Genomic DNA, 69214 nt, shown 5'->3' on the forward strand with positions numbered 1-69214 from the left:
AAATCCAGATGGGGGAGTGAAAAGGGCGTGCCGGGCCAGGCCTGGCTGTTGGATGGCTGGGAAAGTGACTGGAAGGCTGGGTTTGGGTTTGGGCCCCACCCCATCTGCCTGCCCTCCCTTGCTGCAGCTGGTCCTGCAGCCACGTTTACACTTGGCTCTGAAGTTGGTGCTGAGCAGTCCCTCCTACTGTGGCTGCCTCCTCTGGGAAGGTTCAGAGCCCTTCTGCAGCCTCAGCACTTTTCTTACCATCCCAGAGAAGCCAGGCCTGCATGGAACCTCTAACCAGATACTGCTTACCTCTGGAGTCTACAAAGAAAGGCTTTCCTGCCTCTGTTGAGATTTATCGGATCTGCTAAAGGAGAAGGGCCCACAAAGCTGGGTTCAATCCCAGCCCTACCAACAACATGTTATTAACTCAAACAAGTGACCTCCCTCTCAGTTTCTTTTTCTTTCTTTCTTTTTTTTAATTTTTATTTTGTAGTTTTAGATGGACAGCATGCCTTTATTTTATTTTTTTAAATTTTCTTTTTTAGTTGTAGAGGGACACAATACCTTTATTTATTTTTTTATTGTGGTGCTGAGGATTGAATCCAGTGCCCCACACGTGCAAGACGCATGCTCCAAAACTGAGTCACCACCCCAGCCCCGATTTGCTTATTTTTATGTGGTGCTAAGGATCGAACCCAGTACCTCACACGTGCTAGGCAAGCGCGCTTCCACTGAACTACAGCCCCGGCCCTGAATCTCAGTTTCTTTAACTGTAAAATTGACATAATTTTAACATTTACTCGGGCTGTGGTGATGTTTAAATGAGTGTATGGCACATAGTTGCTGCTCAATATATGCCAGTTACTATTGCTATTTTACATTTGGGTGTTCCAGGCCCTGAGAAAGAAATAAGGGATTTGGAAAGCTGGGGATTTGAAGTGCAGAGTGGCTCTACCCTTAACTTGCTCTGTGACCTAAAGTTTGTCCCTTGCCCTCTCTGAGACACAGGGTACCTGTCTAGATGGTTCATGAAGTTAACATTCAGGACTGTGTGATGCTAACACTCAGCTGCTGTATTCACAAGTAATGAAAAGTGTCCGTTTAAAAATCTGATGCCACTTGTAGTAGTAGCAGCACATGACTGTACTCCCAGAGACATGGGAGGCTGAAACAGAGGATTGCAAGTTCGAGGCTAGCCTCAGCAATTTAGCAAGATTCTATCCCCAAATAAAAAAGAATAGAAAGGGGGCTGGGGCTGTGGTGCAGTGGCAAAGCACTTGCCTAGCATATGTGAAGCACTGGGTTCGATTCTCAGGACCACATATAAATAAATGAATAAAATAAAGGTCCATCAACATCTAAAAAAAATAATTTAAAAAAAAAAAAAAGAATAGAAAGGACTGGAAATGTAGCTCAGTGGTAGAGTGCCCCTTAGTTCAATCCCCAGTACTCAACACACACACACACACACACACACACACACACACACACACCTGACAAGACCTCAAATGGGCAAACTTCTGAATGTCAGATGGTGTATTAAGAACAAGAGTGTGGGTTAGAATTGTGTGTGAGGTGCTGGTATGGCTGAGCTTCACTGAACCTTTTATAATTATAAGAACTCACAGGATTCAAGCTATGAGGGTCATAGTGATAAAAATGCTACACACGTGATTAGAAACCAGGGTTGAACCCACTTGAGATGATTACACAGTGCCCCCACCTTGAACCTAAACTCCCTCTCCAGGCGCCAAGGACAAAAGGTCCAGGCTGGCCCATCCAGAATTCTCCTGTTCGTCTATGAGGCTGTTCTCCTAGAGTTCATTGCTGCCTAGTGGGCATTTCAAGGGGCCTCCTTCTCCTCCTCCAAGGCCGGAAGTTTGTCTGGCACTATTGCTCAGAGAACACAGCAGTTGGATGACATCATAGAGATGATGGCCTTGCCGAACTGGTTTGAGAAACAGGTCCTCATTTGTACCCCTAGGGCTGTTGGCGTGACCTTGGGAGCCTCCGTTCCACGAGGAGGAGGATCACAGTCCTTGGATCAAACCAACCCCAGCAAGAAGCAGTTCTCTAGGGACCTCATGTTCCAGCTTCACTTGCCTGACTGTTCCTTTACACAGTTCTCATGGTCCTACTTCCCTTCCTTTGCTTATGTTGTTCTCCTCTCCAGGCTGCTTTTCTTCTGTCCTTTCCACATACCAAAGCAAGTAAGGGCTTTGTTCTCCATAACTTCTAGAAACCAGATACCATCTCTCTCTCTTGAAGTCTCCAGCTGCAGGCCCAACTCCAACCCTTCTCACACTCCTCCAACCCTTCTATTGCCTAGTAGCTTCCTGGTCTTATGTGGCTTTTATCCACTTTAGCCAAGATGGTGTTCTCTCTGAAAGCCTTGGAATCTTATGTTGTCCAGGCTAGGTATAGGGAGCTTAGGGAGCTCAGAGCACAACTACATTGAATAGATGAGAAAATTGAAACTGAGAGGACCAAGGCCTTCCATGGGGTAGAACCAGGACTAAGACCCATAACCATTTTTGCCTTTTTTTTTTTTTTTTTTTTTTCTGGTACTGGGGTTTGAACCAGGGCCCTGAACATGGTAGGCCAGTGCTCTACCACTGAGCGACATCCCCAGCCTCTGTTTTTTGCCTCTTAACCCCAGGGCTGGATTTTCTCTGCAGGACCCTGACTAGGGGAAGGGGAAGCCAGGGTGACTCAGGGATTCAACACCACCAGTTTGGTAAAGTATTCATTCTCAGACTTGGGCACTGGAGCAAAATATTACCCTTGGCTCCACAGCTGCTTTTGCCACTCCCCACTCTGCCAGTCCAGGGTTGGACCTGGAAGAATCTGGATCTTTCCTGTTATAGCCCTTTGCTCTAGGAGAGCTTAGAGCAGACTGGTCCAACCCCTTCTTTTTAAAGATGGGCAGATAGAGGGCCACTTCTATCTCCTGTTTCGCTCAGAGGAGAATGATCCTCCTTTTCCTATTTGCAAGCCTCTTGACCTCTACTTGCATTGCCAAAAATGCTCTTCCGTGCCTATTACCTTTTCTCTGTGAAGTGAATTTCTTTCCTCTTACATTCAAGGGTCAGTTCACAAACCACCTTCTTTCAGAAGCCTTCCAGGATTTTCCCCATCCTCAAGGCTGCAAGGTGGAGGGAAGGGGCTTCAGAATTGGGCAGAATTTCACTGTTCACATATCATGCCAGCCCAAGGTGCCTTCACCTCCATGAGCTTTAATTTCTTCCTCTGTAGAATCCAGCTACATCTATCTTGCATAGTGGTTAACTTGCAATAGTTGTCTGACATGCAACAGGTGCTCAGCAAATATCAGGGCCCTCCTCATGTGATGTTTACTCTTTCCTGGTCTGTGGCTATAAACTTCCCCCATACTAGTGCTGAGCTACCTTTTGATCTCTAGATTACCCCCACCACCAGTTGCCCTCTGCACCAGCACCACTTTCTGCAAGTAGGAAGAAAAAGAGGCAGACAGGTAGGTATGCTCTGAGAGTTTGACAGCAGAGACTGATTGGGACCCTCACATCCTTACTGTACCACAGGGGTAAATGATTGTGAGTGCAAGACTTAAGTCAATGTATATGGGCCTCATCTGTATAATTCCTCCCAGCCTGTGGAGGAACATAGCTAGCACCAAGCACGCAGTTCACTGGAGCCAAAAGCCACACCTCAAGCAAGCCCTAAGAATCCAGGGGGCCTAGGTGTGCTCTGCAAGAAGGAGTGGTCCAAAGGGGTGCATGAGGTACAACAGAGTTGGCTTTGGAGGGCATTCACACTCCTTCAGGAAATAACATGGGTCCTAGGCCAAGTAGAGACATCTGAGGACCTCAAACTTTATCTGCCAAATTGTTCTCTATTTACCCCTGCTCCACGGTGATTGGAAGATGGCTTTCTTCTCTGTGCCTTGATTTTCCAATGTATAAAACTATTTCACAGGGTTTTGGGGATGAAATGAAAAAACATGGAAAAGAAAGTGTATACTAGATCTCTCCTTAAATATGTGTGTGTGTGTGTGTGGGGGGTTGCTGTAGCATAGCATCTGAATCCAGGTTCTTCTGGGGCAACTGGAACCAACTTCCAACTTCCCACAATCCTACATTCTACTGCTTAGAAGCACTAGACTCAGAAGGTGTTAGACTCAGAAGGTATTAAGTATGAATCACAGCTCCACTACCTATGGGTTGTCTTCATCTGTATAATGGGACAATAATTCTGGTATCATTTGGTTGTTGCAGGGATTATGTGCATGACAAGTACAAAACAAATGAGTTATATTTTTATACTTTTTATTTAATGGCTAGTAATTCAGACTCTATGTTCCCAGTCTCCACCCTCTTTGGTCCCCAAGGAGAATAGTTGGGGTAGCAGGTTCCAGGGACACCAGCATGTGGAATAGAGTGAGTCTGGCTGACATTTTGTTTGCTCTTGGAAATGTTGGCTCTCACTGAACCTTAATTTCCTCCATTTGTTGAACGAGAGTGTAGAGTCCATATTCCCTGTTTAGGACTCTGGCGCTCCAAGAGGCAGATCCTATAAGGGTTTGGGAGAAGCACGCTAGTTGAGGGTATCTGTGCAAAGGTATGTGCGCGGAGGAAGACATGCTGTGTGATTGATCCTGCTCTATCTGAGATGGTCCCAGTCCAACACGGGGTCAAGGTGCTGCTGGTCACTCAATCCCTGCTCTGAGGTGGCTCAGACCAGGTGTCCCAAAAGCGGCCTGGAGGCGGCGGCAGAGCTTGAGCATCGACGCGAGGAGTAGGTGGAGTCGAGGGAGGGGACGTCATCTCACGAACAAAGAGAAGGGCGGAGAAGAACTGCACTGATGGCTCTGAGATTTGTATGATTCCAGGCCACTTACCCCGGCTTGGGGCACCCTTCTCGACTTTGGCATGAGTTTTACACCTAACTTAGAGACGCCCACCCGACCGGCCACTAGCTCCAAGACTGCAGTACTCAACACCACTGGCCCGCGATGGGCGGGACTTTAGGGCGTGGCTGTCAAATTGAATTTCCCCAATGGGGCACAAGGGTGGGCGGGACCCGACAGAGAATTGGCTGCTGCGTCAGGGTAGGGAGGAGCCAGCGAGGCTGCTGGCGCGGCTGGACGGACCACTCCAGCAGAGTCCAGAGGACGGTTGCCGGGCGAGTCTGGCATCCCGGGTTGCGGCGCCTCCCGCAGGACGGTCTATAATCCATCTGTTGAGTCTGGAGCGAGCTAACCCGAGGCCGCCCCACACAGAGTGTCTGGACTGAAAGGTAGGTGGGCGGGCCTCGGGGCGGCTCCAGGACCCCCGACGAGTCTAGAGGGTAGAACCCGGATATCTGGACAGAGGCTCTGGAACTCCATATGTGGGAACCCACCCAATCACGGGAGATCCAAGTAAAGGAGAAGGTTCTGAGCCGTGGAGGAAGACGCCCTCATACCTCCAAGAGGTCTTCGACCCCCAGGAACTATAGTCTATGGGGGATGAGGAGATACCTTGAGGAAGCGCCTACAAACTTGAGGCCCCTCAGTCTCCAGGGTCCCCAGACTGTGTGATAAGAATCCATGGGACTAATGAGGGGCAGTAACAGGAATTTCTAAGAAGGAAAAGACTTCTCACAGACACTTGGGTGTAAGACAGTAGGGACCCCTGCTCCAGAAAAGAAAAAACATGAGGAAACTGAATGTTCATGGAACCTAAGGCTGGTGACCACTGTGTGATCCTCTTGGGGTGGGAGGGTATCTCAGACAAAGTAGGTAGAGAAGAGGCAAGGACCCTCACAGGCAAGGGTTGCAAAGTTGACACCTGTCTGAACCTACAAGGATGGGAAAAGCCAGCAGTGACCTGAGCAAGCAGGTGTGACACAAACCCCACTTAGGACTTCCTGAGACACATTCACCAGATGGGGTGACTAGCTAAGTGACTGTTCTGGAGAGGGGAAGGGGATGGCTGAGGGATGAATCAACAAGTGGAGGAGGGGGTGGAAATCATGGGACTCTTTCAGTCACCATATATTAACTAAGCACCCAGGTGTGCTAGGCCATGGGCTCCTGATTTCCAGAAAGACAGACATTAGGGCTACAAGATGAAGGAGAATTGGGCTAGGACCCTGGATCATGATTTAAGGGTCCATTTTGATGGGTAGTGGTGGGGCAAGAGGGAGTGCCTTGGGCTCCTAGGGGCACTTTGGAAGGGTGCTTCAGAAGCTGTAAGTGTCGAAGATTTTTATTGTATCCTTTCCTGTCCTTTGAATCTTTGGGTTCTTCCTTTTCCCTGGAACAAATCCCTGGCCCTCTCTGATCCTCTCAGTTTGCCTGAAGTCCAGAGTTTGGGTGAATCAGCTTCTGAAGGCACTCTCAGCTGGAAAATGAATTGTTTAAGTGTGTGACTGCCAGAAGGAGCTGGGTGCCTGGATCCTTGGCTTCAGAAGGTCAGGACAGTTGGCATCAGGGGGATGAGAGGAGTGGAGAATTGTGTGCCCTAAAGGCTGACTCTCAAGAGTTGGAAGACACCGTTTCACAGCTCCTGTACTTGGGGGAATGAGAATGATGGTGGCATCAAGACCCAACCCACAGCCAGAAGCTGAGTTTGTGCAGTGGGTGGAGGTTGGGCAGGCTGTGGGGATGGGAGGGTGGGGCAGGAAACTGTGGAGACTGGTGTGCACCCCCTGGTGGTGCATCCAGTTTGGGTGGGCCTTGCTGGACTCAGGCTTCTCAATCCAAGTCCCTGCCCTCCCTGTTTGAGACTTAAATGGGATGAGGACCCAGCCTGTGCCACTGGCAGACGAGCTGGCAGGGCTGGGACAGGGATGCCTATTCTTGGTTTGGTGGATTTTCCAGAAAACCACACTAGGGTAGAGGGCAACTCCCAGCCAGAAAGCACAACACAGGATGGGATAGCAAGAATAGGACAGCAATGGATGGTCACAGGAGGGAAACCGAGGCACAGGGCCTAAGTGCCTATGGTTTTCTAGCAGCCCCAAGAGGCCTAACTCATGTCTGTCCTCTGCAGAATTCTCTGAGCGGGTGTCAAGTGCCATAGGCACTGGGGAGCTCACCAGGAGGTGACAGACAGAACCAAGAGCCAGTGAGATGGCAGACGAGGCCTTAGCTGGGCTGGATGAAGGAGCCCTCCGAAAACTGGTAAGTGGCCCCATGACCCCCACTGTGGGGTAGGCACACTAGGCTAGAGAAGCAGGATCAGTCAAAGCTACCTTTCAACTAACAAGAAGAGATGGAGGAGGGGTCAAGGGAACAAGGCCAAGCTGGTTCCATGTGGCTGATGCAAAGGCCCCTGTGGCATGTGCCTGTCTGTGCCAGGTGTTAAAGCCTGGTCCCTCCCAGCACCCACCTCCCCCCTTGCCACCACTTGTTTAAACAGTAACTACTGAGGACTTGCCCATGTGCAGTCACAGGTGTGGGCAGGCTGGATCTGCCTCTGCTAAGCAACAGCCTGGACAGTGCCTACCCCTGAAAGCTGTATAATAAAAGTAGCAGCAATGATTAATAATGTCAAGGCACAGTGTGGGGCAGGCTAGGTGCTCAATATATCATCTCACAGAATAGTCACAGTAATTCCAAGAGCCAGCACACCCAGAGAGGTGAAGTCACCTGCCCAAAAGCATGCAGTTAGAAGCCCTACCGAGATCCAAATCCCAAAGAGGTTTATGGGGGACAAAGAATCCTGGGAGAGTCAAGGCTGGAAGAATAAATGAGACAGAAACAAGCTTTGTGGACCCCTATGAGTTCTGTCTGACTTCTGGTCCGTCATTTTTCAGTGTCTCAATTTCTTTACCTGTATAATGGGGGGGGGGGGGGAGCGGAGGAAGTGTTTATGACCACAAAATCTAGGTCCTTGGATTGGCATAGGGGTGGAATGAGGTGTGGGCCCAGATCTTGGGATGGAGGCAGAATGGGTCCCCACCATCCCCTTTCCCAGTTTCTTCCTACCTCTATGTACAGAAAGGCTGTGGGGGGACATAGCAAGGAAGTGATATGACCACCAGAGAGCCAGGCAGGAGTACACCTTGGGGAAGAGCTGGAGTCCCACCCCCTAGTCCCTGACCCTTGTCCAGAGGAGAAAATTAAAGATTTACTTTTCCTAGGAGAAGACAAATGACCCACTTCACCCCCGTACTTCAGGGAGTACCCTGAAGGCAGAAGATGGAAGGACCCAGCTAGGCCAGCTACCCAGCACGCAGTCCAACTGCTGCGACCTCCCCAAGGCACTATGCCTGTGAGTCCTCAGACCAGTGCCTTAGACTCTCTGGGCGTCTGCTGCCACCAGTCGCCACTTCTATGAGCAGCCTGGAAGGGCAGGGATTTGGTTTTTAAAGGTGGCTACTGGTCAGCTCTCCTCTCCTCAGGAAGTCAGAGTCTTAATGGGAGTAGCGGAGTCAGAGCGCTGCAAACAGAGGAAAGCCAGGCCTGGTTCCCGCGAATCCCCGTCTCTAGGGGTCCGCATTGAGGCTCAGCGTTTTCAAGCCGCCAGCTCCCACTTTCATGTGAGGTTTGGGCACTGGAAGCAGTGATGGAAGTCACTCTGTACCCTCCCTGGGAGAGGACAAACGAAACCCCGCCCCTTGTCTCAGAACCGTGTTGCTGTCAAAGGTCTTTCCCACCCTGAGACCAGTTCCTCCACCGCCCGGGCGCCCGCCATTTCTGCAACCGGCTGCTGGAGAGTCCCGCCCCGTGTTCTGGCAGGGCCCGGCCCTCGCCGGCCTCGTGGCAGGAACCGGGGCGTCCCGAGCCGGGCTCCTCCCCGCGGGGCCGGGCCTTATAAGGGAAAGTCGGGCTAGCTCCGTCCGCCCTGAACCCCAACCAACTCGGGGACCGGGCAGCTGCTTCCGGCCTCGCTCTCGCACATTCCTGAGGACCTGGCGGTGGGCTGCACGGAATGGGGGCGTCTGAGGACATGTATCCTGCGTGCCCCTCGGCCACATGCCGGACGCCCTCCGCCTCGGTCCTGGGTTCGCATTCTTAATACCCTTGCTGGGTGACCTGAGGAAGCAGCTTAGTTTCTGTGAACCTCTGTTTCCTCTCTGTAGAAGGGGTCATTAAAGCCGGCGGTGGCGAGAGGCTTCCTGTCTGGTTCCCCCCTAGGCGCCTAGCGCGACGCTGTTGGGAAAGGCGGGGGCGGGCCCTACGCGCAAAGGCGCTTCTGGAGCTTCTGGACATACAGCGCCCCCTGGCGAGGCGTCACTCCACTGCTAGCGGGTCCTGCTGTGCGCTGGGTGGGCAACTGGGGCCTTGGGATTAAGCAAATGCCTGGATAATCTCCTGGGTTTTGCAGGTGGGGAGAATGAGGCACAGACAGACGCTGGGCCTGTCAGACGACCCCAGCAAGGAAAACAGAAAGTACCGGGAGCACCCCCGCCCCAGCCCTCCTTGCAGAGGAGGAAGCACCCTCTTTCCTCCCGGGAGAATTTCACTGGGCAGTTTCGGAAACCCGCCCCATCTCCTTCCCCTTCCCCCTGGTGGACAATGGCTCTTTGTACTTCCTTCCCTCAGCCCTCTCCACACACAGCGGTTGTGCCTGAGAGGGTGGGGAACCCAAGCCATACAACAGGGACACTGTGGACACTGGACCAACCTTTGCCCACAGGCCCAAAGGGAAGGGTCATGCCAGGGAGTGACCAGTGGAATGAGTTCCATCCCTCAGCCCTACCCCACCCACTTGGGGGAATTAGAGGGAAGTTTCCAGTTTCTGGATGGGGACACTGAGGCACCCAGGGCTTGCAGAAGTGTCCAAGTTACCACATCAGTCTTTTGGGGGACAAACACCCCATCTCTAGAGCCCAGCTCATTGGAAATGGAGAGCCAGAAGACAAAAGGCTAGTCACTCTGGACTGTTTATCTTCTGCGTAGCAGGAGCTGAACCTACTAACCACGAGGGTCCCCCATCTTTAGGTGTTTTAGCCTCATTCTCCCTCCCTTTGCTGTAATAGGCCCCTTAGGCTTACGAATCTCTAAAGGGGTCTCCAAGCTAAAGGGATCCCCAAAATACAGTTCCAGGGCCCTGTAGATTCCCCACCATGACACACAGACCCTAGCATCACAGTTGTCACAGTCTGGGGCAGGCCCTGGAATCAGAGAGACCTGGGTTCAAATTCTGACTCAGGTAAGCAAATCACTTCTCTCTCAACCTGTTTCCTCTTTTGTCAGATGGCAATGACAATGTATCTAGGATATTTGTGAGGAGAGTGAGGGCTTATTACCATGTCTGACACACAGATTCTCAATACACATGTCCTGACTCTCACATTTACCCTTTCTTCTCTCTCCTAATTGGCTAGAACAAAGGGGGGGGGGTGATAATTACTGCATCTGCATATTGCATTTGCAGGGGAGAACTGAATCACTGCTCCATCCCTATCCTCTGCCCTGAGGTGAGGGCCATTGTTCTATCCAGCAAATAAGGAAACAAAAATACAGAGAGGTTAAGGGGTGTGCCCCTCACCACCCCTCCAAAACTAGACTGAGGCTTAGACCCTCCCATACCTCCTCCTGAATGTGGAACCTGGAGGGCTCTATCCCCCAAGGCTCTCCCCATTATTTAGTCTAGGATGAATTGGCTCATGCCCGAGTTGGGCCAGCCCACACTCCCTGCTGAAACCTATCTATCTCCAGCCCAACCACACCCCAGCCACCCTGCTCCCCCACTGAGCAGAAAGAAATGATAAAGGGGGAGGCTAAAAAGGAGAAGGAAAGAGGGTTCCTTGGCTCTATCACCTAATTGGTTTGGGGGATAGGGATAAAAGAATCACCTGCGCGCTGGGGATGTGGCTCAAGCCGTAGCACTGCTTGCCTGGCATGTGTGCGGCCCAGGTTCAATCCTCAGCACCACATACAAACAAAGATGTTGTGTTTGCCGAAAACTAAAAAAAATAAATATTAAAAATTCTCTCTCTCTTTAAAAAAAAAAAAATCACCTGCCTTTGCTTGCTCCTATCTGGCTATCAGACTCCACACTGAAGGCTTTTGCCTTCTTTTTGCCACTTTCCTACTGGGTGCTATGGGCCATCCTCCTCCCTTGAACTACACATGATCCCTGGGATGGGGCCTCAATCAGGCGGTGCAGGGGAACCACAAGAATTAGCTAGCTCAGTCCAGAGAAGATGTCCTTTTGTGGACCTGGTCAAGAGCTATAGGGCTGAAAAGCTGGTGGGATCACCTATCTTCCATAGACGCCCTCTCTAGGATTCTGGGTAACCCCTAGAGCCAGTTGCCTTATCTCTCTGTGGAGCTTGCCTTCCCTCTCTGGGTTCTGGCTCCTTCAATGGTATCTAGGACTAGGACAATGAGGGGGAAAAATAGCCCCCAGACAGGTAGCTAGGATTCCTGAGCACTTCCCCTGTTTGTCCATCTGTCAATCAGCAAGGCTGTGTTGCTCTGGGACTGAACTATAGGAGTCTCCCTTGCTCACAGGGGTACTCCAGCTACCCAAATCACCCTTCCTTCTAGGGACTGTGTTAATGACTCACAGGAATGACTGCTCTTCTGCAGCGGCTCCCTAGTCTTGGGGTTTTGATGAAAGGCTCTCAGAAGTCAAATAACAGGGAGGGGTGCTTTTGCTGCTTGGCACCTAACACAGGTGGGCAGCTCATTTACAGTGGGTGCTCTGTGAACCACAATGCACAGCAGGTTGCCCAGGATCCTTGGTGCTGTGAGCTGGGGCTCCCCCTGAGACCTCTGCCCTGGGTGGGTGGTCAGGCACGTGAAAGGCTTGGAACAGATAGAGTAGAGACAGGCCATTCATTGTGCCATAGGCAGAGCCGTGGGCAGTTGGTACCAGCCTTCCATCCCTGATTGCCAAAATGACCCTCACCCACACCTACCCTTGCAGCTAGAGGTCACAGCAGATCTGGCAGAGAGGCGAAGGATCCGCTCAGCCATCCGGGAGCTGCAGCGGCAGGAGCTGGAACGCGAAGAGGAGGCTCTGGCATCTAAACGCTTCCGTGCAGAGCGGCAGGACAACAAGGAGAACTGGCTGCAGTGAGTGGCAAGGTTCAGGGTGGGGGTTACATTGGAAATGCATGTGGGAAGGGAAGAATGCACCAGGGCTCAACTTGTGTATAGGAAGGTGTGAATACAGGTATGTCTATCATCATGGACATATTTATGGTGATGTCCTAGCCTCACTGGTGTGGACAGCCTGTCTAAGCGTGTGGTATTAGTTCCCATATCCAGGGGCATTTGTGTATCACTGTATAGCCAGAGAGTCTGCATAGGCAGCTACATATCCTACTGTCAAGGTTCTGGGTACCCTGTCCTGACCCTCCCTTTAACCCACATCCTCCATGACCTGGCCTTGGCAATGATAGCTACAGTCATAATATCTTTGCAGCTCTCAGCAGCGGGAAGCTGAACAGCAGGCTGCCCTCACACGACTGGCAGGGAGGCTGGAGTCTATGAATGATGTGGAAGAGTTGACCACACTGGTATGGCCCAGGGCAGGGGATGGGGACAGGACTGGGACAGGGCAGGTGAAGCACCTTGACTCCCCAGCCTAAAACCCATGACCTGCCTCTCATTCTCAGCTGCGAGGTGCTGGTGAGTACGAGGAACGCAAACTGATCCGAGCTGCCATCCGCCGTGTACGGGCTCAGGAGATTGAGGGTATGTGCCCTTTCCTGGCTCCACCACTGCCCTGCTGTGTGCTGCCTACAGCACCTCCCAGCCACTCGCCTGACACTTGCCTCTGCCCTTCCAGCCGCCACTGTGGCTGGGAGGTTGTACAACAGGCATTCCAACAGTGGCTCTGGAGAAGACAGCAAGGGGCGGGCAGCATACAGGCTGGAACAGCATAAGGTAAGGCGCACGGCCATAGTAGAAGGGGGGGCTCAGTATCTTGTGCCCACAGATGCCAACATTACAGAGCTCCTGTTTGTCTCCTACACTGGTATTTGACTGTTAAGGGAGGACCCCAGGCTGTGTTTGCAGACACTGGAGCTCTCAGACCTCTGCCCATTCTCTCAGGCAAATTCCAGCCACGTGTCCTCTACACCAGACTTAGTTTCTATCCAGGCCTTCCTCTCAAAGCCAACCTATCTACACTGATCCCAAGTTTCTTCCCCTTCCCCATTACCACTTTTATTGATACATAGGTACCTCTCCTATCTTCATTCCTACTTTCTAACCCCATTCCTGCCATCCAGCCTGCACCTAGCAGCCAGAGGGATCTCACAGAAATGCAAACCTGACCCTGATGATGTTACCTCCCCTCCTTAAACCCATTCCAGGCTGCCCCTTACCCTCCAGACAGCCTGCATCCTTACCTTGATTCACCCAGGCCTGCGTGTCAGATCCTAGCAAACTGTTGGAATACTGTTCAGTCAGAGCTATCTGTTCTCCAGGAGTGCTGGTAAAGTCAGGCCATGTAGATTCCCTAAATGACCAGCAGAGGCCGCTGGGTCACCGGTCCGGGCAGGTTTCTCTACCTACTCAATGATTAAATAGGCTGAGTGAGGGTCAAGGGCCTTTGCTCCAGGGATCTATTAGGGCCAGGAATCCCCAACAGGTCTTCTGCCATTCCCAACCACTGACATTAGGATCTGGTCCTCTCTGAACCACCTTTGGCTAGGCAATGCCGAGAGGCTGGAAAGTAAGGATCAGAGATAGCCCCATTCTTGTGCAGGTGTCCACAGGAAGCTGTGTTCAGCTCCTCTACTTTGCATGCCCTTGCCTTGGGCACCTGCCAGCCTTTCCCTCCATGGGTGGGGATAGCACTCAAAGTAGGAAAGTCTTGGTTGAATCCTATGGGTCCCCCACAGGTATCAGAAGTCAAGGAACAGGATCAGCAGGCAGAGGTCCCAGAGCCAACCCCAACTCCCGAGGGGACCAGCCAGGATATAACCACAGTGACACTCCTGCTGAGAGCCCCACCTGGGGGCACGCCTAGCTCATCAGCCTCATCCAACAGTTCACCTACCACTGCTTCTCCTGAGCCTCCACTGGAGCCTGCTGGAACCCAATGCCCTGCTGCCGAGGCTCCAGGCAGCCCTGAGGCACCTTCTAGCTCTTCGGGAACCCCTAGACCTGATTCCCCCGAGTCGCCAGCCACCCTCAGCACTGAGGGGCAGGTGGTCACCAAGGTGAGTCTGGAACAGGAATGGGATGCCAAGCAAATGAGATCCATCTGGAATCAGCCCTGCTTATATCGTGTCTCCTTGCAGCTCCTGCCTGGGCCCACAAAGCCTCCTGCCACCCAGAGCCCCACCAGAAGTCCTTCCAATACAAAAAGAACAGGTGAGGGTTCCATCAGGGATAGCTACAGGCATCTGCCTTTCCCTGCCCCAGACTCCCTTTCCCTGACTGTAGAATGCACTGATGACTGGATAGCTGCAGCCTCCTCAGGTTTAGGCAATCCCTGACTGCCCCTGAGGTGTCCCCGCCCCTGGCCAGGCCCACCCCTGCCACCCATGGCCAGAGACCTCCCTGCAGCCTTGAAAGGCAACGGGCCTCAGGCACATTCTTTTTCCCAATAAGGGAGTGCGCCCATCTCCCAGCCAGAGCCATGGGCAGTGCTGGCCAGGGGGGCTGTCCCCTATCCCCATCAGCAGGGAGGATCTAGACACCATTCCTCCAGCCCAGGTTTAGCCCTGGCCTCCAGAAGTGTCCTAAGTCACCCTGGGGTCAGGGTAGGAGGCAAGGGAAGTGACTGCCTATGGGAGAGATGTGGCTGAGTAGGAAGGCCTTAGCACTGGATGATACAGGAGGGGGTGGGGAAGTTTGAGGTACACAAAGGGGTTGAGAGGCTAGGGAGATGTAGAGGAGGGGAATATAAGAAATGGATCCCCTCCATTCACTTTTCTTTCTCTTCCCGGGCATGGCTGCTACCTACTCTTGAACCTGCCAGATCTGGCTAGCCCCCGACCCTGCCAACGCTCCGTATCTGTGCTGAGCCCCCACCAGCCAGCCCAGAACCAAGGTACTACCTATTCTCAGCACCCCAGGATCTGGGAAGTCCCTGTCCCATTTAGCCACTAACTGCCCTCCTGTCCCTTCTAGAGTCCACTCCCCTTGCCAGCGGACCTTCTCCATTCCAGCGGGCTGGCTCTGTGAGGGACCGCGTTCGCAAGCTCACATCCAATTCTCCTACAGCTGCCAGGCTCCAGGATGGCCCAACCCGGGCAGCTTTAGGTTCCCAGACTCCCACAAAGCTCCTGGGCTCCTCCTTCATCAGCACCACCCCTGCTGCCTCCTCTAACAGCTCCTCCTCTCAGGGCCCCAGTGACACCTCCTCCCAGTTCAAGCAAAGAGGAACAGCCCAGCCCCTGGCCCAGCTTCGGAGCTGCCCCCAAGAGGAGGGCCCCAAGGGGCGGAGCTTGGCTGCCAGGTCCCTTGAAAACAGAGCAAGGGGGCCTGTGGCCTGTTCAGAGGAACCCAGTACCCAGCTGCCTGTGGCCATCGGTATTGCTGAGCCAGGGAGCAGTATGAAGACTACATTCACCATCGAGATCAAGGATGGCCGTGGCCAGGCCTCCACAGGCCGGGTGCTGCTGCCCACAGGCAACCAGAGGGCAGGTAGGCCTCCCCACCATCTCCCCACTGCTGGGGGTGAGTGCCTGAAGTTACCCAGCTCTGCACAGAGGACAGGTGCTGTGTCCAAGGCTCAGGGTATCTCCAAAGGGTGCGCTGGGAACAAGAGCGCCACCAACCTTGGTTGGCACAACCATCATCCCACCAGTTCCTGACAGCAGCCCTTCTCCCTACCCAGAACTGACACTGGGGCTGCGGGCGCCCTCCACACTCCTCAGCACCAGCAGTGGGGCTAAGAGCACCATCACCCATGTCAGCAGCCCTGGGACCCTGTCGCGCTTGGGCAGTGTTACTCATGTCACCACCTTCAGCCACGCTTCCCCTGGTAGCCGAGGAGGCTGCAGCATTAAGGTGAGCTCTTCTTCATCCCACCAGCTCACCATCCATCATGTCAAACTGCTTAAGGTCATAGGGATTGCAGGTTTTCTCTCCTTCCCCTCTGTATATACCTAGAAACTGAGGCTCAGAGAAGGAAAGTTGTTACAGTTGTTACAGCAGATCCCTTAGCCAGTTGGTGACCAAGCTAAGACCAAATTCTAGTGTATCAGCCACCGGGCATACCAAAAGCTCATTTAATACTGATCTTAAGCTTCCTACTTGCTGATCTCTGATCTTTAGTCCAGAATTTGTTGATTTCATTCCTAATGAACAGATAGGAAAACTGAGGCTCAGAGAGGATGTTAGGTCTTTGCCCCCCTTTCTGTGGCAGCCCAGTGACCCTGTTCCCATCCAACACTAGACATCAGTCCTGAGGTGTAGAGCTGTTCATGAGCTGATCCAAGATCAGCCTGACCCATTAGAAGATTAGAGATTAGTGATTAGCATCTGCGTCAACCTTCCTGTGGGGGATGGGCAGAAGCATTGATGGGGGACAGACAGGAGGGGGAGTGGGCACCAGTCGGCGAGGCAGCAGCCTAGCAGGTGCCACGGGAACTGAATACACTGCATCCTTCCATTATTCATTCCTAAGCCTGAGATCAACTGGCTAGGAGCTCATTTGGGGAAGGGATCCTCAGCAGGCCACCCAGCTGCCCAGGTAATACCCTGTATGCCTAACCAGAAACTGGATGGGGCTTTGGTTGAGATGAGATGGCTATAGCCAGCTCTGTGTCTTCTCAGAAATGACAGGGAAAGAGTCAAGACAATAATTCATCTTTGTCCAACATCAAGACCAGTGCTATCTGCTAAGAAATTGGGGTGGGATGTCAGGAGGGAGTGGTTGTAGCTGAGACCCTTGAGTGGATAGAAGATGCTACAGTGAAAGTTGGATCTTGCACTGCCAACTCACCTCAGTGTCCCCATATAGGGGAATCAGATAGCATATCTGTAATGAACTTGCTTAAAATTTGTGATTGGACCTGAGCACCATGGGCAGGCTAGGGTCCATTTATCTCAGGGCTATAACACTTATTACAGTTGTTAAAGCAGGTTGCTCAAAGTCCAGTCTTCTTGTGCCTCCATTTTCCCCATCTGTCCAAGGATTTCTAAAATGAAATCGCATGAGGGCAAAGGCATATTGGCTCTAGAGTCTAGCAAATAGATCCTTACAGTTAATGTATATGGTGGTTCGAATAGCCCTATTCCCTGCTCCCTGCCTCAGTTTCCTCATGTGTGAGGCATGGGATCCTGGTCTCATTCAGAACACATGCAGCCTTGCTGTGCTTGTAGTCTGTGATCTGTGCGGGGCCAGGGCCAGGCCTGGCGGTCAGCCTACTTGGACAGGCCACCCCTCCCCCATTGTCCCCACTACAGAGGAGCCCAGAATAGGTTTCTATTTGGGCTGCAGCTCCAGCTGGCTGGTGGTGAGCTGGGAGGCCGGCAGGGGCGGGGCAGGCCTGCTGCCCTTGCCTTCGCCCTCCGATCAGCAGCAAAGACTCTGATTCTGCCAGCCATAGGCAGCAGTCCCTGCTACTGTCCCCTATTACACCCCTTAGAGTTTTATCCCGCACTATGCCGGGGGTACCAGGGCCTGGGCCTGAGATGGCTGCAGCCCTCGAGGAACGGTTGGGCAAGGCTTTGGAGGAGCTGCAGGCGGTGGCTGAGGCAGGCCGGGCGGCAGTGACCCAGGCAGCTGAGGCAGCTGTAGCCGCCATGGAGCCGGTGGCCCAGACAGCTGAAGAGTTGCGGGCTGAGACAGCGGCACTGAGCCGGCGGTTGGATGCCTTGAGCAGGCAGGTGGAAGTGTTGAGCCTTCGGCTGGGGGTCCCTCTTGTTCCGGATCTTGAGCCTGAGCTGGAGCCCAGTGAGCTGCTCCTGGCTGCTGCGGACCCCGAGGCCCTCTTCCAGGCAGCTGAGGATGCCGGGACCCCAGTGGCCCACCCGCCTGCCTTCAGCACCCGCCGCTGCTCCTCTGCCGGTCCCACCCACAGCAGCAGTCTTGTAAGTCCCTCTCAGCTGGTGGGAGTGGGTGGTTTTGAGGTAGGTCCTGCCTCTGCTAAGTGACCTTAGGTGTGCTATCACCTCCTCTGAGCCTCAGTTTACCTATCTATATAGGAGACTAGGGTAATAGTGCTCCAAGATCAGGACAAGAGGGCGCCAGATTCACCCTGAGGCATATGCTCTCCGCAGCTGCCCTGGCATCCCCTGGCATGGCCATGGCCGAGCCCCACCCCCACCCCCACACTCCAGCCAGGCTGAGCCTCCCTGAAACAGCTGCCACCTCAGCTCTCCTTACCATTATGGCAGATAGAGAGGCTCTGCCAGATAGGGAGAAACTGTATTAGTTGGGCTGGGGCCTTGACTTCAATAATAAGGAGATGTCTTGGGAAGAGTGGGAGTTAGGTCAGGACTGGAGGCCCTTAAAGGATGGTTTCTAGCAAGGGTGGGAGAGTGGGAGGAGGGATTTAGAAGAGAACTTCAGTGAGGTCTTGGCTTAGAGCAGCCCCAGTCAGATACCTTGTTAGGAGCCTGCAGGCCCTGATCCAACCCGCTTGGCAAAGGAAGATGGGATATGTGCCGCTTGGGTACTGACCCAGTGTCCCAGGTCTCAGGAGCTGCAGGATGCAAAAGAACTGTCCTGGGAAAGCGCTGGAAATAAAACAGCAAAAGGAACTCAAGTTCAGAAGTTATACTATCTTTATCTCAGATCCCAGGTTGCATCACATTTATAGAAGGACTATAAATCATTCAGCTGCCCTGAACCTCAGCTTTCCCTTCTGTTGAATAGGGACAATAAAATCCCTAGTGTTTATACAAATGCTTGTTATTGAATAGAAATCATTATTATGCCACTACCACTTGGGTTTAATATGATTATGGATACGTGGGAAAGCATACACCAAAACTATTAGTTTCTCTTCAGTGACTCTGACATCACCATGGCCATCCTGGAGCAGGCAGACTACTGGTTATTTCCAAGGCTGTGCCAGCAACCCCAGAATATGGCCCTCTGATCACTGTGGACATTGTGAGTTTCATCCTTACTTAAAGGCCATGCTTTCCCCCACCCCAAAGATGGAGCCAGAACCAGCGGAGCCCCCTTCTGCCGCAGTGAAAACAGCCAATGGTGCTGAGCAGACTCGGGTAGACAAAGTACCAGAAGGGCGGAGTCCTCTGAGTGCCGAGGATCTGATGGCCATTGAGGATGAAGGAGTCCTTGACAAGATGGTATAATGGATCTGGTGGGTTAGGGGTTGGTAGTAGGTGGGAACGTGCCAGTAGACAATGACACCTTTATTTGCAGCTGGATCAGGCCACAGATTTTGAGGAACGGAAGCTCATCAGGGCTGCACTCCGGGAGCTCCGACAAAGAAAGAGAGGTAGAGAGTCAGGTTTCCTACCCTAGATCCAGCCACTCCATTCCCCAGCTGCTTCCCTCACTCTGGGGTCCATTTATGGATGCTCAAGCTTATATAACTACCCTACCCAGCTTCGCCTTTTCTAGACCCAGCTGTTCCCTTGCTTTCTTCCCCTGGATTTGACTGCTCCCTTCCCTAGCTGCTTTTTTCCCCTGGCCATTCCAATCAGCATCCCTTCTCCTTCCTAGACCCAGTAACTCCCTCCCTCAGCCATACTTTCCTTGGATCCAGTTGCTTCTCTAAGTATAGTCAACTATTTCCCTGAGGGGCTGGGAATATAGCTCAGTTGGTAGAGTGCTTGCCTTGCATGTGCAAGGCCCTGGGTTCAATCCCCAGCGCTGCCAAAAAAATAAAAAAACTATTTCCCTGAATCCAGATACTCTTTCCCTGAGCTGTTTCTCTCTCCTAGAGGTCCAGTGACAGCCACCTTAGTCTCTGCCTCCATCCAGCTTCCCCTTTCCTGAACAAATCTACTTTCTTTCCCTGTTACTCCTCACTGAACACAGCTATTCTTTGCCTCAGATTCTAGATTCCTTACTTCTCCAGATAGTTTCAATTACTCCTTTTCTGAATCTGGCTGCTTCCTCCAGGGCCTACTGATGGCCACCCAGTCTCTATCCCCACTTACCTAGTTCTTCTTTAGGCCCAGTTAACCTCCTTCAATAGCTCCTTCCCAGTTACTTTTTCCCTGGATCATATTGCTTCTCAAATGCCTCCAATCACTTTCTCCCTGGACCTAGATAATCCTTCCTTCAGCTGCTCTTTTCCCCACCTACAACAAATTCATGGCCCAGTCAGACTATTTAGTCAGCTACTCCCTCTCTAATCTAGATGCTCCCTTCTGACTCAGCTGTGCATTCCTATAGAAACTTCTTTCTTGGATCCAAAATATGCTTTTGAGATCAGTTATTCTGTATTCCCTAGTTTCTGCCTGAGTCCACTCCCCCCAATTCATACCCCACTCCCTGCCAAGTCACAGCTGTCCTCCCACCCCGGCTACTCCTAGAAAGGCCCCTGTAGACTTAGACTGTGTCATTATTATTTCTAACAAGCTGCCCTCCACTCCATTTTGTGTGCCCCGTGTGCCTGTGCATATGTGCCATGTGGGCACTGGGTGGCCCTTCTGGGTATGCATGGGGCATCCCCAACCCAGACCAGAGGGAAAAGGAGCGGGAACGGCGGCTGCAGGAGGCACGGGCCCGACCAGGGGAGGCCCGAAGCAACACAGCCACAGAGACCACCACAAGGCATAGCCAACGTGCAGCCGATGGTTCAACTGTCAGCACTGTTACCAAGACTGAGCGGCTAGTCCACTCCAGTAAGGGACCGAGTGGGACTTGGGGCTCAGGGTGGGAATAAATCCTCCCATTGAACTCCTGTGCCTCTAATACCCTTCCTCTCATCTACCTCTCCAGATGATGGCACACGGACAGCCCGCACCACCACAGTGGAGTCAAGCTTTGTGAGGCGCTCGGAGAGTAAGGCTGCCTAACATGGCTCTGTGCCTGCCACTTGCCTCCTCATCTCCTCGACGCCTCAGGCTCTTCCTCAAGCACTGTCCATCTTCAGCTGTGCTCTCACTTTCTCTTTTCTACCTGTGTTTATCACCATCTTCCTGTACAGCCTTCCCTCCTGTCTCTTGATATTCCACCTGGGGCCTCTCACCTCACTGCATTCTTCATTTTTTGCAGATGGCAGTGGTAGTACCACAGTGCAAACCAAAACTTTCTCCTCTTCCTCTTCATCCAAGAAAATGGGCAGGTGAGCTTGGTGTGTCCCGTACCACAGAGGAATCAGTGCCACAGGGTACCTCACTTCATACCCATTCTGCAGATGGGTAGACTGAGATGCTGTGAGGTGACAGTTGTATAGCCAAGAAGGGACAAAGTGGGAGTCAGACTTGCATTGTGGTCTCACTTAATTCTCATCCACACCATGTGGGAAGATAGATGTTCTATGACACTAGAGATTTGCTTAGGGTCCAACACCTCTGAGTGGCAGCAATAACATTGAACCCTCAGAGAAGCCTGCCTATCATGCTGAGCTGCCTCCTGGCACTGCCACTTCCCATTGTCTACAAACTACCTCCCAGGTCACAGAGCACCTTTATACCTTAGTTCTGTGAGTGGGTGGGTAAACTCCCATGTTACAGAAGAGGACAGAGTTGGCAAAACTGGGAGTAGATTAGAATCCAGTCCAGGGACTCTGAATCAAACCTGCATCTCTGTCTCTCTGCATTCAAGTTCCAGCTCTGAATTCCCTCTGAAATCTTAGGCAAAGTACTGCCAAGGTCCTCAGTTTCTTCATCTTAATTGGTAATAGCATGTGTCCCTTTCTCCCTTTGTTAAACTTAAAATGGTACATAGGAAGGCTGAGCATGTAATCTAAAAACAGAATACTTGTCTAGCATAAAGAAGACCCTTTGTTCTATCCCCAGCACTGAATGAATAAATAAATAAATAAATAAAGTAGCACACAGAAAAGGCTCAAGGGACATGAGCTATTATTTTTGGCATTATTATTATTATGCTGATAATTTTTATTACTTGATAATGCCCAGATTCTGAATGGGCCTATAACTTGACAAAATAATGAATCTTCTCAGGTAATTCCTGGGGGCCAAGTCTGATCAAAAGACCCTGGCTCCCACCTTCCTATTTTTGAGCCACCGTGTACTCTGTAAAATGGGTGTTTGAAGAGCTCAGTTGGTAGAGTGCTTGCCTTGCATGCACAAGGCTCTGGGTTCAATCTCCAGCATCAAAAAAAAAAAAAAAAAAAAAAAAAAAAGAATGCTGTTCCTGGGCTGGGGAGATAGCTCAGTGGTAAAGCACCTGCCTAGCATGCATGAGGCCCTGAGTTCAATTCCCATCACCACATAAAAAAATGATTAAAAAAAAAAAAAAAAAAAAGAATGCTGCTCCCTCACTGGTTGGAATTGCAGGTGGTAGAGATACGGCAGTATGGGAGATCCTGGTGCACAATAAGATCCATTCCTCAGCAAGCAGTGGCAGAGGCTCAATATGGCCCTCTTCCACCTCCATAATTTGCCACCCCATTCAACCCTCCAGCATCTTTGACCGTGAGGATCAGGCCAGCCCGCGGCCTGGCAGCCTGGCCGCACTGGAGAAACGACAGGCAGAGAAGAAGAAAGAGCTGATGAAAGCACAGAGTCTGCCCAAGACATCAGCTTCCCAAGCACGCAAGGCCATGATTGAGAAGTTGGAGAAAGAAGGTGCCACGGGGTGAGCAGCAGAGGGCCAGGGTTGGGAAGTGGAAGCTGGACTTGGTGACCACATGTTGGGGGGGATGGGCGGGTCCAGGGGGCAGGTAGAACAGGAATGAACTGTGATGGGAAGGGTCTGAACATCATAGAAGACAGGGCCTGGGGGTCTGTCAGGTGGGTCCACCAAGGTGGTGACCTGTAGCCTTGTGACCTTGCTCCAACATGGCTCTCACAGCAGCCCTGGCGGACCTCGTGCAGCTGTGCAACGCTCCACCAGCTTTGGTGTCCCCAATGCCAACAGCATCAAGCAGATGTTGCTAGACTGGTGCCGAGCCAAGACCCGTGGCTATGAGGTGAGCCCAGCAGCCTCCTCAGACCCCAGCTTATCACCTCCCTCTTTAGAAAACTCACTCCTCTCTGAGTTTCCACAGCTTCTAGCAGTGAATATGGAAAGCCTTTTGCAATGAGGAAACTGAATCTGAGAGAGAGGACACATGACATGTCCTAGATCCCAGAATAAGGATTAAGTAGCAGGGCCTAATGAGAGCTCCTTGCTGGGTGGGCATGGCTCAGGGCCCAACCCAACTCTTGAAGCCTTCACCCTGTTGCACTATGGAGGGTGTTGGGTAAATTTCTCCAAGTGAGGAAAGGAGTGATGGAGGCATGACCACTGCCTTAGCTGGGTGGCACTGGGCCTCTCCATAGCTCCGTCCCCCTAAATCACAGACATGGGAGTAAACAGACTGAGTTGGAAGAGGCTTGTGTTCTGAGTACTCACCTGTTGTGCAGACCTGAGCAAGCTATTGAGCCTAGGTCTGGAGTGCCAAAACACTAAAGGATAATGGGCATGGAGGAATTGCCCCCAGGGTCCTGACCAGTCCTTCTACCTCTATAGCATGTGGACATCCAGAACTTCTCCTCCAGCTGGAGTGATGGAATGGCCTTCTGTGCCCTAGTGCACAACTTCTTCCCTGAGGCTTTCGACTATGGGCAGCTTAGCCCACAGAACAGGCGCCAGAACTTCGAGGTGGCCTTCTCATCTGCTGAGTAAGTGTGGGCCCCAGCCCTGCTGGTGTCAGCTGGGCTCAGCTGACTCAAGACCCTCTGGAGCTGGCCAGCCACACTGTAGGTCTGTGTCTGAGATCCCCTTCCCCAGAAAGTTCCCTTCCTCCTCTGCCCCTACCCACCTGCTCCTGAGTGTGCCAGGTGCCCGTCGGAAGGAAGGAGCTACAGGTCCACCTACCAGCCCAGGCCAAAGCCCACCAGGTGGCCTTGTCCATATTCCCTCCCTCCTCCTTCTACCCCTTCTCCCTCCTTTCTCCCTTTCTCTGTCCTCCTCTCTTCCCACTATCACCAGAGCTTCCTGCTCCCACGGGGTCCTGGCTGGAGATTCCAAAAGGAGGCTCCTGGCCCGGGCACCGTGCCCGTGCAGCCTATATAGGTGCTGCCAAAGACTTATATAGGACATCAGCAAGCCCTCCACTTTGGAATCGTTGCCCCTTCTGCTCACTTCACCCTCAGCACCCTCCTCCATCTTTCCGTTTCTTCCCTTCTCTTTCTGGTTCCCACCAGATTTCTTCCTCCTCCTCCCTCCACCTTCTCTCACGCCTCCCTCACCCCCTCTCCCTGGGGCACAGCCCTCCTCTCTGACCATGGCGCCAAGCCATTGCCCCCCCCACCCTGCGTTCCCGCTTGCCCCAAGAGTTCTCTGCACCTGTGACTGGTTTTGCCCCCCACCCCTGTCTGCATTGCACACCATTAGTGATGGGTAGTGAGCGGCACGTCCACAATTGGGAGGGGGCATGCGGGGGGCTGGCAGACTGCAGCACCAAGAATGAAACTGAACTCATGTCTCTATGTGTGTGTGTATGTGTGTGTCTCTCTGTTCTCCCTTCTCTCTTCTTGGCCTCTTCCCCCTCTTCCCCAACTGGGCCCTTGCCCCCTGCCCCTTCCCGGCCCCCTACCCTCCCCAGGACCCATGCGGACTGCCCGCAGCTTCTGGATACAGAGGACATGGTGCGGCTTCGAGAGCCTGACTGGAAGTGCGTGTACACGTACATCCAGGAGTTCTACCGCTGTCTGGTCCAGAAGGGGCTGGTAAAAACCAAAAAGTCCTAACCCCTGCTTGGGGCCCCACGGTGAGAAATGCCGCCTCTCCCACCTGCCCTGTTTCAACTGGAATCTGCTCATCAGGGCTCAGAGTGGGGCCCGGGAGGTGGATGGGGCACTGGGGAATGTTGGAGGGCCCTTATAAAAGGCAGAGGGTGCAGACAGGATCCTATCTTTGATAGTTCAGGGCCTAGCAGGTGAAACCATTATTCATAGTCAGCAATGACCCAGGTGAGCGGAATTATGATGGGGGAAAACCCAAGGGAGGCTCCTGATCCAGGCTGCAGGTCCAGAATGACTATCTGACCAAAGTGCAAAATAAGCTTGGATTTGTACAACAATTTCAGGCTAAAGAAGGGAGAAAGTTTCCGGTAGAGGGGGTGGGGTGAGAGAGATGGAGAGGATGGCACACCCCGGAAGGAAGGGAGCTTGAGTCTGAATGTAAGGATGGAGGAAAGGGCCACAGGCAGGAATTTGAACTTCTTCCTGAGGACAAGAAGAGTCCTAAAAGATTTCTGAACTGAGGAAGGATAGTTGTAGGCAAGTCAGTATTCTAGAACAATCCTCAAATGAGGCCTGAGATGGACTAAATGCTGAGACCAGTATAAAAAGTACAGGGTACAGGCTTCCTGATCTGCAAGGAAGCAGGAGGGTCAGTGTGGATCCTGAAGAGTTGGTGGAGTACTCCAAGGTGTGAAGTTTGGGAATAGGGCCAGTTACAGGAAGGTGTTTCTGGCTGAATGTCCTGGATTCCCCAAGCTAGCTATGGCATATCCTCTCTTGTCATTTTATTTCAGGGCCACAGTAGAGAATTCAGATTCTAATTAACTGCCTCATTATAGATAGGAGCTCAGAGCTGGGAGAGGTAGGCTTAGAGTGTTTCCAGGGGTGAGGGTTTAAATCCGACCTGAGGTCAGAAAGTGGGGCTCCAGATTCCCCATTTAGTGGCTCTTTTCTGTGTCCCACCACTGTTTTCCTATCCATTTTGTAGACAGAAGTAAAACCAGAGGTCCAGAGAGAGCAAGGGGATTGCCTGAAGTAATGAGTCAGGGAGAAAGCCAATAGGGTACACTCAAAGAGGCCCTTTCGGGTTTGCAGTCATTGTGGAGGGCAGCCCACATATGCACATACATACTCAGGTGCAGGTAAGGGGAAGATGGGCTTGATGCTGTCTCCAGGTCATATATGGACTTGGGAACTGCTGCCCAGCAGGCCAGCCTGGAGGGAGAGGGGCCTACTGCAGCCTGATCCAGTTGGAAAGTGTGACTCAGCTATGCTGTTGCTCCAGTTGCCTAGTGTTTGGCCTGTCACTGGGGCAGCCTGAGCCCTAAGCCGTGCACCCCAGTGTAAACAATGGCTTTATAAGGTCTCCAGGGAAGGCACCAGGGGCGGGAAGGGGCTCCAGGTTGGGGGAGGGATGCCAGGATCCCCGGGAAGATAGCCCAGCTGGAAGAAGCTTCAGAGAAGAGGCTGCTTCTGTTCCATGGTGCAGCTGGGGAAACAAGCCCCATGTGGGACAGGGATGACCCCAAGGGCACATAGCACATCAGCAGCAGAGCCAGGAACCTTTCACTCATCTTTAAGTGTTTTCAAGATCTGAAATGAGGTAGAGAAAGGCTATACTGTCATAAAGAGGAGAAAACAGAGTCACAGAACAGGTCAAGGCCTTATCTAGTATCCACAGGTGATTTAGGGTATAATCTGGACTGAAACAGGTTTTCTGCCTCCCGGGCTTCTTCCTTGAAAGAGTCTCAGGTAAGCTGAGAATTGGCCTGAGTGTGTCTGCAAAGGTACAAGACGGGAGGTGGTCTTGGGCTGTCTTGTGTCTTGGAAACAGGATCAATCCTTCCCATGTCTTCCCTGCCAAAGCAAACTTATTCAGCAACGTTGACCAAGTGCTTACTATGTGCCATACATGGCAGATGGGAGGAAATAAGGCAGGAAAAGCCTTGCTTTGGGAGAGAGGGGGAAATAGAGCCAGAGACTCCAGCTTTACAGCTCTGGAGTTGTCAGTTGCATCGTAGTCAAAACCTATTCACCCCAGAGCACGGAAAGGGCTCCTGCAATAGGGAAAATAGGGCTTTACTCAGGTGCCTAAACTTTCAGGTCCAGCCCTACATCTACTGTGAGGCTTGAAACAAACAAGGGGCAGCCCTGATCCCTAAGCAAACATCTCCTCTGGTCTGTGACTCAGTTTCCCTATCTGTAAAGTGCAGCTTGCACTCTGAAGGATGGTCCAGCTCAACCCTGAGCATGTTGTAGATAGTCCATTGGTATTGGTTGGAACCCTCATTTGTGTCCCCTTCTCTACCCAAGGCAGATGATTAGGGTGCAAGAACCCCACACACACACTCGCTGGGTGTGATGGTGTATGCCTATAATCCCAGCAACTTGGGAGGCTAAGGCAGAGGATTGTAGTTTCAGGCCATCCTGGGCAACTTACCAAATTTAAAGTAAATGAATAAATAAAGGCCTGGGGATAGTAGTTCAGTGATAAAGCATCCCTGGGCTCAATCTCCACTCTGAGGCAGGAGGAGGAAGAACCCCCACCGACACACACCACACACAAGTGCACATGCATGTACATACACACACACTTCTTGGCCTCCCTTTCCAGCAGCAGGGTTATCCCTGGAGCATGGATAAGAGAATCCTTAGGCTGCTTGACAGTAAGTACCAGATCAGGAAGCTGACAGAAAATTATCAGGGCCCAAAATCCTAGCCATGAAATGATTTGTCAATGATGACACCCCTCTGTGTGCAATGGCCCAGCTCAGAGGCTTTTACCCACTCGAGTGTGTTAGTGAGGGTGAGCAGGAGACTTAAAGGTCTGGAGTCAGGAACTCCCCAGTTCTGAAGGGCTGGTAAAAGAGACCCACAACCTGTTTGGGGTGGGGCAGGCTCTGTCCCCATCCCCACCCCTCAATCTCCTCTACCTGCCTAGTGTAATATGGGTGGTGTTATCTCTGGGATTGGGCTGATGGGACCAGGGCTTCTTGTGCTCCAGGAAGGCTTTTTCCCCAATCGATGAACAGTAGAGTTTATGAAAGACCAATAGGCTGCAGCAATGAAAAGACCTCGGGTAGAGGGGCATCACAAAATGTGGGCTGGTGCTGACAAGCATCCCGGTACCCGCTCCCTGCAGGATGCTGGTGGACTGCGTGCCCTTGGTGGAGGTGGAGGACATGATGATCATGGGCAAGAAGCCCGACCCCAAGTGCGTCTTCACCTACGTGCAGTCGCTCTACAACCACCTGCGGCGCCATGAGCTGCGCCTGCGTGGCAAGAATGTTTAGACGCACCGCCCGCACCGCCCGCCCGCAGCAGGTTGCCGCCCCCACCCTCCCGGCACTGTCTCCTCCCTGTGCTCCCGCCCACCGCTGCCTTGTCTGTCGCGACACCCTCCTCCGCATACACACGCGTTTTGATAAATTATTGGTTTTCAACGATCCTGACTGCCTCTCTTGGGGGAGGGGGCCGAGCTGCGAATTATCCCTGGAAGGGCCCAATTCCCGCAGCCAAGCGTTGGGAATGCGAGGTCTCCCAGTGGTATTTGGAGCACCCATTCCGACCTATCATACCATCTGCCTGTAGCAAAGAAGGAGAAGAGCCTCGGTTAAGGTGGAAGAAATTTAGTGGAGCTGAGGAGGGAAGAAAAGGGGGCTAGGAAGAACCTCCCCCACCCCACTTCTGCTGGCTCGGAGACGAGGTGTCGGCCCTCAGCAAGGGAGGCGCTCCCGGGATGCTGAGCGCTTCATTCGGTCTCCGGGACTCTGGCAGGGTGGCCCCAGCCCCGCCGCACCTCCGGACCTACAGGTCGGCGCGGTCAGAAGCTTCCCCAGGGGGTTTAGCCGGCGCCCACAGGTACTCCTGAGGCACCTGCGCATCTGGCGCAGCCTTGCGGTAAAAGCCGAGTTCCTGCACCAGCTCGTTGATTTCCTTGCGGGTCATTTCACTGAGTGGGATGCGCTGAGGCCAAGAAGGGGTGAGGTCAGCAAGTCGAACCCCGCCTCTCGCTCCGCCCCCACCCGCCTCCCAAGTTTTCACCTCTAGTTCCTCATAGCGACGGCCCAGCAGCACCAACTCGGGGTCGGCCCCAGGGAGGTGTTTCATCACCAGGTTGTGGCTGAAAGGAGTGTTAAGGGGAGTAGTGGTGGACAGAGGGAGCTGGGGCTCCTGGAGCCAGCAATGCCGCCTTTGCTGAATGCCCAAATGGGATCCCCACTTACACGCAAGGAAATTAGAGTTCAAAGAAATAAAGGGCCTTTATCTCCAGTTTCTTTCTTGCCTACCTGATTTGAAGACCACTTTAAAATCCTCTGAGCAGTCAATACCATTCAATTCTGTTGTCCAGTGAAAACTATTTACCATCTCTTAACTGTGAAATTCAATAAAAGGAGATTCTCCCAGATGCCCTCCTCATGTCCCCTTCTCCAGAATAAAAGGATACTAGAATGGAATGTCCTGAGTGACGAATGCCTTCACCTGGGGAGGAACCAGAGCATCAGAGAACATGCCCCCTTCCCTCTGTTCCCAATCTTTTTTTGAATCATGTTGGCCACTCCCCAAGAGGCTCGAGGGGTACAGAGCCAGAGATCCCCTTCTTTCAAACTCACCTCCTTTAGGCGGTTCAGCTGTCATCCTCCACAGGTCTGGAGGGGGACAAAATGGGATAGGTCAGATATTTTACCCTAATCACACCCCCAAGACCATTACATCTTCATCCTTGAATTGAGTTGAACTGTTGAGTTATCCCTAGAAGAGCAATTCCCAAGGAATGAAGAAGGTGAATGAAGGTCCCTTGTGGGCAGAAGGAGGAACTCTATGGTGAGAGAAACTCAAGCCTAGAGAAACTAATGATATAGGTGCAGGGCCAGACACCCACAAGGGATTTGCCAGCCCTGGGGCTCTTGAATGAACCTATTGATCATTAATTCCCAATGCCCTAGAGACAGACATGATAGCCCTGCCCTTCTCAGGAAGTAGAGACCTGGGTCTGACCTTTTGCCCCTGAAATCTCTAAATAAAGAAGCAGACCAGAAGGAAACAACTCAGAACTGCCCTGGGGGCCCCCATGAGGCACCTGCCAACTGGTCCCTGCCCCACCCATGCAGAGTAGGGCCCTGCTAGCCACCTGTGGCCCAGCTCCACAGACCATCTGTCAGATAGGAGCATCCCTCTACGCATTCCCTGAGGAGAGGCCATCTCAGCAGGAGTTCAGACCCCAGGACCGCCCATTCCAGCCTCCTTCATCCTACCCACTTTTGTCAGACAGGAAACTAATGTTTTGAGAGAAACTGAGATGGTTCAAATCACACTGTAAGACAGACTTTGCTGTGGAATTTACTGGTGGGGGAGGTTGAAGGGGACTGCTGCATAGTAAGTATTGATAATGGAGTTTCCAGCCCCCTTCCCTGGCTTCTGCAGAGTAAAGGGAGGTGCCCAGAAAGTCATTCCTCCCCAGAAGAAGGAAGAGAGATTCTCTGGAGCACCAAGCCCTAGAACTGGGATTGGGGAAGAATTCCAGGAATAAGTGGAGTGATAAGGGGGATGGGAAGTTGGGCTCCCAGAAGCAGGTTTGGGGAGAGTCCTAGACCAGCAAAAAGTCAGACACTGGGCCTGTTTATCCAGGGACCTGCTGCCGGGCCAGAAAGAGAGAAAGGCAAGGGTTTGGGATGCCAGGCTGCAAGGTGGGCATCCGGGGGCTGTGGAGGGGGAGGGATGGTCCTGGCGCTTTTGGGGAGGAAAGGAGGGCGGTCGGGGATCGGGGTGTTCCTGGAGCCAGAACGAACACTAATCTCAAGGCTGTGGGGCCTGTATGGCTTGCGGCTTGTGGTTCTGGGGTTGGGGGCTGGCTCACTCACCTCTACCCGGGCCCGGGCCAGGCCGCGCAGACGGTTCCAATCCGGCCGGTAGGTGGTGGCGGTGGTGGCTGGGGCCACAAGCGCCGCAAGAAGCAGCAACACCGGCGGCGGCAGCAGCAGGAAGCTCATCGGTACCCAGCTGATGATCTGCAGGCTGGAGGCCAACCACCCGGCCACTGCGCCACGTCTGGGCCCGCAAGCTGGCAGGGTCTCCAACAGAGGCCCCGCCCCGTCCGAGACCACGCCCCCAGCTCTAGGTCTCCACCCCTGGCTCGCGTGGATGCCTCCCACTAGCTCCTGGCTCTGTCTTGACTCTTCTCTGACACCCGAACCTTCACTTCCCGAATCACCAGAATGTCGACGCTTCTTTTGTCAAATGAGAGCGTGGACGCTCCCGCATGCTGCGGCCAGACAGCGCCTCCTCACGCCTGCAGAGGGTGCAGACAGGACGTGTACAGACACGGGTTTCTGGGTCAGATCCTTGAGTTTAATATAGGGACATTGAAACCTGGGGAATCCTTATTTGTGCATTTAATATCTTTGTACGAAATTTCGATCAATGTTCAATTGCCCAGAGCATATTTTATAGTAAGAGAATATTAATACTTCGTGGGGGCTGGGATAATAAAAGCGTTAATAGACTTCAAGCTTATTAGAACAGGATCTGGGCAGTGCTGGCTTTCATTATCAGTTCATTCCTTACTTCAACTTTACCAGGCCCCCTAAACTCTATTTTGCTGTTTAGGAAACAGACTTAAAAAAGGTGAAATAGATTAAGTTGTGGATCTGGGATTTGAACCCAAAACATCTCTGTGCTCATCTCACCAGACCAAAGATAACTAGATCAAAGTACCATTTCCCCTCTTCATGCCTTTAGCATTAAGTATAGTCAGTATAGTCAGCCCTTTGTCACACTGTGGATTCAACCAACCTCAAGTTGAAAAATATTTGGAGGGGCTGGTGGTGTGGCTCAGTGGTAGAGTGTTCGACTGGAACTGTCAGTCACTGGGTTCCATCCTCAGGACCACATAAAAATAAATAAAATAGGGATGTAGCTGTAGTTCAGTGGCAGAGAGCTTGCCTAGCACTTGTGAGGCACTGGGTTCAATTCTTAGCACCACATAAAAATAAACAAATACAATAAAGGCATGATGTCCATATACAACTACAAAAAATTTTTTAAATAAACAAGTATAATAAGTGTACTGTGTCCATCTACAACTAAAATTTTTCAAAAAAATATTTGGAAGTAAAAATCGCATCTGTACTGAACACATACAGACTTTTTAATTGTTATTTCAACCAATATAGTATTAACAACTAAACATACTGTTTACATTGTATTAGACATTGGAAGTGATCTACAGATAATTTATGGAGCCAGGCATGGTGCATGCCTGTAATCTCTCAGGTAGTTTGCAGGTTGTGGTGCTGGAGCTGGGGGCCGGCTCATTCACTCAATCTCAACTTTAAGGGCAGCCTGAACAATTTAGGAAGACCCTGTCTAAATAAACAGAACTAGGGATATAGAGCCCCAGTGCTGTCAGTAGTAGAGTGCTTGTCTACCATGAGCAAGGCCCTGAGTTTACTCTCCAGTTCTGCACAAATAAAGTACACAGGAGGTTGTGCACAGGTTTTATGCAAAGGCTACACCAACTTTATATAAGGGACTTGAATATCCTCATATTTCATTACAGAGGAGGTCTAGAATCAAACCCCTGCAGATACTGAGGTATCACTGTCCTCTTTCCACTGAATTTAGAGAATCCTTCTCAACCCTGAGCCAAAACTGCATGAATTGTAGGAATTTTGACTTCTTGGGCTTCTTCCTCCATTTAAAAAAAGATACATATTACTGCAGGAGCAGTGGTGCACATTTGGGAAGGCTGAAGCAGAAGGATTCCAAGTTGCCAGACCAACCTCAACAACTTAGTGAGACCCTCAGCAACTTAGCAAAATCTGTCTCAAAAATGAGTAAATAGCCGGGCATGATGGCACATGCCTTTAATCCCAGAGACTAAGACAGGATAATTTCAAGTTCGAGGCCAGTCTCAGCAATTAATGAGGCTCTAAGCAACTTAGCAAGACCTTGTCTCAAAATAAAAAATAAACAGGACTGGGGATATGACTCAGTGACAAAGTGCTCCTGGGTTCAATCCCAAATACAAAAATAAAAATAAGTGAATAAAAATACATATTAAAAATTGGATTTTACAACTGCCTTGATAAAAAAGATGATAGAATCCAGGCTAGATTCATTTTATTGTTGTTGTTATGTGGGGTTTTTTTTCCATTTTAAAAGAAATTAAAACAGTGGCCCACTCCTGTAATCCCAGCTGGGAGGCTGAGGCAGGAGGATCACAGGTTCAAAGCCAGCCTCAACAACTTCGTGAGGCCTTAAGCAACTTAGTGAGACCCTGTCTCTAAGTAAAATATATTTTTAAAAAGGGCTGGGGAGGGCTGGGGATGTGGCTCAAGCGGTAGCGCGCTCGCCTAGCATGCGTGCGGCCCGGGTTCGATCCTCAGCACCACATACAAACAAAGATGTTATGTCTGCCGAAAACTAAGAAATAAATATTAAAAATTCTCTCTCTCTCTCTCTCTTTAAAAAAAAAAAAAAGGGCTGGGGATGTTGCTTAGTGGTTAAGCGCCCCTGGGTTCAATCTCCAGTGCTAAAATAAACAAAAGGAAGAAAGAAAGAAAAAAAATTAAATTAAAACATTTTCACAGACCCATGAAAGTATTGTGGGCCCTAGACACTGAACCTACTGTGCCTCTGGATAAGTCACACCTGCGTTGAGCCCTTTGCTTGCACCCTGCAACTTCCCCTTCACTGACTTGATTTTGAAGATATAAAAATAATTGCCTTGGAGATGTTTTTAATATCTGTTTTCTATAAATACATGAGGACATTGAGAATATGATTGGAGTGGACTATCTCTAACACTATTCACGGCCATGGAAGTATGAATTCATCCAAACTTCCTGAAGGGCAATTTGATTCAGTATGTCAACACCCTACAAACAGTTGTTTGACCCTATAATTCCACTGCTCAGAATTTGCCCCAAAGTAATCATCAGAGAAGGGACCAATTGTTAGGTCAAGGTTGTTTATCACATATACCGTAAGTTTGTCACAGCAGAGGATGAGTTTAGTAAATAATAGTAGTTCCACACAATGGAAAACCATGCAGTTGTTTAAAATGATGTATCATAATGTTGAATGACATGGAGAATGTTTATAGTTATGGTATTAAGTAACGAAAGCAAAAAAGCTTTGAAACTGCAATATAGTAATATCAGTTGCAAGTTGTGATGCTCTTTGTAACTTAAACTGGCTTAAACAATAAAGGCTCAATGATTTTTTAAAACTCAGCTTAACCAATTGAAACCTATTCTCTTAAAAATATTTTTAATTGTAGATGGACATAATAACTTTATTTATTTATTTATTTATTTATTTTATGGTGCCAAAGATTGAACCCATTGCCTCACATGTGCTAGGCAAACACTCTACCATTGAGTTACAACCCCAGCCCTGAGACCCCCCTCCCCTTTTTTTTGTGGTGCTGGAAATTGAACCCAGGGTTTTGAGCATGTGAGGCAAGCATTCTACCCAAGACCCTCACCCCCGCTTTTTTAAAAACAATTTTTGTGCCAATTTTATTGAGGTACAATTAACATACAAAGTAAGATTTGTCAATTTTTTTGTGTGTGTATGTGGTGCTGGGGATTGAACCCAGAGGCCTTGTGCATGCAAGGCAAGCACTCTACCAACTGAGTAAATCCCCAGTCCCCAAGACCACTTCTGAAAGTAAATCATATTCTGGTTCCTGTTACAAAGATAAACTGCAATGAATGTTGTGATGACAACATAGCCACCAACGAATTTTATAAATGTATGTATGAATACATATGCCTAGACAAAATCTAGATGGAAACAATTCAAAAAGTGAAAATGATCATCTCTTGGTGGATAAAATTACAGGTGAAATTTTTTCTCTTTTATGCTTTTTCCTATATTTTCTATAGTAAGTGTGTACTACTTAAACACAAATGGTAAACTCTTCCAAAACAATGGAACATATCCCACTAGTTCCCTTACTCTGCTTCTACTTCAACCCCAAACTACCCCAGCAAGGGCCCCAGAGTGACTGAAGCCAGAGGCCCCACAGAGCCTGTGGTTTTTTTGCTGACAGAGCCAAATCCCAGTGCCCCCATGGGCCCTTGTTGTTCATTGGACAAATGCCACCAAACCACTCTCATTGCATTAACTTGGACTCTGTGGCCTGAAGGGGCCATAGTTTGGGCTGCTGAGGGTTGACCAGCCAGCCAGTGGAACCAGCAGTGGAGACAGTGGCCACAATAGTACCAGGAACATTCTGGCAATCAGCAGTACAGGAGGCCTAAAATCTCCCAGGAAAGATCTTTGTTCATAATTAATGCCCCTTATGTGGAAGCATGCAATCTAGGCCAAAATAGGGCTAGGACTAGAGTTTAGACTGTGATGGGGTCAGGTTCAAATAGTGTCAAATGAACACTTAGATTAAGAACAGGTTTAAGGTTTAAGGTTGTGGTAGCATAGACCTGCAATCCCAGAGATTCCAGAGACTGAGGCAGGAGAATATCAAGTTCCAGGCCAGCCTTGGCAAGACCTCATCTCAAAATAAAAATAAAAAGGCATGAGGATATAATTCAATGGTAGACTCATTGTTATACAAAATTACATATAAGAGTTTGTGAGGGGAATGGGAAAAAAATAAGGAGAGAAATGAATTACAGTAGATGGGGTAGAGAGAGAAGATGGGAGGGGAGGGGAGGGGGGATAGTAGAGGATAGGAAAGGTAGCAGAATACAACAGTTACTATTATAGTATTATGTAAAAATGTGGATGTGTAACCGATGTGATTCTGAAATCTTTGTAATGTTTTGAATAACCAATAAAAAAATAAAAAAAATAATAATAATTCAATGGTAGAGCATCTTGGGGTGAGTCTCCTGCACCTTGAAAGGGGCAGGTTTAGAATTGAGTCTGGGTTGGAGTGATTAGGCTCAGACTTCACAAAACTCCATGACTAAGTTCAGAGCTCAAACTCTGACCAAATTCAGGGCATAGCTAGAGGTCAGGACTCAGTGTGTAACCAAGGAATCCAAAGTTTGCACCACCCAGGGTCAGAATTTAGTCTGAGATCAGGGTTCAGTCAATGATTAAATTTGGGGCTCAGTTTGGGAAGTGAACAAGATCAGGGTTTAAGCTTCCACCAGAGTCAGGATTCAGTCAAAAACAAGGTTTACTTTGGACTAGGGTTAGTGATCAGTCTGTGATTAGGGCTCAGTCTTAGGTTAGGATCAGGGCTCAGTCTAGGTCCAGAATCAAGGTCTCAAATTGGGATTGGCCTTTTGCTGAGCTTGGATCAGGGCTCAGTATGTGACTAGAGTCAGGGCTTATTCTAAGGCAATGGTCATAACTTAGTCTAGAGATGAAGTAGAGGCTCAGTCTTGACATGAGATCAGGGCTCAGTCAACACCAAGATTAGGGCTCAAGTTGGATGTGGGATCAGGGTCATAACCAGAGTTTACTGTGACTCTATGCTCTGTTCTGAACCCCAATAGAGATGCTTCTGGAAACATGGGAGCAGGGCAGGCCAGTCTGCAAGAATTGAGAGCCCCCAGCTAAGCTTAGTACAATCTAGTCCCTGCAGTAAGCTTTCCCTTGCTTGCTAAGGACGGGTGTCCTAGAGCCTTCTAACCTACATGGCTCTGCTGCTCAAGATCCCCTCGCACCAGAATAAAAATAGCCACTCACTTCAGAGCAGCTGACAGCGGGTGCCAGGCTGCCTGGGAGGAGGGGGAGCCAAGGAGAGGGAGGATGGATGCCTGAGCTCAGCCCCAGCTGTGTGACCTTGGGAAAGTCACTCCTTCTCAAGACCATTTCCTGAGTGGCAAAATGGGGTGGGGGGATGAGGACGACCTTCCCCAGAGAGTGGAAACAAAAGGGGCAGTGACATAACATATAACATTTGGCACTTATTACCAGCAAGGAAATTTGAAGTCTTGGGAAAAGAAATGCTCCTTTGTTCCCTGTTCATCTCATTCTCCCTAATGCTTACCTCTGTCACCTTTCCACAATACCTTGTTTCATCCTCTATGTCTTTCTAGACATTTCCCACATAGTGGCCATAGTGTGACCTCCTTCAGGATGGGCCTGGGTCAGGGTGACCAGAGAAGGAAGAACAAACCCTTCTGTACCATTGCCATCCTCAAATACCCACGGAAGGAGTAAAAGGAGAACGAAGAGGAGGAAAAAGGAATTTTTATTTCTCTCTTTCCCCTGCTCATGGTGTGTTTAGTCTGAGCCAAAAGGCTGGAAGGGCACATGTCCAAATTTTGTTTCCTCTCACAGCCAGGACCTTCTACACCCCATCTCTTTGCACCTGCCATTCTCTCTGCTTCCTAGGGCATTTATCCTCTTCAATTTGGCATCGGGTACTTTCCTTCCAAGCAAGGGTTCAATAGTCATCTCTTCCGCAAAGCAGAATTATCCTCTCCCTCTCTAGTGCTCCATTCTCTGTGGGGGTCTCAGTTTTTTCTTCTGTCAAATATGGGTCTTATGACCAATCTTTCAGGGTAATTGTGGAGAGTAAATGGGATAACTGTCAACCACCCGTCTTCCCTTCCTATCACCCAAACAGCCTAAAGGGAAGCACTAAGAGTTTCCAGAAAGGGGCTGGCCAAGCTGTACCTTCTGCCTTGGTACACCACTCCTCCCTGCAGAATGAAGGAAAGGAGGGAGCCAGGAGGAGCCTCAAGAGACAGCCGTCTCCAGGGGGGCGGTTCTCCCTGGCAGCTGCCCCCGGCCTGCCGCCCTGAGCCCCAGAGCCTGTTATCAACCTCCTGAGTCATCATACCAGGAGTTCAAATATAGCTCCTACTCGCTCCCTTCTCAGCTGGGGTCCACCCTCCACCACCCCCTTCCTGTTCCTTTCCCCTTCCTCCTAGGAATACAACCACTCCAGGCCTCAGTTTCAGCATCTACCAAATGGGTGGGCTGGAGTAGATAATGATGGTGATGATGATGATAATGATGATGATGATGATGAAGAAATGATGATAATGATGATGATAACTATGGAGCCTTTACTGAGAGCTTGCTTATGCCAGGCTCTATGCTAAACACTTTGTATCTATTATTTTGTTTAATCTTCACAGCAAACTATGGAGGCTTAAAGTGTTTTTTTACCTCCCTTACACAAGTCAAGAATCTCAGTGACCTCACCAGGTAAATCAGTAACAGGGGCAGAAACAAAGTGCCCTGCCAGCTCCGAGCTCAGGGAGGGGAGATAATGAGAAATCCTGGATTGTCCTCCTGGCACAGAGGAGCTCTCTGTGCAGTCATTTGCATGACATTTGCGTAGCTTCCAACGGGCATTGGTGCCCTGTCCTAACCCTAGGACTGGTCCCAGAGGCCTGTATCTTCCTCCCATCCCCTCCAGAATTGCATCAGAAGTTGGTACTCTTGGGGGCCTCAGTTTTCCACTTGTTTAATAGGAGTCAGAGGACTGGGCAAGGTGAGTTCAAATTTTTCTTCCCTTTCTAATAATCACCTCCATGTCCACTCTCACATCCTCCCTCATTGCCACCTTACCTCAACTCCAACCCCACCACCACCTCTCCCATCATCACAGTACCACCCCATCATCTCTTTTGCCCCCCATTTGTCCTCTGTTTATCCCCAATGACACTTTCCCTTCATTCCATTACCAGCACCATAATCTGTACCTTTGTTATCACCTCCACCACTGCTGTTCTCAACACCTGCACTATCTCTACAACCACCTTTATCCCAACCATCATCACCTCACCTTTGCCGTCACTATCACTTCCACTTCGTTTACCACCATCACTGTCAATTCCTCACTTCCATTGTTAGTTATGTATATCATCATACCCATCATCACAGTTACCTCCACCATTAGCACTGTTATCTCTGCCATCACTGTCCAAAGAACTTTCTATTACAGTACCTTAATATGGTCTGTCTTTGTCTTTTCAAATTCCAGCCTCATAAAGATATGGGCTGGAAATATAGAATAGACCCAGAAGCAGCCAAGTGGAGGTGGGAGAGTAAAGGAGAATGAGGCATTTGTCCACATGACCTTCACATAGGGGACCGCAGAGGCCCATGAAAATACAGATGTGACTGTCAACCAACTAGAAGCTCTGGGGACAGAACTCTGAACATTTTAAGCCTGAATTGGGTGGGCTCAGTCCTCCCCAAGCAATCCAGCAGTTCTGAAGAACCCGGTATTTCAGGGACTGCTAAGCAAATAGAAGAGAGTGTGAAGAAGAGACAGAATTAGAGACCTCAGTCATCCCTGGCCAAATCTGATCCTCATCACTTATTCACTCTTCTAATTCATTCATTCATTTGTTCATTCATTTAGCAATCATTCCCCTAGGCCTATTTGAGACCAGGCTCTGTGCAAGGTCTTGGCCATTGGAGTTCTGAGGCCTGTTTGACCCTGGTGCCAAGTCCAATCCCCCACTCCTGGACGTATCTCCACCCCAGTAACCATCCCCTACATACCCCCATGGTTAATGAGTATCCTCACTGACACTCAGGAGACCCTCCTAGTTTACCAGGTGACCTTAAGGAAGTTCCCTCCCAAACCACACCCAGTGAGTACTGGAGAAAGGAAAGCTGAGAAGCTGGGCTAGGACAGGCTTGGATATGGGGCCAGCTGCAGGCAGCGAAGTGTTTGCAGAAGAGGAGGGGCTGGTGCTGAGGTTGAGATGGGAAAGGACTCCAGTGGCTGGAGCCTGAGTGTCTAGTTCTGGAATGGGAAAGAATGGAGCCAGGCAGGAGGGAGGGTGGAGGGGGGCAGGTACCAAGGCCTGAAAATGGGGCAAGGGTGGGGGCCAAGGCAAGGCCTGGGCTAACAGGGAGGTAGGAAGTTTACAAGAGTAGGGCAGAGACTCAGGTGTCTCTGAGGCCTTGGAGAGGTTGTTGACCTCTGAACCACCTGTCCCTGTCTCACCTGCAGGTGTGTCAATGCCCCTCCCTGGAGAAGGTCTGGCCAGGCCTATTGTCAGGAGGGTGGGGGCAAACAGATTGCCTACTCCTGGATTCCAGTTGGGACCTGGGCTAGGTGATGGGCATTCTCTGACCCCCATGGTCTTTTCAGCCTCAGCAGCCAACTTGAAGTTTTCCCAGGGGGCAGCCTCCTTGTGAGGGCCACCTCTAGGCAGGAAAGTGGGTGCCTGTGCCTTTAAATTCTCAGCAGGTTGAAACGACTGATGACATCACTGGTTCCCGGGAGCGGAGGAGCTGGAGCCAGAGCCCGAGGGAGCCCGGGCTGCTGGGGGCTGCAGACATGGAGGGCCAGAGCAACAGTGGTAGCAGGAGACCAGGGACTGGGACACGATTGGGCCCCTTATCTGGGCCACATGGGGTTTCTCAAACTGGGACACCCTCCAAGGTAAGACCCCCAAAACCTAGCCCCCCATTCCCCATCCCTGGTCTCACGCCCCCCACACTGCAGGCACCCTGGCACCCCTGGATAAGGGACTGGCACTCTCCTGTGCCCACCAAGCATGAGCTGAGCAAAGAGGTCACCCTGGAGGCTGAGGGTCAGTGACAGAATGCCCAGAGAGAGAGAGATGGAGTTAGCCATTTCCAGAAATCCCCCAAAGAGCCCTAGACTGGGTGTCAGGGGACCCAATTATTCTCTAGCTTTGCTGTGTGACCTTGGGCAAGTTGCTTGTCTTCTCTGAGCTATTGCAAAATGAGGAGGCTTGTCTCTGAAGACTAAAACTGTGACATCTGGGATGTCTAAGTTGTTAGTGCTGGAGGCGGTGTGGGGGGGTACACAGTGGGACACTTGGAGCCAAGAAGGATGCCCAAAACGCAGCCTCAAAGAGCTTGAGTTTGGGAAGGGAGGTGGAGGCACAGTTTCAGGTTCTCTGAACCGAGAAGGACACAGGACAGAGACAGAACTGCGTCTCTAGAAGCAGGGATGGGGCCACCCTGGGGTGAATGTAGACCTTCTTCTGTCCTCCCTGACAAAGGACACTTTATCCTGTCTTCTGGGGACGGGACATCATAAACAGAGGATGGATGGGAAAGGGAGAGCAGATCCCTGTAGCACCCTACTATTGTCCCCTACCTGCCAGACATAAAGGGGATACCTGGTGATCTGTCCTCACAGGTGGGGGAGAGGGTGAAGAGGGTAGGAAGGTACAACCTGGACATGGAGAGGTGTGACATCAGGATCAACTTCCTCTGAATGGTACAATCACACTTGGTGAGGGTAGTTTAATTCCACAACATGTAGGGAATATGAGACCAAGACTCCTCAGAATCTGGTGTGGTCCAGGACCCTTCACCCAGTCCCTTTGCTTTATAGACAGGGAAACCAAGGCCCTGAGCAAAAAGGTGCTTGCCTAAATTCACACAGAGCTGGGCCAGGAATGTACGTGGCTAGTCTCAGTCCTCAGTTTTTGCCCCTGTAAGGAGCTTTGATAATGGATGACACAGGGAGGAATGTGACCAAGGAGTTGGGGATGTTTTGTTGGGGGAACGGGGCGGGGAGGTGGCAGACTATGACGACACAGGATCTGAGGGTTTCTGGCCACTATGGAGAAAAGGAGAAGTACTTAACAGTCTGGACCCAGTGTGGGTGGACCTGGAGTGTCAGGTCATTTGCCCTTGGCCAGGGAGTTGCAGAGACTACAATGAGAGAGTTTCCCAGGGAAACTGTTCAGGGTAGGCACAGAGTGGGTTCTAGCCAGAAAGAACAGGAGAACCCTCAGATTCAGGCTCACTCTGCTTTATTCAGTTCAGGTCTCAGTTTCCCCATATGTGAAACGGGTTTTAGACTTCAAAGATGGGGAGAGAGCTTTTTGCTCAGAGAAGCTGAAGCCAGTCACAGTGACGCACGCCTGTGAACCCAGAAGCTTCGGAGGCTGAGGCAGAAGGATCAAGAGTTCAAAGCCAGCCTCAGAAACTTAGGGAGGCCCTAAGTAACTTAGCAAGACCCTGTCTCAAAATTAAAAATAAAAAAGGACTGGGGATGTGTCTCAGTGGTTAAGTGCCCCTCCCCCCGGGTTTAATTCTTGGTACCAAAAGAGATCCTCTACAAGGTGGACTCAAATTTTCAGCTCCCAGCAAAGAAGAATGCAGCCTCAGTACCCATGGAACCAAAGTTGGCTCTAGCACCTGTGGGGCCACACACAGCTATGTCACCTTCCTCAGAGGGGCCGAGGCTGGCTTTGGCATCTCCCCGACCCATCGTGGCTCCAATGTCTACTCCTGGAGGACAGAAAAGAGTTCCTTCCCACCGCAGCTCTAGTCTGGCTCCAGCATCTGTGGGCCAGCTGGTGGTGTCTGCCTCAGCTGGACCAAAGCCTCCCCCAGCCACCTCAGGCTCAGTCCTGGCTCCAGCATCCCTGGGGCAACTGGTGATGTCTGCCTCAGCAGTGCCAAGGCCTCCCCCATCTACTCTGCCTCCAATTTCCAGGGACCAGAAGCAGTTATCACCCACCTCTGTGGGACCCAAGCCAGCACTAGCAGCCTCAGGCTTAAGCCTGGCCCTGGCTTCTCAGGAGCAGCCCCTCCAGCCCCACTCCAGTCCTTCCCCAGTGCTCAGTCCAATTCTGTCACCCTCTCAGGAGCAGACCCTGGCTCCAACAGCCATGGCCTCAGCTCCAGCTTCTGTAGGATGGACACCAGCTAGACAGAGGGACGCCCCAGCCCCCAGACCTCTCCCCACTTCTGAAGGGCGTCTCCAGCCTCCAGCTCAGGCATCTGGTCCGACAGGCTCCACATCCTTCATCCAAACCTCCCAAGATTCCCGGTTTTCTTCCTCCTTCCGAGCCCGGCCTGAGGCCCCCCGCAACAGCCCTGAGGATCCACAGCCACCCCAGACCCTGCCTTTGGATGTGAGCCAGGGCCCTCCAGAGCCTGGCACTCGCTCCCCTGGACTTTTGTCCCCTACCTTCCGGCCAGGGAGTTCCTCAGGTCAGACTGTGCCCCCACCTTTGCCCAAGCCACCTCGGTCTCCCAGCCGTTCCCCCAGCCGATCTCCCAACTGCTCTTCCTGTGTCACCCCAACCCCTGAGGTGGCCCTCCCCAGGTCTAGCACCCAGGGTACAGGACCAGGCACTTCTAGTGCAGGGCTTGTCACCCAGGGTGCAGGACCTGGCAGGTGTCCAAGCCCTAATCTTCAGACCCAAGAAGCTCCAGTCCCAGTCACCATCTCTTCTACATCCACTTCGTCCTCCTCATCCTCCTCCTCTTGGTCAGCTCAGCCTACATGCAAGAGCGACCCTGGATTCCGGTGAGTGGACCTTGAGCTTGGAGACTAGCCATTCTTCCAGAGTGATGGTTTACTCTGACTCAGAGTGCCTCCCTGAGGATTTGTCCCTAGGAGGGGTGCTGGGCCCACTTTGGGACACTTAAAAGACATCATCCTTTCCTAAGGGACTTGCTCCAACCTCAGTGTATATCACCAGGGAGAATTTGGTAGGAGGGATTCTGGGTCCAGTGTGGGTTCTTCTAAAGGATTTTACCCACATCTGCCTCTCCAGAGACAGCCCTGTGGGAGGGCAGGGGAAGGTGGGTAAGTGGTGCCCAGCAGTAACCTCTCCATGCCCCTAACCCCAGGATCACTGTGGTCACGTGGAATGTGGGCACCGCTATGCCCCCAGACGATGTCACATCCCTCCTCCACCTGGGCGGTGGCAATGACAGTGACGGTGCCGACATGATCGCCATAGGGTGAGGGGCAAAGTTCATATACCCCTTTCTCAGCCCCTCAGGCCTCATAGGCCCTCAACTATGATAGGGGTTTCCAATCCATGGCTGCCCCCACCCTGGTACCTCCCCAGGTTGCAGGAAGTGAATTCCATGATCAACAAGAGGCTCAAGGACGCTCTCTTCACTGACCAGTGGAGCGAGCTCTTCATGGATGCCCTGGGGCCCTTCAACTTTGTGCTGGTAATACCTCCCTCATCCTTTGGAAGAGCTTCTGGATTCCTGGCCCCATCTTTATTCTGACTCTTGTGGGAACTGCTGGGCCTCTGTTGTCCCGTGGGCAAGATAGGGACAAGGTATTGTGTCTTAATCCTCAAAAGCAGTGCCTGCCTCCGGCTTCTCCCTGCAGGTGAGTACTGTGAGGATGCAAGGCGTTATCCTTCTGCTGTTCGCCAAGTATTATCACCTGCCCTTCCTGAGGGACGTGCAGACCGATTGCACTCGCACTGGCCTGGGTGGCTACTGGGTGAGCATGGGAGAGGTCCAGGAGGGAATAGCCCCAAAGGTGGCCCTTAATTAGTCCCCTGGCCCCCATGCATCTGCAAGGTTTCCTCCTTACGCTGCACCCCCTTACCCAGCGGCCTGCCTCTCCCCAAGCACCAACAACATCACACCCCATTTCTCTAGACCCCGCCCCTATTCTTTAGCCGCCCTGTCCCAGAGTTCTGCGTCTTTTCCTAGGACCCACCCTTGTTCAATCCTCATCCACCCTCATCCTCTCCTATGCCCTCCCAGCGACTCACTTCCTCGCCTAGGCTCCGCCCATGACCTGCCCAACCCGGCCTCCCTAGGGTAACAAGGGTGGAGTGAGCATACGACTGGCGGCCTTCGGGCACATGCTCTGCTTCCTGAATTGCCACTTGCCAGCACACATGGACAAGGCCGAGCAGCGGAAGGACAACTTTCAAACCATCCTTAGCCTACAGCAATTCCAGGGACCTGGTGCCCACGGCATCCTGGATCACGAGTATGAGCCAAGGCGCTGCCACTTCAAGGCGGCAAGGTGTGGGTGGAGGTGTGAAGGCTAGTGACAGTGAGTGGAGCACCCTCTGGGTGATGCTTGTGGAGAGAGGCCTATTGGGGTGAGTGACCATCCACAGTACTTGTGGGAATACAAAGACAGATAGCAATTTGATCGAGGGGGCTGAGCTTTAAGGGTGTAGCTTTGCTGAGGGCCTCGAGGGCCCAGAGGGACTGAAGGTTGGAACCTAATTTCCTCCAGACTCACCCCTCTACTTCCTTTTGCTTCTTGATGTCTGAAGGCTCTGGTGCCACTCACTCACCCACTGGCATCTTTAGAGGCTCCAGTGCTGTTGGGTTGGATGGGGGTCCAGAAGAATCTGGGTTGGATCTTTTCATCCCATTGACCCACTGAACCCCCACCCACAAACAGCCTTGTATTCTGGTTTGGGGACCTGAACTTCCGCATTGAGAGCTTCGACCTGCACTTTGTCAAGTTTGCCATTGACAGTGACCAGCTCCATCAGCTTTGGGAGAAGGATCAGGTGGGGAATCCTAGCCCCCACCCCAAACCCCCAAGTACACAGAGCATATTCCTGGGACACACCTGTACCTTAGGTTATGGTCCTTGCCCTCATCCCTACTCCCGGGTGCTGGAAGGTTCCAAGCTGTTGTCCAGTTCTGCCCTTCTGGACCTCCACAGCTCAACATGGCCAAGAACACCTGGCCCATCTTGAAGGGCTTCCAGGAGGGGCCCCTTAACTTCGCTCCCACCTTCAAGTTTGATGTGGGTACCAACAAATATGATACCAGGTAAGCTCTGAAATGGGATGAAGGTGTGGGCTGAGGTCTCCTGTGGAAGACTGTGGGAAGAGGGGCAGGAGGCAAGGCCGGAGGTTAAGGCACAGCCCCCTGTAACTCAGGCTATCTCTGCCCACTGCAGTGCTAAGAAGCGGAAACCAGCCTGGACAGATCGTATCCTGTGGAAGGTCAAAGCTCCAGGTGGAGGTCCCAGTCCTTCAGGAAGGGAGAGCCACCGGCTTCAAGTGACCCAGCACAGCTACCGCAGCCACATGGAATATACAGTCAGTGACCACAAGCCTGTAGCTGCCCAGTTTGTCCTGCAGGTGAGTTCCGACCTCATCTTCCCCTCATGACATCCTCTGGCCCAGCTCAGCTTCCCATTGCCCACCTGTAACCCCTTGCATCTGCCTTTAGTAGCATCTATTTATTCTAACAGAATGGGAATGGGTTATAATCTCTATTTTCAGACGAGGAGGCTGAGACTCAGAGATAGGATAGCATCATTTGTCCAGGGTTACACAGCTAAGTAAGAAGAGTTAAGATTTGAACCCAAGTCAGTTGATTGAAGAGTACATGCCTTTCCTACTAAACTTGGACTGATTCCCTTCTTCCAAGAAAGGTTTAGGGTAACATGTTAAAATTCACATGTATAATAAGATCAGCAAAATCAAAATGTTACTTAAAACCCCCATATACCATTCATTATTTATTACTTACCATCTAATTGTATGCCTGGCCTTATGACAGTAAGGTAGTAATGGAGAAGGGGAATAGAGATATAAAAAATAAAGAGCCAAACTCAAAATAGTTACTAGAGTTTAGTACCATCTTCTGTATCATGGGTTCACATCCACAGATTCAACCAACTGCAAATTGAAAATATTCAGAAAAAAATTGTGTCCTGTCAGCACAGTGGTACATTCCTGTTACCCCAGTTACTTGGGGTGCTGAGGCGGGAGGATCACAAGTTTGAGGCTAGCCTAGGCAACTTAGACTAGGGGAAGGGGAAGGGGAATATCTCAGTGGTCAAGTGCTTGCCTAGCATCTGTGAAGTCTCAGGTTCAATCCCTAGTCTCTCTCTCTCTCTCTCTCTCTCTCTCTCTCTCTCTCTCTCTCTCTCTCTCTCACACACACACACACACACACACACACACAAAGATTTTAAAAATTTCATCTGTACTGAACATGTATAGACTTTTTTTTCTTGTTATTTTCCCCTCAGTAAAACAGTATAACAACTATTTACACAGCATTTGCATTGGTAGGTATTATAAGTAATCAGAGATGATTTAAAATATACAGGAGAATGTGCAAGGTTATATGCACATTACTATACCATTTTATATAAGGGATTTAAACATTCTTGGATATTGGTATCCACCAGGCATCTGGAACCAATTTCTTACAAATACTGAGGGATGACTATATTGTTTTTAGGGTTGAGGTTCCTGGTTGTTAAAGTGAAAATCCAGCTGGGCATGATGGCATATATCTGTAATCTACTTGGGAGACTGAGGCAGGTTTGAGGTAAACATCAAGTTTAAGATCAGTCTCAGCACTTTAGTGAGACTCTATCAGAATTTTTAAAAATGAGGTAGGGACTGGAGATGTAGCTCAGTCATAGAGAGCCCCTCGGTTCAGTCTTCAAAACTGCAAAACAAAATAAACAAACAAAAGATGGGGAGGGAGGGAATAATTCTAGAATGTCAGAACCAGATCTAAAAAATCATGTAGTAAAACTCCCTTTTCTTTTCTGTGGGAGAATCTGAGGTTCCTAATGGACCCCAAGTTATACAAAGAAAGGCTCATTGGCAGAAGTGGAGCAGGCTAGATCCAGTCTTTCCAACCCTGAAACTCTACATTGAGTTGTCAATCTGATAAGAAGAAATCCTGCAGGTCAGAAAATGTTTTTCCTGGTAACTTTGTCCTGTCGTCAGTAAGTGGGACAAGGGCCAATGTCTCCAGGGAGTGGAAATGTGCCCATGCCTGGCCTCCCCCTCCCATGAACTATGGTAAAGGACTTGGACTTGAGGTTTAACCCTCAGTCAGGAACCTGACTGGTAGAATGCTTGCTTTACATGTACAAGGCCCTGGGTTTTATTCCTAGCAACACACACACACACACCCACACACACACCTAAAATTGCTCCTTTTACCCTGTCTTTCCTGCCCTTTCTAAGACTATCTCCCTCAAAAAATGTTACCTGTTGAGTACCTACAATGTGTCAGGCCCTGTGTAGGGCACTTTACGTGTGTCGTCCTTTTAAATGTCCAAATTATTCTCCCTGTTTTACTGATGAGAGAAACTGAGGCTCAGAGAACCTTAAGTATTATCCAAAGCAATGCCATCAGAATAGGGCTTAGCAGGGGTTTTGACCTTGGGAGGGGATGGAGGCCATTTCCACCAGACTGTCTGTTAGAAACCCAGGGACAGGGAAGGAATGTGCCAGTTTCTTCTGGAATAACTTGGCTTAGAAACTGAGGGAAGGAAACCTGAAACCAGATCAACAGGGGAGCAGACAAAGGCCTGAAGCTGGCACCACCTGAGCACTTCTCCTAGGGACACCAGTAGAGCCAATACCCTGGTTATCTGCCACCCCTGCAGTTCCACCCATTTAGGTGACTCCCCTAACCTCCGTCAGTACGGTTGATCCTGGGGGAAGGATACTCATGATTATAATTTGTCTTTGTGGACTGATGACAAGGCAGTTGTTAGTGTGCTGTTCTTGCCAGCTCAGGAGCATTCAGCTTATCCCAGAAAACCCAATATATCATAGGATTTTGCCTATCCCCTTGCTAATATGCAGGCAAATTCTTATTACTTACTTACTTTTATACTGTAAAGTTTATAAAATCTTTGACAAATGGTATTTCAATGAATCTATAGAACCACCTGCAAGTGTTAAATAAGAGCCTCTAGTTTATAGACAGGGGCCCTGGCATTCATAGAGGCTGAAGAGCTTGTTCATTGCATAAAGTGCAATGCAGAACCAGTATCAAACTGCGAGAGTCTACTGGCCTCAAATCTGTGTTCCACTCACTCCCTGAGGAGGCAATGGGTAGAAGGAATCCTGGGCTAGAAGACAGAAAGCTTGATGTTTATCCTAGACCTGTTGTACCTCAGTTTCCTAGTCTATGAAATGGCCTCATATTCCTTTGTCTCAGCTGATTTGTGCTGACTCCAACCCAAGAACCCCGGGTGTGTGGAATGCTAGAGGGTTTCCCCTGAGATTGCCCCCTAACCCTGCCTTGCCTGGACAGTTTGCCTTCAGGGATGACCTACCACTGGTGCGTCTGGAGGTAGCAGATGAGTGGGTGCGGCCGGAGCAAGCTGTAGTAAAGTATCGCATGGAAACAGTGTTCGCCCGCAGCTCTTGGGACTGGATCGGCTTGTACCGGGTGAGAAGGGCAAGGGTGGTTGGTGTATTAGGGGAGGAAGTGCCCTGGAGGAACACCTGAGGGTCAGCTGTGTCCAGTGTTTGGTGTTATTCCCAGAGGCTACTGGGATGGGGTATTAGAGGTCACAGTCTTCATTCTTCTTGTCCCAGGTGGGTTTCCGCCACTGCAAGGACTATGTGGCTTATGTCTGGGCCAAACATGAAGACGTGGATGGGAATATCTACCAGGTACTTAGAAGGAAAGGGAATGTAGGGAGACCTCAAGACTCATCTTGAGGTAGCCCCATTAATCCCAACTTGGACTTATACCCCTGGGCCCACCAGGTGACATTCAGTGAAGAATCGCTGCCAAAAGGCCACGGAGACTTCATCCTGGGCTATTATAGCCACAACCACAGCATCCTCATTGGTGTCACTGAACCCTTCCAGGTAAGTAGGCCAGACTGCAGGGTCATGGGATGCCAAAAGGCCCTGTTCAAATGCCAAAGCCTCCAATTCTACTCCTAGACCTCATACCAGTAGCCCAATTCCCTAGGTCTGCCAATGGGAGGATTGGAGTGGTTTCAAGAGGCCTCTGTGGCCAGGTTGGGGAGTGGGGTGCTCCAGTAACCAGCATTCCCTTCAGATCTTGCTGCCTACCTCGGAGTCAGCCAGCAGCAGCACAGACACCTCGGGCACCAGCTCAGAGGGTGAGGATGACAGCACTCTGGAGCTGCTTGCACCCAAGTCCCGCAGCCCCAGTCCTGGCAAGTCCAAGAGACACCGTAGCCGCAGTCCAGGCCTGGCCCGTTTCCCTGGTCTTGCCCTTCGGCCTTCATCCCGTGAACGTGGTGGTACCAGCCGTAGCCCATCACCCCAGAGCCGCCGGCTGCCCTGGGTGGCCCCTGATAAGAGCCATAGTAGCGGCAGCTGGGGAAGTAGTGAGGAGGGGCCTTCTGGGCTTCCTGGCCCCTGGGCCTTTCAACCAGCTGTGCCTCGAAGCCTGGGCCTGCTGCCAGCTTTGCGTCTGGAGGCTGTAGATCCTGGTGGTGGTGGCTCCTGGGGACCTGATCAGGAGACCTCTGACCCTGACAGCCTGTCTCCCAGTCCCCAGGGCCGTCAAGGACTAGAGGAAGGGGGCCTAGGGCCATGAGGATGGGGTGGGCAGATGGGCCCTAGTGGCCCCACTCTGCCTCAATCTTCCACAAACCTGCCTGCCTCTCTTCTGCTGCTGCTCCAGCTGTATCTGTACCTACCACTCTGTCCTGGCCAGGGGTGGCCAACTAGGGTCCCCCCAAACAGTCCTGGCACTTTAACTGTGATAATCAGCAAAGCCCCGCCTGGACCCCCATCTGGATTGGTGGGGGAGCACTGGCAGAAATCCTAATCTTGGAGTACATCCATTAGGAATTAAATTCTCCAGCTTCACTCCTGGCTGTTTCCTAACTTCTTAGCAGTCTGGGGATGGGGGCAGTTAGTCAGAAGCAGGGAATAAAGAGGTAAGAGAATGACAGAATTGACATTTACCAGGTACTATATATGGGATTCATGCCATCTCCTTTAATCTGTACCACAACTAAATGGGTTCAGTGCCATTCTTAGACTCAGGCATGGGAGAGCAAATTGAGGTCTCCAAGAGGTTACATCAGTTTCTCAGGATGTTACACCAAAGCAGTTTGGCTGTGTTAGAGAAGGAATATTTACTAGGTGCTAAGTGCTATAAGTATGTATATATTAGTTCACTTGATCCCCAAAAGACTATGAGGTAGCTCTGGTATACACACACCCTTTTCAGAGGAGGAAATCAAGGCTTAGAACAGGAGAGGGTGGTCCTTTGCCCCAGTGCACAGAACAGATTTGAATTAGGTTTAGGGCAGAAAGAATGGTCCAGGCCTAGGCTAGGAAGGTTGTATCAGCTATTAAAAGAAGGAGCCCCCTAGAAAGAGAGGAGTTGGGAAGCCCTCTCCAGTGCCCCCATCCTGGATTCAGATGCAGGCACTTCTGTGACATTCCTAGTTTCCTACCAGCTGCCCTGGGCTTCATGACAAGGTGCTAGGGCTTTCCTAGGCAGGTTATTGAGACATGTATTAATTTTGCAACATGAATATGCATGTACCTCCTTCTGGGACCTCCTGGGGCTGCTGCAATAAGTTACTCTCCCCATTTCCATTCAAATGTGAAGTTTCCTGTATATAACCCTAAGCCCAGGGCATTAGAGTGAGCCTCCTGAATACCATGTTCACAAAACCTCACAGAGGGGTTTTGTCACCAGCTTAAGGTCACCCAGCACTGCAGGAGACATGCTCTGGTATTTGAGCCTTAAGGTCTCCCACCTCTAGCCTCCCGGCTTTCCATAAGAGCTTCTGCCATGCTGCAGTCTAACCCACGGAGAAGAGGCCAAGATTCCCAGTGCTTGGTCAAGCTAGGGATAAGGTCCAAGCTGATGCTCAAGAGAACTGGAACTGAGGTCACTAGCTCCAGAATTTCTGCTGCCCATTAAGTCTCCAGGTTGCCTGGGTTAGCTGCAGGCACTGGTTGTAGAATGACACAGGAGTCCCTGCGGGCTCCAATGGCCATGCCTGCCCTTCCTCTGTGTCTTTATCCCTGAGTTGGAATCGTATCTTCTGAAGTCGCCGCAAGTGCCGTGCTGACACCTTGATGGCCCTTGGGTCTTTGGAACAGCTGTTGGAAGAGAACCAGATGGTCAGCACTAGCAGAATTACAGCCTACTCTGCAGACAATGGGATCAATGCCCAGAGAGGATCAGGAGCGAAGCTAAGGTCACAACAAGGCAGAGAGGGCACGGTTATACCTAGAAGGTAGGCAGAATAAACCTGATCTGGTCCCCAGAGGCCTGGGTTCTGTTACTACCTGGCTATGGGAACCTGAGCCAGTGCAGGCCTCAGTTTCCTCTTCATCTGTAAAGTGGGAATAATAAGGGGCTGGCTTTGAGAATCAGAATCCAAATGAGATTGTGGATTAGGAATGAACATTAAGCATTTTACTGTGTTTCAGGCAAGTCTTGGTATTATCACACAAGACATTTCCTTGGCTTGTATAACCACTTTACAGATAAGGAAATGGAGGCTTGGAAAGGTGAATCAACTTGTCAAGGACACACAAGAATTACATGACAGAGTCAAGATGCAACCCCAACAGGCCAACTGCAAAACTGGATCTGAGGCAATAGGGGATAGGGGACAGATGACAAAGAAACTCAGAAAAAAACCTGACCCTTTCCCCACCCCCTTGGCCCAGGCACACAATTGGGGTATAGGTAACCCATCCCTTGGGGAAAAAAAAACAACAACATATCTCCTGGCTTTGCCATCACTTACCCTTTGTCCTCAGCACAGTCCAGTGGAGGGACCAATTTGAAGCAGGTGGTGCCCAGCAACTCCCAGAGCATATTGGCACCTGCAGGTGGGCTATGGAGCCTCAGGAAGCGTGCCAGACTGAGGGCAGAGTTAGGCTCAGGCTAGGTTTGAACCTCACCAGCAAGGTGCCCCTTCCAAACAGCCCACCACCAGGGAGCCCTGCTGGCCTCACCGTTGTGTGCAGTTGCAGTGGAATAGGGGCCCACGGGCCCTGTTGAGCAGCTGGAACTTGGTTTCCTGGGGCTTAATTTGGTGCTCACACTGGTCCAGGCGGCGGAAGCTACGGCAGGCCCTGTGGGCACCTGGGGGGATATATGGTCATGAGGGTTGCCCAGTATACCAGAGTGGCCTCACCAATGTTTGCCACCATCCAGGAGAAACACTAGAACATATGCTCAGTCACACAAACGCAGTCTCTGTCTCCTGCCCTTCGTGCTCTTAGAGTGTTGCCCATGTGGGATGTGCCCCTACACACACACACACACACACACACACACACACACACACAAAGTGTCCCATGGGGAAACCCAGACTGCTGCTGAGGGTGGACAGGAAAGGCTTCCTGGAGGAAGAGACTGCTAAACTGAGGCTGAGAGAGGAAGAGGGAGGAGAGTACTTCAGAAAGAAGGAACAGTATGAGCAAAAGCTCAGAGGAGAAAGAGCAGGCTGCATGGTTTTATTCTATTTTTGCAGTGATGAAGGTCAAATGTAGGGCCTTGCACAATGTAGGCAAATGCTCTACCACTGAACTACATCTCCAGTCTTTAAAGACTGCATTTGAGGAGCCAAATTAAATTTGTTAAACTGGAATTTTGACTGGGGGATGGGGTTTGTAGGGCCTCAGGACCACTGTTCATTGGGACTTTTGTCAACTGTGATAAAAAGTAGCCATGACATCACAGGAGAAGAGCTCAGTAGATGTGAAGTGATGAGGTAAAATTTGCATATTATGAAAATCCCTTACTTCGGTGTCATTTGATGGTAAAGGTTGGGATACCCTACGAGCACTTGGAGCAGGAAAATAAACAACATATACTTCACCCACCAAAATGCACACAGAGGACACCCCCTTCATATCAGGAACTCCTAAGGTTAAATTCTGAGCTTACCCTGAAGTTTTAGGTGCTGGAGAACTGGATGGGGAGCCCATGTCTCAGCTGTGGGGGCTACATCAGTCCTGGAGGATGTGGCCTGGAAGACTGTGGTGTTGGCCAGACTGGGGTACCTGGAGTTTTTTAGCTGTGGCTGCTTCTTCTGAGGGTGCTGCTTTTGTTGCAGTTTGGTGGGGGCTAGGCTTTGGGGACTTGGAGTCAGGGAGGTGACGGGGGATCTCCAGGAGGCATTGTAGTAGGTAGTGGGCTGGAGATGGGCTAGGAGCACCGAGCCATACGTCCTACACCTGGAAGATGGCAGTTGGTGGCAATTGGTGACCAAGATTCCCTGCCTCCAGAAGCCCCCAGGGTGCTTCTAGAAACCCTTGGAGTTGTCCCCAAGAGACCAAGTATGTCTGCCAGTCCCCTTCCCCATCTTACTGGGTTGTGGGAGGCACTGAAGAAGGTGCCTGAACCCTGCCCTAAGGAAAGGACAAGCCTGACAAGAAATCATTCCCTGAAGGATAGACAGCCCTCCCTCACCCGACTTGAAACCCAGGTTCCCCTGCTGATTGGGAAAGGACTCAAGGGGTGCAGCCACATACCCTCCCCACCAGTACCACGCCACACACGCCTCCTTCTCCTTCAGCACAAAGCAGGGGATCTCCAGTACGTTGAAGAAGGCTACACCCACAATGTCCGAGATGGAGTCATGCTGGTTCCTCAGGCATTGCTGGAACCTGCCCCAGAGTCAGCATTCAGGTCCTCGTGGTAGAGAGAGCTCCTGGCTCTTCTAGCAACCCACCCTGCCACTATCAGCCAAATGTTTGTGGTTCAAAAGTTCCTTCCCTCTCTCGATTCTGTTTTTCCATCAGCACTATGAGGTCCATGCTGGCTGATCTTTAGGATTCTCTGGAATCCTAAGAATTACTCTGCCCTGTCCCTGAGCTTTAGACCCTCTGCCAACCTGGTATCACAGTCACAGTGGGAGATGGTATGGAATCTGAAGTTTCGGATGCCATAGTTATACTGCAAGGGCGAGATATTCTGTGGGCATCGGTCATGTTCCCGGCAGCAGAGATCAGGGCCCTGGAAGATCCCTGCATGGAGGGGAAAGAATACCAGCTCATCAGGGTCCTGGGCACCACCCACCAGCTATGCCCACCTGATATCAAGAGGACAGAGTTCTGGTTCTCACTCCAGCCCTGACATAAAACTCAAGCCAGTCATTCTCCCTCTATGAGAGCCTGTTTCAGTTTCAAGAGAACAGCCAGTCTGCAGCCCTTTTTGGGCAAATCCCAGTGCCAGACAGCCCACCCATGAGCACATGGAAAGATCTTCCTTGGGAGAATTGGAGTCTGCCCCTAGGGTTCCCAAACTCATGCTCCAAATAAAACTCTGAAGTTAGGAATGTGTGTGTAATGGAGTGGTATACAGATAGAGTACAGCCTTTCTTACTGGCAAAATGAGGTACTGCTGACCTACCAGACTCAGGTGCCAAGTCATCCCCTAACCCTCCACACAAATAGTAACCCATCACAGTCCAAGCAGTAGCTCCCTTTACTGAACACACCCTGAGTGCCCAGTACATCCCACGCCCAAACTCACAGCAGTCCTGAAAATGAGATGTCACCTTCGTTTTACAGGTGAGGAAACTGGGGTTCAGTGGGGAAGTGACTTGCTAAGTATGAATGTGCTTATTTGAGATTCGAACCTAGACTTATGGGTACAGGTTTTTTGGCTCCGCAGACCTTGAATCCTCCCCAGTCTATTCCCTCCTTCAGATGGTGATTAATGAGGACTCCCAGGTTTGAATAAGACCTTCTGCATCTATTATATCACTTAAGCGTCCCATGATAAGACTCATGGTCATCCCCACTTTACAGATAAGGAAATTGAGGCTCAGAATGGTTAAGTCACTCCTCAAAGGACACTCAGACTGGGAAAGTGGGATCCAGTGCTGAAGCCTGTGCCTCCCCCATCAGATACCCAGCTCACACCCCTGGGGCTCACCCAACTCCGAGGAGTTCCCAGCAGAGTCTCCAACTCCACACCACAGTGTGCCAGGCATGGTCCAGCCTCTCTTTGTTCGCAGATGCCCTCTGCCAGGTGCTTCACTCTGCCCTGCCATTCTCTTCTCCCTGGCCCTTGCTGGACCTTCCTCAGGTCCTCGGCAGGTTTCCCACTGACTCTGAAGCATGGCCAGTGTTCTCTGAAGCTCAGGTCCAGGGGTGTGAATGAAGAAGCCCTGGGTGATCTCATGAACACAGAGAGCACCGAAAGTTGCTGTGAGCTCTGGTTCATCCAGTCGGCTACATACCTGCAGCCTTCTGTGTGCATCCCAGCGGGCGTGGAACAGTGCCAGTCCCTGGGTATCCTTGCCCAGGAAGCTCAAGGACCCAAGAGGGCTGCCAGGGATGGATCTGGCCAAGTGGCAAGAAGTGCTATCCCAGTGGAGGGCATGGGAGCCCCCTGGAGTCAACCCCAGAAAGCCAAGCACCCCTAGCAGCACTGCCAGAAACCCCATTCTGCCCTAGCCCAGCCTGGTCAGACAAAGCCCCCTGGCGGCCCACGAGGCAGCAGCTAAGCGGGGGCGGGGGAGGGGGGGCAGCGGAAGCTATGTCCAGCAGGCCCTGTGAGGCAGGGCCAATGAATGGAGCAGCAGGAGGAGGAGAAAGGAGGCTGGAGTATGGGGTGATCTTGGGCTTGTAACCGAATCCACCGGCTGGGCAGGCTGCTGATTGGCTAAGGAGTGCACTTGTGGGGCCCACGCCTCCACTCACCCTGCCCTTCTCAGCGCCATCCAGTCACCTGCTGCCAGCCCCGCCTGGATGAGGACTGTGGGAACCAAAGCCCTGGGCCAAGGCGGGGTGTTGAGGGAACGTGGTGGGGGGGTGGGGGGGCACATTCTGTTGCTCCTTGGGGAAGGAAGAAAGTTAAGGGGCTTGGAGGAGACCTCTAAAACCTATCCTTGTATCCCTGTTCCAGTGGTGGCTGACACACCCACTGCCATCAGATTGGCAGTAGGCCATGGACCTCAGCCAGAGCTGGGTAAAAGACGTGAGGGCAGGGCTGAGGATTCTGGGGCTACCACCCTGGGAGTTCCCTAGTCTTCTGGGAAAGGAAGTGACTATTCCCAGGCACAGGCCCTGATGCTCATTCCCTAATTCTGATTGTTAAAAGACTCTTGACATAACAAGGGGACAGTGCTACAGGGATCCCCACTTCCTAGGACTCCAAGCACAGACCTGGCCTAGCAGCAATTCTCCTGGTCTGATGAATGAGAGAGACATAACTGGAACAAGCCTTGAAAACAGCATAGAGCATGGCCAACACTCTGGATTCAAAGGAATTATGATCCCCAGAGGAACAGAGTGGCCCAGGGGGCTAGGTCTGTGCCACCTCTATCCCTGAGCTGTGGCTACCTGAGAGACTCAGCAGGCATCATATGTTGCTCCAAGAGACAGGGGTCTCTTCAAGGGAGGGGTGATACCCAGCACTTGGTCCTGTGTCCCCAAGTTGTCATATCATTCAGTTTCCAACCATCTGGTGAAGGTGAGTGTTTATATCCATAGTACAGATGAAAAAACTGAGGCTCTGTACAGGTGGGGAAATCTTAGGTAACAATCAGGTCATAGCTAAAGAGAGGTTAGAGGTTAGGAGTGAAGCTTTTACGGGGATTGACTGGGAATCAAGGATAGCCAGGACAATGACTTGTCTGTCTGTCCATTTGCCTGTCAGCTTACTGCTTCCCCAATACCTGGTCAATCTCCGTCTAAGTCTCTCCACATAGACCAGCCCCAGCAAGGCAGAGCCAGGCAGAGCTGGGGAACTCAGTGTCAGCTAAAGGGGAAAGAGGTTGTAGGGTAGACAAGTCCATCTCTATGCTTCAGAACCAACCTCGGTGTGTGATCCAAAGGTCATAGCTAGAGACAATGAAGAGAAGGGAGATGGATGGGAGGAGTCCAAGAGCCAAGCAGCCAAGCTCTTTCTCCTCCTTCTCCTCCTCCTCCTCCTCCTCTTCCTCCTCCACCACCACCACCACCACCACCAGGGATTGAACCCAAGGTCACTTAACCACTGAGCCACAACCCCAGCCCTTTTAATTTTTTTGAGACCAGGTCTTGCTAGGTTACTTAGGGCCTTGCTAAGTTGCTGAGGCTAGCTTTGAACCTTCATTCCTCCTGCCTCAGCCTCCTGAGCTGTTGGGATTACAGGCATGTGCGACCATGCCCAGCAAGGAGCCAAACTCTTTCTTTCCAGAGGTTTGGGAAAGGAGATGTAGAGTAGAGCAAGTGGCAGGATGGGAAAGAGAGCAAGGACTTACAAGGGCAGAGACAGAACTGAACCAAGTTGAATCCCTCTAAGAAGAATTTGACACTTGAAAAAAAAAATAACATCATTCTGGTATTTTCTCCTATCATAGGACCTGCCACCCACCTCTACTTGCTTTTCCACATTACAGACCCCTTCCCTGCTCATCACTCAGAGAGGATGGGAGGTATTAGCACAGAGTGACCATGGGCTTAGAAGTTGACTTCTCTAAGTTTCCTCTTCTGTATGATGAATGTAATCATAATAGTCACCTCACAGGATGTTGGTAAGACTCTTAGCACCATGCCTGACATTTAAAACACTATCACTAAAGCCTCAGGAAGTGGTTTACCCAGGATAAACCAAGTCTCAAGGTTTTCAGGCCACAGCGTCTGTGATGTCTACCACCTCTGTTTAGATGGGAACTGTGCAACTAATGGTGAAGCCACTACTTGGCTATGCAACTTCAGGCTTGTCCCTGTCCCTCTCTGGGCCCCAGTTTTCTCCTCTGTGCAGTAAAAGGTACAATGGAATTGACCTTTGAGGTCACTATCTGGGCCCCAAAGAGAGGCAGGCTGGAACCTGCTTAGGCCTCCAGGAGGGAGGGATTCACTAGGTTCATACTCCACCTTGGTGGCCATGACAGTCAGCCTACAGGACAGGCTTGGTGCCTTGCCTCCCACCCAGGGTGCCCTCTCACAGAATGGAGAAGGTCAAACCAGTGGGACAGGATTTGCTCGACAGAAAGGGGGCTAAGCTTTCCCCTGAGTTCCCATGCATCTGGGTTGGGCTGGCTCCATGGCAGGTGCCAATGGGGAGTGAGAGAATGGAACATGGGAGGTGTTCTCTCCTTCCTCCCTCTCTCCACCAGTCCCTATCACTCTTTGTCATCTTTTGTCTTCTCTCTCATCCTCCTCCAACTCTTGTTCTCTTTCCGTATCTGGCTGAGATTTTCGTAATTCTGTCTCCTCCATCCCTTTCTTTCCCCATTTTTCTGTTTCTGATTCTACCTCTCCACCTTATCCATTTCCCTCTTCATTTCCTGTGGGTGGGTGGGGGTAACGGTTAACTAGGGAATAAACCAAGGAGTGTTCTACCACTGAATTACATCCCCAGGCTTTTTTATTTTTTTCTTTTGAGTCTCACTAAATTGCTGAGGCTGGCCTTGAATTTAATGATCCTCCTGCCTCAGCCTCTGAGTTGCTGGAGTCATAGATGTGCGCCACCATGCCTGGCTCCATTTCTTTCTTTTTATTTCCTCTACCTCTCTTTAGTTTTCCACTGCCAACTGCTTGCGCGCTCTCGCTCTCTGGCTCTCTCTCTCTCCTCCTTCTCTCCCTCCCTCCTTTCATATTTCTTTCTTATTTTTCCAGTTCTTCCATCTCTAAGGGTACCTCTCTGTGCTTCTCCCCCACTTCCTCTTTTCCTCTATTTCCCTGCTGTTTTGCATTGTCAGGGTTCGAACTCAGGGCTTCACACGTCCTAGGCAAGCATTCTTTCACAGAGTTACATCCCCATACATCCACCCCACCCCCAGTCTTTTGAGACTTGGCCAAGCTAACCTCAAACTTGAGATCCTCCAGCCTCAGCCTCCTGAGTAGCTGAGATTACAGGTGTTCACCACCATGCATGTCTTCCCATTTCTTTCTTAATTTCTCTCTCTCCCTCCTTTCCTCTCTCTTATAAACCCGTGAGCACTCCCTTTTTCTCTTTCTCTTAGTTTTCCTGCCTGTCTTGCTGTCTTTGGGTTCTCTCCTGCTTTTTTCCCTCTTTACTTCGCTTTTTCCACCTCCTCCTCACCTTTATTTTTTATTCCTCTCTTTCTCTCCTCCCTCCACATCTTGTGTGTGTGTGTGTGTGTGTGTGTGTTTGTATGTTTGTATTTCTCTCCCTCTCTCCTTTTGTGTTTCCACTTTTCCCTTTCTCCTTATTTTTCTCTCTTCCTCCTTTTTTCTCCACCCTCCCCCTCTACACCATGGCCCCAGGTACAGGACATGAGAGCCTTGGGTATGCTCCACCCTTCCATTTACATTTTTCCTGTCTCACAACCCCTGCCCCTCCCTAGGAAGACAGATAGGGTGGGGCTTCTCACCCTGAATTGAGAAGAATAGAGACCTAAGAAGAGGGGTGACTTGCTGGAATCAGTCACCCAGCAAATCAAGAGAGAATCCAGGTCTGACTTCCCCCAGCATGCAAGAAGACTTCCCAGGGCCTAGGAAGTGCTCGGTCCCCTCCCCCCACCCCCATCTCCCGCAGGCCCCCATGCCTAACATCTCAACTTCAGGGGCCTTGCTCCCCACCGCCTGAAGTGTGTCCTCCCTCTGGCCTTTGGAGCTGGCACTCCCAGTCTTACCCGGAAGGTTCTCTGTGCTCTCTGTGCAGGGATAATGGGGCGGACAGTGCCTAGCTCCAGAGCATGCAGTGTTCATTCAAAAACAAATAGTTACTGAGTTTACTATGTGCCAGGCACAGGGGGAGACCCTGGAGAGAGCATGAGCATGAGAAAGGCAAGGAGGGGGAACACAGCATGCCCAAGAGCAGGGAGGAGGGGAAACATCTCTTGGGAGAATGGGGTCTGGCAGTGCCAGAGAGGGGATAGGGCCCACTGTCAATTGGGTCTTCCAGGAAGTCACTGCCAAGACAGGGTTAGAAGTACAAGAGATTTATTGGAGGAAATGCCTGTGAGAGATAAAAGGAGAGGAAGCAAGACTGTGCAGGGAGACCATGTTTCAGCTCTGACATCTATGGGAAGAGAGAGGGCAAGAAGGAGGTTGGGTAAGAAGGGTCTCACATTTCACTGGGGCTCTGAGAGTCTTGGCCAGCCAACAGGGGAGCTCTGGTGCAGAAATTTCCAATAGAGGAGTCCCAGCGGGGCAGAAACAGCCAGGACCTAGTGACCCAGTTGTGCCTGTCTTTGACTGGAGGCTTCCCAAGAAGACAGTGGTCTCTGCTCCAATGCTGCTGCAGATCCTGAACGTGCTGCCAGCCAACTGCTCTCTTAAAGCTGATGGCTGCTACAGGACTTTAGACATCCATTTGACTGGGGCAGTCACCACTACAGACCAGGAGGGGAAACTCAATGAGATAAACAGTGAAAGCTGAAAAATCAACCTTCCTCCAGGGGATCCCAGGTTATGGAATAGGAATCTGTGGGTACAGGACCATGCCTGTAAGATTCCCAGGTAAGATTTAGTTCCCCAAACTCCTGATCCCAACTAAGCTCAGTCCTAGATCTGAGGGAATAAAGAATGAGGCCCAACTGAACATCTCAGTAGATGGAAAGAAATGCATTATATTCAGTTCAACAGCTTTTTAAACTAAAACAGAAGGGAGGGGAAGGTCAGAGAGATTACAGATACCATTCTACCTCATTAGAAGCTGTGGTGGTTTAAAAATATGTGCACAAATTCTTTGATACTCCTCCCTTCAATTGGAGGAGCCTAAAACCCCTCCATTGAGTATGAGCTATACTTAGTGACTTGCTTCTAACAAATAAAATGTGGTGGCACACACTATGACCCCAGCGATTTGGAAGACTAAGGCAGGATGATCACAGGTTCTAGGCTAGCTCTGGCAACTTCTCAAGACCCTGTTTCAAAAATAAAAATGAAAAGAGGCTGAGGATGTAGCTCAGAGCTCAAACTCCTGGGTTTGATTCCTAATATAAAAAAAAAAAAATAGATAAATAAAATGTGGTAGAAGTGATGTTATTTCTGAGACTAAATCCTAAAAGGCATTGTGATTTTCTTCTTCCTCCATCTCTTGGATCACTCCTCATCCTGGGGAAGCTGGACCATGTTACTCAAGCAGCACTATGAAGGGGCCACTGTCATGAGGGAAGAACTAAGTTTTCCTGTCAATGACATTGTGAGTGAGCTACTTGGAAGCACAGCATTAAACCTCAGACAAGCTTTCAGATGAATACAGCACCATTTGACTTTCTGTGCACTTGTGCCAGATTTTTAGAGCTGTTATTCAAGTACCATGCAATTCATCCATTTAAAGTATACAACATCTATAGTTGTGTGACTATCACCACTTATTCCAGAATATTTTCATTGTCCCCCAAAGAAATCTAGTAACAGTCATTCTAAATCCCTGTAGCCCCTAGTAACCATGAATCTATTTTATGTCTCTACAGAGTTACCTATTCCATACATTTCATATATAGTCACACACTACTTAACACGTGGTATACCTTCTGATATATGTGTCATTAGATGATTTCATTGTTGTGCAAACATCAGCCTGTACTTACACAAACCTAAATGGTATCAGTCAATCATTTAACGTGGGCTTTCAATACAATCAAGAGAAGGGTTAAGCATGAAATGTATGGGCTGGCTGCCAGTGTAACATGGCATACTGTTTTACAGTAATTTTTTTAATATATAATTAAAAGGGGTACATTCTAAAATAACGACAAAAAGTATAGTAAATATATAAACCAGAAACATAGTCATTTATTATCATTATCAAGTATCATGTACTCGACATAATTGTATGTGCTGTACTTTATGTGATTAGCAGTGCAAGAGGTTTCTTAACACCAGCATCACCACAAACATGTGAGTAATGCATTGTGCTACAACATTATGATGAGTATGGCATCAGTAGGTGATAGGAATTTTCTAGCTCCATTAATAATCTTATGAGACCACCATTGTCAACTTTTTTTTTCAGTGCTGGAATCAAATCCAGAGTCGCACACATATCAGACAAGCACTTGAGCTACACCTTCAGCCCTATTTGAAGAATATATATATATATATATTTTTTTTTTTCAGACATCTTTCATTTTCTTGTTACTTACACACACACACACACACACACACACACACACACACAATTTTCCTGTAGTGCTGGGTATGGAACTCAGGGCTTCCAGCATATCAGGAAAGTGCTTTACCATTGAGCTATACCCCCAGGCCAGGTTTTTGTATTAAAGTAACACTATCCTCAAAAAACAAGTTGGAAAGTGTTGACACCAATTTTATTTTCTGTAAAAGAGTGCATATAATTGGTATCGTTTCATCCTTAAATGGTAGAAATCATCAGTGACACAGTCTGGGTCTGGAGTTTTCTTGTTGGAAGATGATTAACTAAATTCAATTTCTTTGGTAAATACAGAACTATTTTAGTAAAGTTCTTTTTCTTGAATGGGCTTTAGTAATTTTTATCTTTTAGGGAATTTTTTCATTTAAGGTAGTTGTTGAATATAAGCAAAACATTTATTGTACTACTATCTTATTTTCTTTTAAGTTTGGTAGTATTTATAGTGTTGTCTATTCTCTCATACCTGGAATTGTTAATGCATGTCTTTTTCTTCCCTTTCCTGTTAGAAACTGATTGTTTTGTGAACCTTTTAAATGAAACTAGCCTTTTGTCTCTGATTTTTCTCTACTGTTTTTCTTTCATTTTCATTTTCTTTTTCTTCAGTATTAGGGATTGAACACAGGGGCACCCAAAACTGAACTACACCCCCAACCCTTCTTTTTTTATTTTGAGATCATTTCACTGAGTTGCTATTCTAGTCACCTTTTTTGTCTCTGTGACAAAAAGACCCAATAAGAACATCACATAGCTGGAAAAGTTTATTTTGCCTCACAGTTTCAGAGGTTCAGTCCATGCTTGTTGACTCCATAGCTCTGGGCCCAAGGTATAAGGAAGAACATCATGGCAGAACATCTAGGGTGGAGGAAAGCAGTTCAGGACATTGTGATCAGAAGCAGAGAGCATGGGACCACCACTGTATAGGTAGTTCATTGTTAATCATTATGTGGTATAAGAATATATATAGAGCTGGGGATGTGGCTCAAGCGGTAGCGCGCTCGCCTGGCATGCATGTGGCCTGGGTTCAATCCTCAGCACCACATACAAACAAAGATGTTGTGTCTGCCAAAAACTAAAAAATAAATATTAAAAATTCTCTCTGTCTCTCTCTCTCTCACCTCTCTCACCTCTCTCTTTAAAAAAAAAAAGAATATATATAGAAGCATACAATATATGATCTTTTGTGATTGGCTTCCTTCATTTTGCACAATGTTTTTGAGGTTTGTGCATGTTGTAGCATGTAACAATACTTTGTTCCTTTTTATGAATAGATAATATTCTATTGTATGAACATCAAATTTTGTCTAACTACCTGATGGACATTTGGGTTGTTTCTACTTTTTGGCTATCATAAATAATGCTATTCTGAATATTCATGCACAAGTTTTTATTTACTTATTTTTATGTGGTGCTGAGGATCCAACTCAGTGCCTCACATGTGTTAGGCAAGCACTCTACCACTGAGCCACAACTCCAGCCCATCATGCACAAGTTTTTGTATGGATATATTTTATTTGTTTTTACACCTAGAAATGAAATTGCTGAGTCATATGGTCACTCTCTATTTAACATTCTTAGGAACTGCCAGAACTATTTCCAAAGTGGCTGCACCATTTCATGTCCTTACCATCAGTGTATAAGAGTTCTGATTTCTCCATATCCTTGCCAATAATAGTTATTGTCTGTCTTTATAATCATCCTATTGTGAAGTGGTATTTCATTGTGGTTTTTACTTGTATTTCCCTGATGGCTAATGATGTTGAGCATCTTTTCATGTGCACACTGGCCATTTGTATAACTTCTTTGGAGAAACATTACTGATATAATTGCTGTAATCTATGAACCTTGAGCCAAGACCATTCAACTAAGCTACTCTTGGGTTCTTAACCTTCAGAAAGTGTGTAAGATAGTGTGTGTGTGTGTGTGTGTGTGTGTGTGTGTGTGTGTTGGCTGGGGAATGAACTTAGGGCTTCATATATGCCAGGAAGCCCTCCACTATTAAGCTATGTCCCCCGCCCTATATTTGTTGTTTTAAGGCACAAAATTTTGGAATTTTTTTTTTCACACAGCAATCGATGACTAATACAGAAACATTCCACTAAAATAGGAAGATTTCATAGCTGCTACAATTAATTCTACTGAAAATCCCAGGCATTATAATGACAATAAACAATATAAGAAAATGAAATACACATTGTCAAGTTTGAAAAGGAATAAACAAGTTGTTACTGTAGATTTTTGACCTAGAAACTCCAAGTATATTCAACATCTAGGGTGTAGGTAGAGCAGTATGATAGAAAGAAATAAGCCCGGGACAGATGTCTTTTCCCTTACTTTATAACCTTGGGCACATCCTCTTGCCTTTTGAGGCCTTATTGGTAAAATGGAAATTATAGATCCCATGACATGAGGATTAATGTGAGTGTAAATAAGGTTCTTCAATGACTGACATACAGTAGCTTTTAACAAATAGGAATTTCATTTCAGTTGGGGAATTTAGGGCAGCAGCCAGGCAGACAACAGTGTGACTGACTTGTTGTCTAGTTCCCCAGGCTGCAGAATGTGGGCTCCTTTCATTTCCCCAGATGATTCCAAGCTGTAGTGGGGCCCTAAGAAGCTCAGGAGAGGGGCTGGGGATGTGGCTCAAGCGGTAGCGCGCTCGCCTGGCATGCGTGCGGCCCGGGTTCGATCCTCAGCACCACATACAAAGATGTTGTGTCCGCCAATAACTAAAAAATAAATATTAAAAAAAAAATTCTCTCTCTCTTTTCTAAAAGAAAAAAAAAAAAGAAGAAGCCCAGGAGATCCTTACTCATACGCTGGGTCTAATGCCAACTTCATTGGGCAGCCTTGGCTAAGTGACTTACTTTTGCTGAATCCCCATGATGTGTTCTACTAATTAGGCTGGTCATGCCTACCTTTTTACATTAGTCACCTTACCATTGCTGTAACAAAATACTCAAGATAAACAACTTAAAAGGAGAAAATATTTATTTTGGCCCATAGTTTCAGAGGTTTCAGTCCATAGTCATTTTGTCCCATTACTTTGGACTTGTAGCAGCACAATACATTATGTATGGTAGGAGCACCTGGAGGAAGAGGTCTGTTTATCTCATGGCAGCAAGCAGAAAGCAAAAAGAGAGGATGGGGCCAGGGTCCCAATATCCCCTTCAAGGGCATGCCCCAAACTTCATTCCTTCCTATCTCTTAAAACATTTCCCCCACCTCACAGTAGTCCATAGACTAGCAACTAAGGCTCTAGCATATAAGCCTTTGGAAAACATTTAGGATCCAAACCATCAACTTTATTACTTCTCAAGAGTATGGTGAGGGTCAAAGATGAGGAAAGGAGCTCACTGGAGGGAAAAACCTCAGAGTAAAGCAGGAGCTATAAGGAAACCCAGTAGGAACATGGGGGCAGTGTGAACCCTGAGAGCTCTATCTATCTGGGCAATGAAGCCACAAAGGGCCTTGGGATATGGGACAAAATGATGCTGAGTACAAGACTCAAACCCCTTTTGTTTAGGTGGCACTTGACATTTACAGTGCCACCGTACCTTAGTAGTAGGAGTACCAGATGACATAGAGATGCCTAGTTAAATTTGAATCACAAAAAATGAATAATTTCAATGTAAGTGTATGCACCAAACATTGCATTTTAAAAAATATTCTTTGAACTTTAACCAAACTGGGTGTCCTTTGTTTTTATTTGCTACATCTGGCAACCCTCCCCAGTAGGGGGAGGATATTGAGGGCAGGGACTTTTCATCCCTACTTCCTAGTGGAGGCACAGGGAGAACAAATTTGCCCAAAGCTCTACTACTTATCCATCCTTTTCATTCTACACAGGATTCCTTGCTAAGGTTTAAATCTGGACTGTTTTGTATTGATGTAACTCAGAGACCTGAGGTAATATCCCTTCCTTCCCTGTTGGGCTGTCCTCTGCCTGGGGCCTTTGAGAGGCTCTGAGAGACTAACTCCTCCAACAGAATAAAAGAGGTAGGAGAGTGGGGAACAGAAAAGTATTATCACAAATCTCAGGGGGAGACTGGGGAGAAAGCTCAATGATAGGATATTTTCCTAGGATGCTCTAGGCTTAGGGTTCAATATGACACTGGAAATGAAAACAGAAAGAGGGCTGGGGTAGTAGCTCTGCAGTGATGCGTTCACCTAGCACATTCAAGGTCCTGGGTTCCATCCTCAGAACCACATAAAAGCAATAAATAGGGCTGGGGTTGTGGCTCAGCGGTAGAGCGCTTGCCTCTCACATGTGAGACCCTGGGTTTGATCCTCAGCACCACATAAAATAAATAAACAAAATAAAGATATTGTGTCCATGTATAACTAATATATATATATATATATATATATATATATATATATATATATGTACATAAATAAAATAAAAGTATTGTGTCCAAATACAACTTAAAAATAAATATTTAAAACAAAACAGAGAGAGGTTCAGAGGTTGACTACAAATTTTGGCTCCTGTTGACTAAATAATAACTCTACCATTTCTATAGCCAAGGACTCAAGTTCTTAAGCAGTTGTATGTGTGAATTTGCCCAGATCAAGGGCAGAAGACTGGGAGCTGGGGTCAGTTTCTGAGACTCCTGACATCCAAAAGTTCTCCTTGCTGCTCTGGGGTCAGGACAAGAGAGCTTGGCCCAGAACACGGAAGATAATTTGTGAAAAAGCTGCAGGAGGCCATGGATTTGGGTACAGCCTCTTCTGCCACCTGGTGGACATCCAATATCAGCATTTCCTTGAGAAACTACTGAACAAAGCTGGCTGCTCCTTTCTGGTCGCTTGTGTCTTCCTTGTCCCAGCTCTAACCTGTGATTTGTTATGATGCTGAACAAGCCCTTTGATCCTCTGGCTTTCTGTTTCTCTCTTAAAAAGGGATTCCCCAAGAGGCAGTAAGCCTGATCTTCCAAAAAACAAACCTGTCCTGCTGCCTCCTCTGACTAAATCCCCTGACCACTTTGGCTTTCAGATTGAAGCCTGGCAGGCTCTGCAGGATTAGGGTTCAGTTAACCTCTCTCACTCCCCATTTCTCTGCTCCATAGAAAGCTGCTCTCTCTTTCTTTCTTTTTTTCCCCCTTCCTCCCTCCCTCCCTTCCTTCCTTCCTTCCTTTAGTACTGAAAATTGAATCCCAAGCCTGCATGTGCTAGGTAAATGCTATATCCCTAACACCACCAACCCCACCTTTTTTCCCTTTTTTTGAGATAAGGTCTCCTTTATGTTGTCCATGTTGGTCTGAAACTTGTACTCCTCCTGCCTCAACCTCTAGAGTAGCTGGGATTACAGGCATGTGCCACTATACCTGGCCACTGCTACATTTATACCCTCAATGCCTAGGCTCTCTCAGGGCCATGCACGTGCAATTTCCTTGCTTAAAATACTCTTCACCCTCCTTCACCTGGTTTCTTCCTACTCATCCTTCAGCTGTTGGTTTAACCATTCCTCTAGGAAGTCCCCACTCCCACTCCTATGTCCTCACAACAGGATGGGTTAGCATACCTTAGGTCTTTACTGGTTGAAGACTCAAGAGGGGAGGTGGGGCTGGGAGTATAGCTCAGTGGGAAAGTGCTTGCTGAGTATGCACAGGCCCTGAGTTTGATCCCCAATACCTCAAAAAAAAAAAAAAAAAAAAAAAAAAAAAAGGAAGGAAGGAAGAAGGGATATGAGCACTGGAAATGAAAACAGAGAGAGGTCTGGGATAGTGGCTCAGCGGTGGAACGTTCACCTAGCACATTCAAGGCCCTGGGTTCCATCCTTAGGGCCTTGAAAGGAAGGAAGAGAGAAGGGATATGACCTTGGAAAAGGTCAAATGTCAGAAGGCTAAGGGGAGCTCTGTAGGTAGTCATGGGTTCAGGGTTCAAACTGGCCTGATTTCCCATCCCATTCTACTATAGTTGGGGACTGTCAGCCAATTACTTACTTCACTTCTCCAAGACCTTATTGTATAGATGAACAGATCAGATTATGTCTTCACTACCCTGAACAATAGAACTCTAATGTGTTAACTTAGAGTTAACACATAAATTGTTAACTTCAGATTTTCTTTTTTTTTAATATTTATTTTTTAGTTATAGATGGACACAATACCTTTATTTTTATATGGTGCTGAGGATCGAACCTGGTACCTCACACATGGTAGGCGAGCATTCTACCTCTGAGCCACAACCCTAGCACCGTAACTTCATATTTTCTATCTGCAGCTTTTAAAAAGGAAAAGAAATAGGTGAGAACTGGGAATATAGATCAATGGTAGAGTGCTTGCCTGGCATGTGTGAGGCCCTGGGTTTGATCTCTAGTACTGCAATATATATATATATATATATATATATATATATATAAATTAATGTGTGAAAGTAAAAATAGGTAAATAGTAAAAGGAAAAAAATTTTTGAGACAGGGTCTCACTAAGTTACTGGGCTGGTCTCGAACTTGCAATCCTCCTGCCTCAGCCTCCCAAATCGCTTAGATTAAAGGCATGTGTTACCATGTCTGCCTAAGTAAAAGAAATTTTAATGTTATATTTCATGCAATTCAACGTGTAAATTATTATCTCAACATACTATTAATATTTTAAAATTATCAAGGACTCTCTTACATCCTTTTTCATACTGTCTTTAAAATCCTGTGTTTTTCACTTACTGTACATTTCAACTTAGATTCTATATTTAAAGCACTCAAAGGCCATGTGTGGCTAAAAGTCACTCTATTGAAAGCATAGTTCTATATCTTGATCTGTGTGGTGGTATGAAGGGTACATACTTATGTAAAAATTTGTGGAACTAAACATAGACTTTGCCCTTTTTTGAATGCAAATTATATCCACTCTTGGAGGAAGAAAGTAATTCCTGGATTTTTTACCTGAATATACATTGTCAAAGGGTGATACAGTTTCCTAGGATGGAGGATGCTGAGGGTGCTCAGATGGGGTACAGGGTTGGGCAAAGCTGACAGAATGAGCACCTTTATCCCTTTAAGTCTTCACTGCCCCTACACCCTGGGAAAGTTTCCAGCCACCCATTCTGGAACTATGTAGATCTTGGCTGCCCCCTACTGATTGATGCTGATGCCTGGGTTTCTTCCTTAATGTCCAAGAA

At 49.5% G+C, this 69214-nt stretch overlaps 4 protein-coding genes across 17 annotated transcripts; 2 read left to right on the top strand and 2 right to left on the bottom strand.

The window, feature by feature from the left end:
• Positions 1-5139: 5139 nt before the first annotated feature.
• Smtn (smoothelin) lies at positions 5140-28108 on the top strand. Of its 9 annotated transcripts, XM_076837936.2 has the most exons (21): positions 5140-5262; positions 7002-7132; positions 11835-11983; positions 12336-12429; positions 12529-12607; positions 12702-12799; positions 13762-14082; positions 14164-14236; positions 14847-14918; positions 14999-15514; positions 15708-15880; positions 18983-19135; positions 19212-19287; positions 20480-20644; positions 20742-20804; positions 21018-21087; positions 22395-22568; positions 22785-22902; positions 23445-23596; positions 24523-24687; positions 27804-27892. In XM_076837936.2, the coding sequence occupies exons 2-20, from the start codon at positions 7082-7084 to the stop codon at positions 24665-24667; spliced, it is 2742 nt and encodes a 913-aa protein (XP_076694051.2). In that variant the 5' UTR covers positions 5140-5262; positions 7002-7081; the 3' UTR covers positions 24668-24687; positions 27804-27892. The 9 variants fall into 9 exon arrangements, with proteins under 9 accessions (XP_076694051.2, XP_076694034.2, XP_076694042.2 ...); XM_076837919.2 differs by lacking the exon at positions 24523-24687 and having other exon boundaries at positions 27804-28108; XM_076837927.2 differs by lacking the exon at positions 24523-24687 and having other exon boundaries at positions 22788-22902; positions 27804-28108.
• A 166-nt stretch (positions 28109-28274) lies between these two features.
• Selenom (selenoprotein M) lies at positions 28275-30829 on the bottom strand. The gene is made up of 5 exons (XM_076837999.2): positions 30523-30829; positions 29275-29310; positions 29109-29143; positions 28706-28784; positions 28275-28627 (listed from the first exon to the last, which is right to left on the bottom strand). Exons 1-5 carry the CDS (start codon positions 30649-30651, stop codon positions 28469-28471), a joined length of 438 nt encoding a protein of 145 aa, XP_076694114.1. The 5' UTR covers positions 30652-30829; the 3' UTR covers positions 28275-28468.
• Positions 30830-39896: 9067 nt separating this feature from the next.
• Positions 39897-49630, top strand: Inpp5j (inositol polyphosphate-5-phosphatase J). 6 transcript variants are annotated; one of them, XM_076865480.2, is made up of 13 exons: positions 39897-40001; positions 41653-42860; positions 43187-43300; positions 43411-43519; positions 43686-43802; positions 44128-44303; positions 44730-44841; positions 45000-45109; positions 45240-45423; positions 48362-48499; positions 48649-48726; positions 48823-48927; positions 49124-49630. In XM_076865480.2, the coding sequence occupies exons 1-13, from the start codon at positions 39897-39899 to the stop codon at positions 49628-49630; spliced, it is 3063 nt and encodes a 1020-aa protein (XP_076721595.2). The 6 variants fall into 6 exon arrangements, with proteins under 6 accessions (XP_076721595.2, XP_076721605.2, XP_076721623.2 ...); XM_076865490.2 differs by having other exon boundaries at positions 41665-42860; XM_076865508.2 differs by having other exon boundaries at positions 41665-41726.
• A 1260-nt stretch (positions 49631-50890) lies between these two features.
• On the bottom strand, positions 50891-55472 carry Pla2g3 (phospholipase A2 group III). Its single transcript, XM_076865543.2, has 7 exons — positions 54959-55472; positions 53913-54045; positions 53551-53685; positions 52964-53253; positions 52027-52156; positions 51816-51932; positions 50891-51159 (listed from the first exon to the last, which is right to left on the bottom strand). Exons 1-7 carry the CDS (start codon positions 55470-55472, stop codon positions 50949-50951), a joined length of 1530 nt encoding a protein of 509 aa, XP_076721658.1. The 3' UTR covers positions 50891-50948.
• Positions 55473-69214: the final 13742 nt, after the last annotated feature.

Source organism: Callospermophilus lateralis, chromosome 1 (genome assembly GCF_048772815.1).
Source record: "Callospermophilus lateralis isolate mCalLat2 chromosome 1, mCalLat2.hap1, whole genome shotgun sequence".
Classification (NCBI taxonomy): domain Eukaryota; kingdom Metazoa; phylum Chordata; class Mammalia; order Rodentia; family Sciuridae; genus Callospermophilus; species Callospermophilus lateralis.

Bases quoted from the DNA above. Each gene is read 5' to 3' on its own strand.
- Smtn (XM_076837985.2), top strand. From the start codon at position 7,082: ATGGCAGACGAGGCCTTAGCTGGGCTGGATGAAGGAGCCCTCCGAAAA. The intron at 14,083-14,163 runs GTGAGTCTGGAA...GTCTCCTTGCAG, and splicing joins AGGGGCAGGTGGTCACCAAG to CTCCTGCCTGGGCCCACAAA. The intron at 22,903-23,444 runs GTGAGCCCAGCA...CTACCTCTATAG, and splicing joins CCAAGACCCGTGGCTATGAG to CATGTGGACATCCAGAACTT.
- Inpp5j (XM_076865480.2), top strand. From the start codon at position 39,897: ATGGAGGGCCAGAGCAACAGTGGTAGCAGGAGACCAGGGACTGGGACA. The intron at 43,301-43,410 runs GTGAGGGGCAAA...GTACCTCCCCAG, and splicing joins GCCGACATGATCGCCATAGG to GTTGCAGGAAGTGAATTCCA. The intron at 45,110-45,239 runs GTAAGCTCTGAA...TGCCCACTGCAG, and splicing joins ACCAACAAATATGATACCAG to TGCTAAGAAGCGGAAACCAG.
- Pla2g3 (XM_076865543.2), bottom strand. From the start codon at position 55,472: ATGGGGTTTCTGGCAGTGCTGCTAGGGGTGCTTGGCTTTCTGGGGTTG. The intron at 53,686-53,912 runs GTTGGCAGAGGG...ACTCTGGGGCAG, and splicing joins CACTGTGACTGTGATACCAG to GTTCCAGCAATGCCTGAGGA. The intron at 51,160-51,815 runs GTAAGTGATGGC...CTCTTCCAACAG, and splicing joins GACTGTGCTGAGGACAAAGG to CTGTTCCAAAGACCCAAGGG.